At 44.5% G+C, this 72,089-nt stretch overlaps 2 protein-coding genes across 2 annotated transcripts in view; one reads left to right on the top strand and one right to left on the bottom strand.

The window, feature by feature from the left end:
* LOC135042661 (zinc finger protein OZF-like) overlaps positions 1-355 on the bottom strand; it is a 29,312-nt gene extending 28,957 nt beyond the window's left edge. The window contains exon 1 of the mRNA XM_063955041.1: positions 79-355. The gene's annotated coding sequence lies outside the window, so the exon portion shown is untranslated. The remainder of the gene's footprint in view (positions 1-78) is intronic.
* A 12,193-nt stretch (positions 356-12,548) lies between these two features.
* LOC135042660 (zinc finger protein ZFP2-like) lies at positions 12,549-53,383 on the top strand. Its single transcript, XM_063955040.1, has 5 exons — positions 12,549-13,167; positions 17,096-17,174; positions 17,289-17,390; positions 17,548-18,039; positions 50,758-53,383. The coding sequence occupies exons 1-5, from the start codon at positions 13,096-13,098 to the stop codon at positions 52,158-52,160; spliced, it is 2,148 nt and encodes a 715-aa protein (XP_063811110.1). The 5' UTR covers positions 12,549-13,095; the 3' UTR covers positions 52,161-53,383.
* Positions 53,384-72,089: the final 18,706 nt, after the last annotated feature.

The raw sequence follows: 72,089 nt of genomic DNA, 5'->3' as shown, positions 1-72,089 counted from the left end.
AGGGTGTAAGATAAGAGATTGCTGTAGTGACTGAGCAAGGAGAATATGTGACTTCTGTAATAAGTGTTTATTACTCACCTGTGCTGATATCTGTAGGGATCTCCTCCTCCTTACACTGCTGATCACCCCTCACATACGTCTCTTCTTCTCCCTCTATATCTTCTGCCTTTATATCAGTCACATACGTCTCTTCTTCTCCCTCTATATCTTCTGCCTTTATATCAGTCACATACGTCTCTTCTTCTCCCTCTATATCTTCTGCCTTTATATCAGTCACATACGTCTCTTCTTCTCCATCTATGTCTTCTGCCTTTATATCAGTCACATAGTCTCTTCTTCTCCCTCTATATCTTCTGCCTTTATATCAGTCACATACGTCTCTTCTTCTCCCTCTGTATCTTCTGCCTTCATATCAGTCACATACGTCTCTTCTTCTCCCTCTATATCTTCTGCCTTTATATCAGTCACATACGTCTCTTCTTCTCCCTCTGTATCTTCTGCCTTCATATCAGTCACATACGTCTCTTCTTCTCCCTCTATATCTTCTGCCTTTATTTCAGTCACATACGTCTCTTCTTCTCCCTCTGTATCTTCTGACTTTATTTCAGTCACATACGTCTCTTCTTCTCCCTCTATATCTTCTGCCTTTATATCAGTCACATACGTCTCTTCTTCTCCCTCTATATCTTCTGCCTTTATATCAGTCACATACGTCTCTTCTTCTCCCTCTGTATCTTCTGCCTTTATATCAGTCACATACGTCTCTTCTTTTCCCTCTGTATCTTTTGCCTTTATATCAGTCACATACGTCTCTTCTTCTCCCTCTGTATCTTCTGCCTTTATTTCAGTCACATACGTCTCTTCTTCTCCCTCTGTATCTTCTGCCTTTACATCAGTCACATACGTCTCTTCTTCTCCCACTATATCTTCTGCCTTTATATCAGTCACATACGTCTCTTCTTCTCCCTCTATATCTTCTGCCTTTATATCAGTCACATACGTCTCTTCTTCTCCCTCTATATCTTCTGCCTTCATATCAGTCACATACGTCTCTTCTTCTCCCTCTATATCTTCTGCCTTTATATCAGTCACATACGTCTCTTCCTCTCCCTCTATATCTTCTGCCTTTATATCAGTCACATACGCCTCTTCCTCTCCCTCTATATCTTCTGCCTTTATATGAGTCACATACGTCTCTTCTTCTCCCTCTATATCTTCTGCCTTCATATCAGTCACATACGTCTCTTCCTCTCCCTTTATATCTTCTGTTTTAATATCAGAAAGACGTTCTACCTAAAAAGAAAAAAAAACACTATAATGACATTTGCATACAGTCACATTAAACTGAGGTGAAACATTATAATATCAGTGTATAAGACACACAGCTTCTCTACAGATCATATAGTGACAGTCACTTTGGTATACTGGGGAGACCCTAAATCCCACTTACCTGATCCTCCTGTGGGGTCCTGTGATTCTCCTCTGTACAGTACTGGGAATACAGAGGACGGGAACATCTCTCTTGGGTATCTCTGTTACTGGGCCCATCTGTAGGAGACACAGTGACTGAGTACAGTGTATATATGTGATTATCAGGTGATGTGTGTATATTGGGACCCCCATACCTGCACTCCCTTGTACAGTACATGACAGTCTCCTCTTACCCAGTGATGTGAGGGGCCGGTGATTCTCCATCATCACGTCCTTGTACAGACCCCTGTGTTCCTCTATATACTCCCCCTCCTGCATGGAGACATAGACAGTGACACCCTGACACCTTATAGGAACCTGACACACACAGTGATACAGTCATCACCCAGATACATCCCCTGGTGTTACTGTATAATGTCCCATTCCCGGCAGCCACCTCTCCAGTCACCACCCAGACACGTCCCCTGGTGTTACTGTATAATGTCCCATTCCCAGCAGTCACCTCTCCAGTCATCATCCATACACCCCCCTCCCCCGGTGTTACTGTATAATGTCCCATTCCCGGCAGTCACCTCTCCAGTCATCACCCATACACATCCCCTGGTGTTACTGTATAATGTCCCATTCCCGGCAGTCACCTTTCCAGTCACCACCCGGACACATCCCCTGGTGTTACTGTATAATATCCCATTCCCTCACCTCTCCAGTCATCACCCGGACACGTCCCCTGGTGTTACTGTATAATGTCCCATTCCCAGCAGTCACCTCTCCAGTCATCACCCAGACACTTCCCCTGGTGTTACTGTATAATGCCCCATTCCCAGCAGTCACCTCTCCAGTCAGCAGCTGAATGATCTTGTTGGTGAGTTCCAAGATCTTTTGGTCATTGTGTCTCTCATGTATTAGTGAGTGAGGTGGAGGCACCGTGATGGGGCTCTGGGTCCTGCTCAGTCCTCCTGACACACAGGGACGGCTGCTGGATGTCTTCTTCACTACTGTGTAATCCTGCAAAATGAGGGAAACATCAATATCATTGTAAATACTCCCAGATCACCTTCCCAGTCATGTCCATGTATTATTACCTTAGATAAAAGTGACGTCACTGTAACGCTCCCAGATCCCCTCTCCTCCCCAATCCTGTCTCTATATTATTACTTTAGATATATGTGATGTCACTGGGATGCTCCCAGATCACTTCAGCTCCCCAGTCATGATCCTGTATTATTACTATAGATATAAGTGATGTCACTGTGATGCTACCAGCTCCTGTATTATTACTATATATAAGCGATGTCACTGTGTCGCTCCCAGACTCCCTCACCTCCTTAGTCATGTCTATGTATTATTATTATTATAGATATAAGTGATGTCACTGTGAAGCTCCCAGATACCCTCACCTCCCCAGTCATGTCCCTGTATTATTACTATAGATATAAGTGATGTCACTGTGAAGCTCCCAGATCCCCTCACCTCCCCAGTCATGTCCCTGTATTATTACTATAGATATAAGTGACGTCACTGTAACACTTCCAGATCCCCACACCTCCTTAGTCATGTCTATGTATTATTATTATAGATATAAGTGATGTCACTGTGAAGCTCCCAGATCCCCCTCACCTCCCCAGTCATGTCCCTGTATTATTACTATAGATATAAGTGACGTCACTGTGACACTTCCAGATCCCCTCACCTCCCCAGTCATGTCCCTGTATTATTACTATAGATATAAATGACGTCACTGTGACACTTCCAGATCCCCTCACCTCCCCAGTCATGTCCCTGTATTATTACTATAGATATAAGTGACGTCACTGTGACACTTCCAGATCCCCACACCTCCTTAGTCATGTCTATGTATTATTATTATTATTATAGATATAAGTGATGTCACTGTGATGCTTCCAGACCCCCTCACCTCCTTAGTCATGTCTATGTATTATTATTATAGATATAAGTGATGTCACTGTGATGCTTCCAGACCCCCTCACCTCCTTAGTCATGTCTATGTATTATTATTATAGATATAAGTGATGTCACTGTGATGCTTCCAGACCCCCTCACCTCCCAGTCATGTAAATGTATTATTACTATAGCTATATGTGATGTCACTGTGACACCAAAAAGAAAAAAGAAAAAATAAAGACTCTGTGTTGGGGCACTCTTATGATTGTAGTCAAACAATAAAACGTAACTTTTAATTTAATATTAAAATAATATTAAGTAGCACACAACTTCAAAGCTTTATTTTATGTATATATGCAAATTAACAGTTTATTTTGCATAATTGGCACCCCATAGATGGAGTTGCACTTGATAATGAATTACTGCCTAGGTGAAAATATTTGACTTAATAAATAATTACTTGAATGTCACTGTCTATACTCAGTATCACAAGACAGATTAATTATCCCCACAGGGTTCATCGTTCAGCGGTCTGTATAGTTGCAAATAATTCCTTACTATTATCACTCTCAACGGTACAAGTCATAGATCTCAGTGAGTAAAAGTGTTGCCTCTATGGGTACTTAAACACCTGCTGCTCTACGTTGAGACAGTGGTGTTACCATAAGGCTTTTTAATTCAAAGGATTAGTACCTCCTTGAGGTAGTGTTCATTCTAGCACCCTGCACCTTTCAAAATCAATGCAGTTCCTCTTTCCTGCCTGTGGTGTCGCTCTCTGCTGTGGTGCTTCTCAGCATACTCTGATCTGTTAGTCAGTGCTGTGATACAGGCCTGTGTGTGCTGAGAAGCACCAGAGCAGAGAGCGACACCTCAGGCAGCAAAGAGGAACTGCACAGGATTTGAAAGGTGCAGGGTGCTAGAATGAACACTATTGAGGTGTGACCATCAAAAAGACATTGGTTACAAAGCCCGTATCTCTCAATGCCCCTTGCAGAAGGGGGGCTATTAGTATGGGGTATCCCCTTTGTTGTGGGGGTTCATGATACCTAAAACGGATCCATATCACATACCCCTCGTATTTTTATAAAGAAGGTCTCACATAGAGTGTCCAGGTAGACAGTGAAAATTAGATGGAAAATAGATGGTAGGTGGGTAGTTTCCTTCTGCTGTTCAGCATATAGGTTTACTGCACCTGGTATTCATTGCAGGTCTCCCCATCAATTACTGACCAGGCCTACCGGAGATTGGCTTCCAAGATCGGAAGAGATTGAGCTTATCCTATGGAGTATGGCAGTAATCTTTGCTGAATGAGTGAGTACTCTTACCAAGCAGGAAACAAGAGCTTCTGCTGTCCAACCGGATGAGAGAGCACGCTTAGAATAAAGAAAAGAGAAGAAAGAAGAGAAAGAAGAATAGAAAAAATGAAAGATGATAATGGAGCTAGCCAAGTTTTACGGGTAAAGATATGCGTGAGGTTGGCAATCCAGGGTTACACAGTCTTATTGGCAACAAAATGACCAAATTGTGACATAAATTAAATTCAAGAATCATATAAGAAACTGACCGCGAGTAACATCACCGCTGACCGCAAAGTTCCCACCACTGGATACAATGGAGCGCATAGGCGCTACATTGTATCTCTGCCGTGTGCCGCTCACTGACACTACAGGAGCACACAGCCAATCAGGAGAGTGCCACGACGTAAGTATGTATGTATAGAGGTGTGCATGTATGTAATAAACTTTTTCTGTCACGGTGTGTGTGTCCTGTTTTTTGTTGGGTATTTTTTTAGTAGTAGTACTACAGGTACCAGCGGGCCCGGGTTTTCCACCGCATGCTGGTACTTGTGGTTCTCCAACTACCAGCTTGCAGGGGAACTTGCTGGGACTTGTAGTACTGCTACTAAAAACAATATTCTGAATTTTGACACTTGGCTATCAGCCCCCATCCGCCACCCTTGGATGGGGGGGGGGGGGACAGCCTTGGGCTTCACCCCTAGCCCTTGGGTGGCTGGAGGGGGGGACCCCTTGATTTAAGGGGTTCCCACTCCTCCAGGGTACCCCGGCCAGGGGTGACTAGTTGGGGATGTAATGCCAGGGCCGCCAGGACCACAATAAAAGCGTCCCCCGGCTCTGGCATTATGTACCTGGCTAGTGGAGCCCGGTGCTGGTTCAAAAAATACGTGGGACCCCTACGCTTTTTGTCCCCCGTATTTTTTGCATCAGGACCAGGCACAGAGCCCGTTGCTGGTTGATTAAATATGGGGGAACCCCAGTCATTTTTTTCCTCATATTTTTTCAACCAGGACCGGCTCAAAGAGCCGAGGCTGGTTTTGCTTAGGAGGGGGGACCCCACGCATTTTTTTTCCGACTTTAAACTATTTTTTATTTTTTTAAAGATGCACAATGAAACCCTGCACGGATCTCACAGATCCGTCCGAGTTTCATTGTTTTAATGTCGGCAGTGTTTTACTATTCACTCCCGTAAAACACTGCCAAAAAATACGAATGACATCGACATCGGAAAACACGAAAATTTAAAATACGACAACTTAGTAAATTAGTCGGAAAAAATTCAAAAAGTTACAGTTTAACACACTCGATGTAATTCGTGTTTGAACTTTAACCTCATTCTGAAAATTACGAATTTTAGTAAATATACCCCTGTATGTTGAAAATCTGCACCATGGATGCACCTGGTTGATAAATGAGACAGCTCCTATAATTGGGAGGCGATATATTTACTGAAAACAGAGGCTTATCCTGCTGCAGAGACATTCTGGTATATCACTCAAAAAACTAATCGTCCGAGTGCAGAAGAAGAAAACACTTATTTCTTACAGCTGAATTGCTGTTTACCAGCAAGGGTTAAGAGATAATAATAAAATTATAGGTGGACCTTTGTCCTGGAGTATGTGATGATCAGCTGTTGTATTACATGTCTGTTATACCAGAGAGTGAATGGTAACCTGTGAGATACTAATCATACCCAAATAGAAACATTCACATTGTACGACTTCTCAGTATCTACTAATTACTCAAATGTTAAATCAGCAACTTTGAAAACGACACTTAAAAGTAATCATATAGAGTACAATCAAAAAAGCCCAAATGGGCGCTTACTGGACCGGGAGAACCCCTGGAGTGGGTATGGGCTGCGCAGTCCCAATACCCACGTGGACCAAATGGACCGTTTCACCTCAAGTGGGCTTGTTCTTTTTTCTTTTTCCTTTTTGCTATGCATTTTACTGACTCTGGGAACACCACCGACATTTGAAATCAACACACCATGTGTAAATTGGTAATATGGTCGGTTAGGGACTAATATCCATCAAAGGTTATAGTCTTATGTTTCAACCTGTTGCGGAACTACCCACTTTGTAGTCACTGTGACACCCCCAGATCCCCTCACCTCCCCAGTCATGTCCCTGAATTACTACTAGAGATATAAGTGATGTCACTGTGTCGCTCCCAGATCCCCTCACCTCCCCAGTCATGTCCCTGAATTACTACTAGAGTTATAAGTGACATCACTGTGATGCTCCCAGATCCCTTCACCTTCCGAGTCATGGCCCTGTATTATTACTATAGATATAAATGACATCACTGTGATGCTCCCAGATCCCTTCACCTTCCGAGTCATGTCCCTGTATTATTACTATAGATATTAGTGATGTCACTGTGACACTCCCAGATCCCCTCACCTCCCCAGTCATGTCCCTTTATTATTACTATAGATATAAGTGATGTCACAGTGATACTCCAAGATCCCCTCACCTACCCAGTCATGTCCCTGTATTATTACTATAGATATAAGTGATGTCACTATGATGCTTCCAGATTCCCTCACCTCCCCAGTCATGTCCCTGTATTATTACTATAGATATAAGTGACGTCACAGTGATACTCCCAGATCCCCTCACCTCCCCAGTCATGTCCCTGTATTATCACTATAGATAAAAGTGATGTCACTGTGATACTCCCAGATCCCCTCACCTCCCCAGTCATGTCCCTTTATTATTACTATAGATATAAGTGACGTCACAGTGATACTCCCAGATCCCCTCACCTCCCCAGTCATGTCACTGTAATGATACGATCATACTGTAAATCTTGCATGCTAATGTTTCAACAATAAATGGATACAAAGTATTTAGAAGAAACAATAATGGTGAATTTTATCAGTTAAAGAAAACAATTTAGTATTATCTTTTATTTATATGGTGCCATAAGGGATCTGCAGCGCCCATTACACAGTACATAAACAAATGAGCAGAAAACACAGTGTGAGACAATATGGGACAAATACAAGGTACATGCAAAAAAACAGGGGTTAGGTGCCATCAAAGGGAGTATGAAGTATAAGATAGTGTAAGTAATAGTGTTCACTCTAGGATTTGGGCAGGGCGCCGGACTGTGAGAGGCAGAAGTGTGTGCGCTGAAAAAGGGGTGTGCCCATGCAAAATAAAGGGTGTGGTCATTTCACGTAATAAAAGTGGGCGGTTCAGCCCACAGACGTTAAAACGGGGCGTAAGCGGCTGGCGGTGTCACTGTTTGGGGCATGCCCAGCACCTATGGAGGTGCTGGGCTTTCCCCAAGCTCTCTCACAGCGTGAATGGATGCCGCGCGCATGCGCATGGCATCTTTACAAACTGGGAGGGCAGGAAGCGGGTGGCTGTTCTAGCAGGGCGTCGCAGAAATGGCAGGGCGGATTTTGCCCTTAAAAAAAAACCGGCCAGGGCGCGGCGCCCTGCTAAAACAGCCTAGCGTGAACACTAAGTAAGAGAAGGCAAGGCACATGATGGAGAAGGCCCTGCTCTTGTGAGCTTACAATCTAAAAGGTGAAGGGCTAACAGACCATGGTGACATAGAAGGGGTAGACTGTGAGCGTGGACAAGAGGGTTAGGAGGATAGTTGGCTGGGGTTGGTGAAGAAGTGGGTCTTGAGAGCTCAATTGAAGTTTTGTAGAGAGTCGGATGGGGAGAGGTAGAGAATTCTAGAGAAAGGGAGCAGCAGGTTTTAAATCTTGTAGTTAGGAGTGGGAGGAGGTAATCATTTGGCTGGAGAGGAGGCGTGCATTAGTAGAGCGAAGAGGGCGGGTGGTGGTGTAAAGAGAGATAAGGTCAGAGATGTAAATGGGAGAGGAGTGGGTGAGGGCTTTGTAAGTGAGTGTGAGAAGTTTGAATTGGATTCTGAAGGGGAAGGGGAGTGTCGAAGTCGAATATATTACAGCCATACACATCACGTAAAAACTTCACACAGATGGCCTTCGTGCGGGTACTTGTTCCACTGTGCGTGCGCATACTCGCAAGTTGCGTATGATCACTCCCGTGATCGTGCGTGTTAGCGCGTGGTATGAGTATTTAGGGTAGCATATGCATTTGCATGGAAAAGCCTCAAAGACATATTCTATATTTAAGTCACATAGCACAGAATTTACACATAGCCCATATGCACCACACCAGCGAGTTTCATTTATGTAAAAGGTAAAACAACAGGGGGATTCGACTTTACAGGATATGAGGGGACAGAATTAGGTTAGGAGGTGGTGTTTGGTATCCATCTGTAAGGTATATTAAGAGCAATATTCCGATAGCAGTTTGCAGAAGGTAGCACGCTCCTGCGCATAATTATGCGCAGGAACAGAATATTAATATCTTACTGTATTTACTGTACACATGATATTCGGTGGGAACCCACTGGAGAACAACTGTAACTGCACCCGGACCAGGCATCGCCCACCTATTCAAACCGACCTATGACCCCTCCTGTACTGTAAATGACCATCCCAGTGACCTATAGGTGAAGAGATTACAGTTTCCATTGTATCATGTTTTGGACAAATGTATAAAAACCCAGCTGCCTGGCCGGCCACACACATTCTCTGAAGGTCATCTATCTTGATTGATTGAGGACCGGGTGGCGCTGGCGAACAAACGTATGTACCATTGATTGTAGCCTCTTCTCTTATTGTGTTTGTATTATTGTTGTAACCCCCTGCTAGTAAATAACCGTTGGTGGGTCGGACCCCAACATATTTTAAATACAATTGGTGTCGTGTTCCTTTCCTGCTAAAGGTTTAAAGTGTATCTCAGCCACTCGGGCTGCTGCATTGTGCTCACAGCATGTAGGCTTGTGTACACAAAGTGTGTACTTATTACGCCCGTTCTCATGAGTACGCATAGTGCATACACGGTGCTAGCTTGTGTACGTAAGGTGCGTACACAGTACAGAGGTTAAGGATTATATTCAGCGGCCGCAGCGGCTGGAACTTTATTGAAATAAGTTGTTGCTTTTTCGTCCTGTAAGTTAATCAGCTTTAACAGGAGCCAGTGAAGGGCTTGTAGGAGAGGGGAGGTGGACGTAGTACATTTGGTGAGGAAGATGAGCCAGGCAGCAGCATTGAGGGTATATTGGAGTGGAGATATGTATGTGTTAGGGCTGCCAGTCAGGAGGAGAGTACAGGAGAGGGAGGAGGGAAGGAATACACCAAGACAGCGCACTTGGCGGCTAGAGAAGATAGTAGTGCCATCAGTAGATAATGACATTGTGGGAGGTGAGGTTATGCGGCAGGGAGGGAAGATGATCAGCTCGGTCTTAGACATGTTAGGTGTAATAAAGCGCTGGGACATCCAAACAGAGACAGCAGTGAGACAGTTGGAGATTCGAGTGAGGAGAGCAAGAGAGAGGTCCGGATACAGGAAAGATAGATTTGAGTGTCATCAGCATAGAGATGATATTAGAAATCAAAATAATGAATGAGCTTACCTAGTGAGGACGTATAGAGAGAGAAAAGAAGAGGTCCAAGGACAGAACCTTGGGGGACATCTACAGTTAGTGGAAGTGGGGGGAGGTGGAGTCATGAGAGGAGACAGAGAAGTAACGGCCAGACAGATAGGAAGAGAAAGCAGTATCACGCAGACCAATGGAGTGAAGGATTTGCAGTAGTAGAGGGTGGTCCACAGTGTCAAAAGCAGCACAGAGATCAAGAAGAATAAGTAGAGAGTAGGATTTAGCAGCATGGAGGTCATTGCAGACCTTTGTAAGGGCAGTTCACTGAAGTGGGGAGGACGGAAGCCAGACTGGAATGGGTCAAGCACTGAGTGTGAGGAAAGAAAGGAATATTATAACACAGGCCTCTCCCCCTGTAGAGTAGGATGCCACAGGCTGCTCCTCCCATCTATTATGACAACACAGTCCACTCCCCCTGTATACTATGACAACATAGGATGCTACCCCTGTATATTATGACAACACAGGCCACTCCCCCTGTATATTATGACAACACAGGATGCTACCCCTGTATATTATGACAACACAGGCCACTCCCCCTGTATATTATGACAACACAGGCCGCTCCTTCTGTATATTATGACAACACAGGATGCTACCCCTGTATATTATGACAACACAGGCCGCTCCTTCTGTATATTATGACAACACAGGCTGCTCCCCTTGTATACTATGACAACACAGGATGCTACCCCTGTATATTATGATAGCACAGGATGCTACCCCTGTATATTATGACAACACAGGATGCTCCCCCTGTATATTATAACAACACAGGATGCTATCCCTGTATATTATAACAACACAGGCCGCTTCCTCTGTATATTATGACAACACAGGATGCTCCCCCTGTATATTATGACAACACAGGATGCTCCCCCTGTATATTATGACAACACAGGATGCTCCCCCTGTATATTATAACAACACAGGATGCTATCCCTGTATATTATAACAACACAGGCCGCTCCCTCTGTATATTATGACAACACAGGATGCTATCCCTGTATATTATAACAACACAGGCCGCTCCCTCTGTATATTATGACAACACAGGATGCTACCCCTGTATATTATGACAACACAGGTCGCTCCCCCTGTATATTATGACAGCACAGGATGCTACCCCTGTATATTATGACAACATAGGCCGCTCCTCCTGTATACTATGATAGCACAGGTCGCTCTCCCTGTATACTATGACAACATAGGCCGCTCCCCCTGTATACTATGACAACACAGGATGCTACCCCTGTATATTATGACAACGCAGGCCGCTCCTTCTGTATAGAAAGACATTACATGCCGCTCACCCTATATAATAATACTAACACGACACCACAGGCACCTCCCAATGTATAGAAGGGCAACACAGTTCGCTCCCCCTGTAGAGTAGGACAACACATAGCGCTCCCCTGTATAGTACAATGCCATTATATGTATAGAATAACGGTAACGGCGAGGTCTGCGCCACCTGTATTACGGTAAGGGTGGGGTATACTCCACCGGTATTACGGTAACGGCGGGCTCTGCGCCACCTGTATTACAGTAATGGTGGGCTCTGCGCCACCTGTATTACGGTAACGGCGGGCCTGCGCCACCTGTATTACGGTAACGGCGGGGTCTGCGCCACCTGTATTACACTAATAGGACACTAGAGTGTCAGCCACCTGTACAGGGATAATGCAGCACCAGAGGCTGCTCCAGCTGCACTATAACAAGGCACCAGAGGCTGCTCCCCCTGTAGTACAGAACCTGACACCAGAGCTGCTCAGCCTATAGAATAATAATAATAATAATATCATTACCTGCTGCCAGACACAGCAATGGCTGCTCTCTGCTCCTGCTGCATTGTGGGAATGATAGAAGGAAGGCGGAGCTCAGACCAGGGGAAAATGGCCGCCGCTCCTGATGTCATTACACGGCCAGGGAACCTATTGCTGCTGCCAGACTGGTCTACAAGAAAATGGCCGCCGGCCTCCTGCACTGATGACATGTACAGTAATAATCGTTACAGAGGGCGGGGCTGTAGGCGGGGTGAAGGAGGGGAGGGGCCAGCAACCAGTAAGCGGCCTGTGCTAATCATACCCTACTTCCTGTCTGTGCGGTCCACCTTACTTCCGTACTGTGCGTTCCACATACAGGAAGTGAGTTTTCGTCGACTGCTGCAGCCTCCCAGTGTCCGTGGAGATCAGGTAATGACGTCTTACTATACAGAGGGAGCAGCCTGTGGTGTCCTGATATTATTATTATACAGGGGGAGCAGCCTTTGGTGTCCTGTTATTATTACTATACAGGGGGAGCAGCCTGTGGTGTCCTGTTATTATTATACAGAGGGAGATGCCTGTGGTTTCCTGTTGTTATTATTATACAGAGGGAGTGGCCTGTGGTGTCCGGTTATTATTATTATTATTATTATACAGGGGGAGCGGCCTGTGGTGTCCTGTTGCTATTAGTGTTATACAGGTGGAGCAGGTTTTTGTGTACGGTTATTGTACAGGGACAGCGGCTTGTGGTGTCCAGGTATTATTATTATACATTGGGAGTGTTGGTGATGTCCTACAATACTGGAGGAATGGCCTGAGGTGTCCTGCTTTTAAAGACATCTGTTATTATCTTTATACTGGGGTGCAGCCTTTAGTGTCGTTATTATTATTAATTTTATTATATGTAATTTTGGGGATTGAAAATATTGCTCAGTATGAAGACCTGGGAGTGTCACTGTGACATCACTTATATCTATAGTAATAATACAGGGACATGACTGGGGAGGTGAGGGGAACTGGGAGTGTCACAGTGAGTTCATATATCTATAGTAATGTAACCCCTTTTTTACCTGGGGGTAAAGTGTATATGTACAATGTGCCTCCACCCAAGCTATTCAGAGCCCAATACTCTAATCGCTTAGGAAATAACCTACCCCTGTAGTGGTCGCCTATAACATTAGTATGTGATGTAACCAGATAGGACTATGCACATTTACCTATCGTACCTTTCCTTTGTGATTTCAGGCTCTTCCACAGATACGGAGACAGTTCCACCGGTAAGTATACTAGTTTTAATATGCAAGAAGTTATAGGCCACTTTATACAGTTATATCATATAATACTCAAACCATGAACCATTCTAATAATATACCCCACCTGTACATAATAATATACCCCACCTATACATAATAATATACCCCACCTATACATAATAATATACTCCACCTATACATAATAATATACCCCACCTATACATAATAATATACCCCACCTATACATAATAATATACCCCACCTATACATAATAATATACCCCACCTATACATAATAATATACCCCACCTATACATAATAATATACCCCACCTATACATAATAATATACCCCACCTGTACATAATAATATACCCCACCTGTACATAATAATATATCCCACCTGTACATAATAATATACCCCACCTGTACATAATAATATACCCCACCTATACATAATAATATACCCCACCTATACATAATAATATACCCCACCTATACATAATAATATACCCCACCTATACATAATAATATATCCCACCTATACATAATAATATACCCCACCTGTACATAATAATATATCCCACCTATACATAATAATATACCCCACCTATACATAATAATATACCCCACCTATACATAATAATATACTCCACCTATACATAATAATATACCCCACCGATACATAATAATATACCCCACCTATACATAGTAATATACCCCACCTATACATAATAATATACCCCACCTGTACATAATAATATACCCCACCTATACATAATAATATACCCCACCTGTACATAATAATATACCCCACCTGTACATAATAATATACCCCACCTATACATAATAATATACTCCACCTATACATAATAATATACCCCACCTATACATAATAATATACCCCACCTATACATAATAATATACCCCACCTATACATAATAATATATCCCACCTATACATAATAATATACCCCACCTGTACATAATAATATACCCCACCTATACATAATAATATACCCCACCTATACATAATAATATACCCCACCTATACATAATAATATACTCCACCTATACATAATAATATACCCCACCGATACATAGTAATATACCCCACCTATACATAGTAATATACCCCACCTATACATAATAATATACCCCACCTATACATAATAATATACCCCACCTGTACATAATAATATACCCCACCTGTACATAATAATATACCCCACCTATACATAATAATATACTCCACCTATACATAATAATATACCCCACCTATACATAATAATATACCCCACCTATACATAATAATATACCCCACCTATACATAATAATATAACCCACCTATACATAATAATATACCCCACCTATACATAATAATATACCCCACCTATAAATAATAATATACCCCACCTATACATAATAATATACCCCACCTATACATAATAATATACCCCACCTATACATAATACTATACCCCACCTATACATAATACTATACCCCACCTATACATAATAATAATATACCCCACCTATACATAATAATAATATACCCCACCTATACATAATAATATACCCCACCTATACATAATAATATACCCCACCTGTACATAATAATATACCCCGCCTATACATAATAATATACCCCACCTATACATAATAATATACCCCACCTATACATAATAATATACCCCTCCTATACATAATAATATACTCCACCTATACATAATAATATAGCCCACCTATACATAAGGTAATGCATGCAATACAGAACATACGATTCCACAAGAAAGTTGTGAGGCTGCGTTTGATAAACCACCCGGGTTCTCTTACTATAATCGTGCACGGTTGGGGCCCTTTCGTGTCTGTGTATAAGAAGTACTCTGGGTTATATGGGTCTCCACTTGGAGCAATTGTCCTCACGATTGTTGAGCAATCCCTACTTCATGGCAATGAATAGCATGGTTTCCATGGAAGATCTAATTGTAGCGCTCCTAGACAACCTGAAACAGGAAGGTAGTACGTGGAGCTCTCCACCCTGGAATCCCTGACACCCGTGGTCTACTCGTTACATATAGTGGGGTGATGATCTGTGTTACCTGTCCCAGTATAAGCATAGCCCCACTGTAGATCCATGGGGGTGGCTCCAGAACATACAGAAGTCCCGGTTATTGGCACCTGTCTCTGATAGGTAAGGGGTGCTTAGTCTCCCTAGTGTATCATTTCCAAGTTTAGGTGACCCTGCGCCCTCTCCGAGCTGCTTTCATCATTATACACCACCGCACTCTATGACTGCTACCCTGCTGGTCATTATCTAATGCAGTGGTTCTTAAACTCGGTCCTCAGGACCCCACACAGTGCATGTTTTGCAGGTAACCCAGCAAGTGCATAGGTGTATTAATTACTCACTGACACATTTTAAAAGGTCGACAGGTGGCGCTAATTATTTCACTTTTGATTCTGTGAGGAGACCTGCAAAACATGCACTGTGTGGGGTCCTGAGGACCGAGTTTGAGAACCTGTGCTCTAATGGATATGGAGTCTCTAGAGGTGATATTTGTACTTCTCAGATCCACCGATCCTGCTGGTCCCTGTGCTACTGTGCTGGGGGCTGGTACTTTAATAGTTAAAGGCTGATAGGGGAATATGCAGATTAGCAGGATTTATATGGGGGCATCCTGCACTTACAATGATAGTGTGCCCGGTCTGGCCCTCCCCCCGACTCCGCATCCACCAACAACCGGGCTCTTCCTGCAGGTTGGATGGATGAGGGACACAGCTCTGCCTCGGGGGGGAAACTGTCTGCTACTGCTGGAGTCCTGGTAGCTACTGCCTGTACTGCGGTCTCCTTCTATGTACTAGCCTGCCCCGCCAGTGCTCTACCTCCCAGCACTCTCCGTGACAACCAGGCACCGGGACGTCCCTGCTCGGCGTCCACCAGGGGAAATTAACACAGCGCTTCTCACCCGCAGCGGGAGACATCCAATTCCTTTCCCCCACAGGGGCTCTCTCACTCGCAGGGAACCGCCTTCCTGTAAGCTCCCTTGTCTCAGCCGCCAGCCTTTTTCTCTCCCCTTAGTCAGCCCACCAACAAAACCGCCACTACACGCGCCCAGCCACCTCTCTCAGCACACGGGACCTCTGGAAGCTTCTCCGTGATCTCCCCCGCACACTGCACGCTTCCCAGAGTCCCCTCACCTTCAGCAGGCACAGAATAATAACATGCATAAACACTATACATTATTGGATCACTAGAAAGATCCAAGTTATTATCACATATATGGTATACATCAGTTGGCAGCATCTCTATTACCTTATAGATCTACACATTCATTAATTGATTTGCCCCCTCATAGTGTCCCAAGGCCTTCAAATTACTAGAGTACTACAGTAATAATACAGGGACATGACTGGGGAGGTGAGGGGATCTGGGAGCGTCACAATAACGTCACTTATATCTATAGTAATAATACAGGGACATGACTGGGGAGGTGAGGGGATCGGGAGTGTCACAGTGACATCACTTATATCTATAGTAATAATACAGGGACATGACTGGGGACGTGAGGGGATCTGGAAGTGTCACAATAACGTCACTTATATCTATAGTAATAATACAGGGACATGACTGGGGAGATGAGGGGATCGGGAGTGTCACAGTGACATCACTTATATCTATAGTAATAATACAGGGACATGACTGGGGTCTGAGGAGACTTGGGAGTACAGTAACACCGGGGGATGTGTCTGGGTGATGACTGGAGAGGTGACTGCTGGGAATGGGACATTATACAGTAGCACCGGGGGATTTGTCTGGGTGATGACTGGAGAGGTGACTGCTGGGAATGGGACATTATACAGTAACACCAGGGGACGTGTCTGGGTGATGACTGTATCACTGTGTGTCAGGTGTCTATAAGGTGTCAGGATGTCACTGTCTATGTCTCCATGCAGGAGGGGGAGTATATAGAAGAGCACAGGGGTCTGTACAAGGACGTGATGATGGAGAATCACCGCCCCCTCACATCACTGGGTAAGACTGTCATGTATTGTACAAGGGAGAGCAGGTATGGGGGCCCCCTATATACACACATCATCTGATAATCACATATAAACACTGTACTCAGTCACTGTGTGTCTCCTACAGATGGGCACAGTAACAGAGATACACCAGAGAGATGTCCCCATCCTCTGTATTCCCAGGACTGTACAGAGGAGAATCACAGGACCCCACAGGAGGATCAGGTAGGTGGGATTTAGGGTCTCATCCAATACACCAAAGTGACTGTCACTATATGATGTTCAGAGAAGCTGTGTGCGTATAGTACAGTAATATTATACTGTTTCACCTCAATTTAATCAAACAATATGCAAATGCCATTGTATTTTTTGGGTTATTTAGGTAGAACATCTTTCTCGTATAAAGGCAGAAGCTATAAGGAGAAAAGAAGAGACGGATGTGAGAGATATGAAGGCAGAAGATACAGAAGGAGAAGAAGAGACGGATGTGAGAGATATGAAGGCAGAAGATCTAGAGGGAGAAGAAGAGACGTATGTGACTGATATAAAGGCAGAATATATAGATGGAGAAGAAGAGACATATGTGACTGATATAAAGGCAGAAGATATAGAGGGAGAAGAAGAGACGTATGTGATTGATATGAAGGTAGAAGATACAGAGGGAGAAGAAGAGACGTATGTGACTGATATGAAGGCAGAAGATATAGAGGGAGAAGAAGAGACGTATGTGACTGATATGAAGGCAGAATATACAGAGGGAGAAGAAGAGACATATGTGACTGATATGAAGGAAGAAGATACAGAGGGAGAAGAAGACACGTATGTGAGGGGTGATCAGCAGTGTAAGGAGGAGGAGATCCCTACAGATATCAGCACAGGTGAGTAATAAACACTTATTACAGAAGTCACATATTCTCATTGCTCAGTCACTACAGCAATCTTTTATTCTACGCCCTCCTCCGCCATCAGCCCTGTTCTCAGTTGGGTGTTTTTAACACAAGGCTATCCATGACAAACATCAGATGAAGAGAGTTATTACACACATCACTATAGTGTTATTAAAAGTAACAAGCAGAAGTTTATTTTTAGGGATCATATATAAGTAGTATTGTGTTTTTTGTGTAGCGTCTAATTTGTATGGGATCTAAATTTCTCAGTTTAGCAACCTTTTATTAAATAACCTTCATTTTGTTAGATGATGCACGTATTAAATAACTCCTTGTATATAGTAGACCTATTTGGCCATTTGTGGTCAGGTTTACTATATCTTTACATTTAGCGAGGTGTAGTCGTGGTGTAAAGGACAGAGTGTGATTCCTGATTAGTTAAAAAAACAAATACCAAATACAGAGCAACATCACGAAACAGGTAATTTCAACTTTAAACTTGTCATTTATTTTGTACTGTCTGGACATGGCTACTAATAACAGATGCACAAACATAATTCTTATAGCTATGTGTGTAAATGCTAGAAGCTTAGGAGACAAAATTCCAGAGCTAATTGTGATAATGACCAAGGATAACCTGGATATTGTGTCAATTACAGTCATGGTGCAATGAGAATCATGACTGGGCCATAGCTATACCAGGATACAATTTATTTAGGAAGGATAGAATAGTCAGTATAGGAGGAAGGGTAGCAATGTATGTGGGAAAAAAGCATAAATGCTACTTCAATTGACACAAAACATTGAAGAAAATCTGAGGCCCTTTGGGTCACCACAGAAACCGTGGAGAAGGACATTATTCGCATTGGGGTGATCTGTAGACCACCTGGCCAGGGGCAGGATTTGGATAGGAATCTATTGTTGGACATCACTAAAATGGCTTTAAAGGGAGAAGTCATAATCATGGGAGACTTTAATTTAACTGATGCAAATTGGGAGGGGTCTTTTGCAAGTTCAGCTACAAGTGGCAAATTTCTATATTCCTTACAGGGAGCATCTCTCAATAAACAGCAGATATTTCCCTTCTGCATAGAAAAGCGGTTGGGAAAGAAAGAAGTAAACATCCTTTCTCTTTCATCCACTAGGGGACACTGGAGTCTTATACAGTAGGGGTGTGAAGCTTTCAACCGGAGGTGTGGCACAATCTAAAAATTAGTATTGTCTGCACAGCCGGCTCCTCCCCCTTCACATCCCTCAGTTTGAAAAATTGTGCCAAGGAGGTACAAGCACAAGAAGGGAGCTCCTCCTCCATTTCAGTACTGAGACTGAGTTAACCTAATGTAAAGGGGGACGAAAGTCTTAAGAATAGAGAGACAATGATCCTTACTAAATGGGATCTGCATCTCTCCTCAGAAAATCCGGAGCACAGAGTCAGCAGTGAGTACTGGTTGTAAAGGGGCCCTAGTTACAGTTAAACTTACGGTAACCATAGCTTCTTCATGGATCCAGGAGGCAGTTTGACAGACTTCCTCCCACGGACCGCACACAACGCTGCTACCTTCTGGCTCTTAGCCCTGGGACTCAGCAGCGCAGCTTCCCCGCTGCCCCCTCCTTCCGCTGCCGCTGTGACAGAACAATCGGTCTGAAACACTCCCTGGCCGTCTATACACTCCCGCTTCATGTCAGCTCCCCCGCCCTCCTTCCTCTACCGACAGAGGGCTGAGGGAGAAGCAGCGCGGCTGTCAGCGGCAGCGTATACCGCCGCCTCTTAAACACACAGCGGGGCGCTTGAAAAGAGCGCCGCCGCCCACTGAAACGACATATCTCTCATGGCTGCAGCCGCAGCTTCTCCTGCACTCGCCGGGACCCGGGCTATATCCCCCGCACACTTCCTCCCACCGTCGGCGCTAGTACGAGGGCGCGGAGGGCTGGAAAAGATGACGGGGGAACAAGCAGCAGCGGCTTCTCATACGCTGCTGCCTTATAACTTAAGACCTGGTAGGCTAGCAGCGCAGCTCCTCCGCCGCTCCCCTTTTATAGAGAGTAGAGGCTATTCCATTTGGGGGTTAGATGATGTTTGATGAGTTAGACAAGTGGATTTCACAAGCAACTGCAGTGACATCTACCTTTCTACCTACTTCTTACTCGAGCACCACGTCACACGTTAGAGGAGGTTGCTCGGGACCAGTGTTTAAATTCATTTGATCGCTGTCGTACCGAGCCAGAAGAGGTTTTGGAGCAACAGACTCGTGGAACCAGAGGTAGAGGTCATTCACAGTCGACACCAGAAAAGCAGGGCAGACCTGCTGACAAACCCGTGGTATGATGGTTTTCCTACTCACCTGGGGTCCCCCTTGGGGGGCGCAGAGTTGGAAGGTTTTCGGGACGCCTGGACCAAAACATCACCAGACGTCTGGATCATCCAGATATTTCCCAGGGTTATAGGATAGTTTACAAGAGCGTCCACACGGTCCATTTATTTGCAGCGCGAGGGCCTAGGTGCCCGTTGTGAGCAGGAGCGTTACAGGAGGCAACTTCAAAGACTCCTGCATACAAAGGGTTAAGTCGCCAGTCCCATATCCTCAATGAGGAACAGGATTTTATTCAAAACTTTTGGTAGTGCAAAATACCTTCATATCCCGATTTGGACGTCTCACCAAGCTTACTTAAGATTTGCACCGGTGTGGGATCACTACCGAATCAGGGCTCTGCCATTCGGTCTATCATCAGCTCCAAGAATCTTTATAAAGATCAAAGCAATAGTGGTGACAGGATTGAGACAGGGGTCACGATCATACCTTATCTAGACAATCTACTGATCAAGGCCTCATCTCAGAAACAGCTGATAAAGGATGCTCAGGCATCTCATCAATTTCTCATTCAACATGGGTGGATTGTGAACCTCCAGAAATCCAACCACATGCCAACTCCACAGATTCATTTCCTCGATTTCATCTTGGACACGATACAATTAAGAGTATTCCTACCAGAGAACTAGATCTAGGACCCACAGAGGTTAGTGGCTCAGGTACTAAGGACACAGACGGGTTCTCTACACCTCTGTGCTACTTCTCGAGAAGAGGGTGGCGCCGTTCGCAGCTCTCCGGTACGGCGGACTTCATTCCTGACCATTCCAGATGAAACTCATTGCTCAGGGAGCAGGTTCGCACTGGCTTCTACATCGAAGAATCCAGCTTCCACCACACATACGAACCTACTTGATTTGGTGGTCGTTGCACAAGAATCTCGCAGCAGGCAAGAGATTCGGCATTTGGGATTGGAGGATCCTGACAACGGACGCCACTCTCAGAGGTTGCGGTGCCGTCCTAGTGGAACAAATTCCTAATGGTTTGCAGATTCAAGATGGAATAAATCCAGTCAGTTATTGTGGGTTTAGAACATGGAGGGGTCATGGTATCCATGGACATAAAGGATGGACGTTACAGGAGAGCAGCCTACCCATAGACATTCTCGAACTGAGAGCAGTTTACAATGTGCTTCTCTTAGCCGCAGACCTAGTCATGGGTCAACACTTAAAGATACAGTCGGACAATGTCACGATGACGTCTTACATAAACCATCAAGGAGGAACAAAGAGCAGGATGGCGTTAAAGGAAGCCACAAAGATCTTTTTGTGGGCAAAAAGGCGAAACATCATCCTCTCAGCAGTGTTCATTCCAGGTGTAGAAAACTGTGAAGCAGATTATCTCAGCCGCCAGGACATGCATCCGGGAGAGTGGTGCCTACATCCACGGATTTTCGAAATGGTGTTGAGGAGATGGGGTCTATCTCAAGTCGATCTAATGGCGTCTTGGCAAAACCATCAGCTGCCTAGATATGTGTCCAGGACAAAAGATCCAGCAGCAGAAGGAGTGGACGCATTAACACTTCCTTGGTGTTACAGGAGGGTTTACATTTTTCCACCTTTCCCACTCATACCCAGGGTTCTGAAACGGTTGAAACGAGAACGAGTGTGGGCATTTCTAATCGCACTAGATTAGCCCCGCAAGAGTTGGTACTCAGACCTGCGAGGGTTACTAGTGGAAGATCCTTGGCGGTTACCTCAGAGGGAGGACCTGCTATCTCAGGGACTGTTCCAACACCCACACCTGCACAGGCTGCGTTTAACGGCGTGGCTATTGAAACCCGGATCTTAAGAAACGGAAGGATACCAAGAACGGCCATTCCTACAATGTTTGCCGCTAGGAAGCCGGTCACAGCCATGCACTACTACAGGATTTGGAAGAGGTACATGGACTTATGTCAAGAATGTGGGTGGAATTCAACGATCTTCCACTTATCCAGACTTCTACTTTTCCTTCAGGCCGGTCTAGATGTAGGACTGAGGCTAGGCCCTCTGAAGGTTCAAATTTCGTTTCTCTCTATACTATTTCAACAAGCGGTTAGCATTCTTGCCAGAGGTTCAAACCTTTTTACAGGGGGTTCTGAGGATACAACCCCCTTTTAGTCCTACCACTGCGCCATGGGACTTAAATTTGGTGTTGGAATTTTTGAGATCTCCAACTTTTGAGCCGTTAGCAAGAACAGACCTGAAATATCTCTTTTGGAAGGTCACATTATTGATTGCCTTGGTTTCGGCCAGGCGGGTTTCTGAGTTGGGAGCCTTATCGTGTAAGAGTCCTATGAATGTTTCATGAGGATAGGGCAGAACTCCGTACAAGAGCAGGTTTCCTTCCTAAGGTTTGTTTCACGTAAACCAGCCAATTGTGGTCCCATCTTTTCAGGGTCTCGCAGATGGGGAAGTGTCCTTGGATGTTGTCTGAGCTTTAAGGGTATATGTACAAGTTACGTCGTCCTTCAGAAAGTCGGACCATTGTTTGTTCTTTATGATGGGCCAAAGAAGGGGTGCCAGCATCTAAGCAGCCTTTGTCTAGATGGATTCGACTTGCCATTCGGCAAGCTTATATTTCCTGTGGCAAACAGGTTACGGTTCAGACGGGTGCTCATACCACCAGATCAGTGGGTGCCTCATGGGCGGCTGCCAGATGTGTTTCCACTACTCAACAGACAATGAGGAGTGGGTGCAAATCCACTCCCCCAAATTCCCTTCCGCACGCTGAAAATGACCCTGTAACCATACCTGAACCTATCTGGTAATAAAATTCAGAGAATTAGTCACAAATGTTTGCAAACACATGTTTAGCTGCTGAGCCACGTCACGCCTTCTCTGATACAGCAGTCCTAACCTACATAATAGCAATGCCCACATAGGGCCATGTCATTTGTCACAGTAGGCCTCATGATGAAGGCTATTACTAAAACACTTCCAGACAGAGAGCTAACTTACCCTGGAGTCACCCCCAGGATCTCCCATTGGCACTACAAGGAACAGCATGCCTTCCAAATGCTGCTCCCATTCAATTCCACTACTCAACTTTGCAGAGCGGCGACGTGGTCCTCAGCCCACACGTTCGTGAAATTTGACAAGTTTGATACCTTTGGGTCCGTAGACTGTAAGTTCGGACGTTTTTTTGGGAGCACTCTTGTTAATTTAATTGCAATTAAAATATAACCTTTAGGAAATATACACTAAAAATTCATATAAATTGATCCTACTTAATTAAAAGAAAGATTACTATTGACTGAATTGTCTTACTATCAGTATTATATCAATCAGGGTGAAAAATATTTTATTTAGAAGAAATATATTCATATGTGTAATACTTTACCATCTAGAACACTTCCAGACAGCCGTGGGCTCTCCCTATTGTTTCCTGTAAATAGAATCAGTTACATGTGCATGGTATCCACACATACACCTTATTCATTATCATTTTCATAAGGGAGACGCTGAGGCTTATATATACTGTCTATGTATGGTAGGTATCTCTTCCATACCTACCATACATAGACAGGAAAACTATGTATATAGGAAACTATAGGTCTGTAAGACAATACAGAAGGAAACTATAGGTCAGTAAAACAATACAGAAGGAAACTATAGGTCAGTAAAACAATACAGAATAAACTATAGGTCAGCAAGACAATACAGAAGGAAACTATAGGTCAGAAAGACTACAGTAAGCCATTATACGTCAGTAAGACAAACTATAGGTCATTAAGACAATACAGAAGAAACTATAGGTCAGTAAGACAATACAGAAGAAACTAGGTCAGTAAGTCAATACAGTAGGAAACTATAGGTCAGTAAGACAATACAGTAGGAAACTCTAGGTCAGTAAGACAATACACTAAGAAACTGTAGGTCAGTAAGACAATGCAGTAGGAAACTAGGTCAGTAAAACAATACAGAAGAAACTAGGTCAGCAAGACAATATAGTACGAACTATAGGTCAGTAAGACAATACAGTAGGAAACTATAGGTCAGTAAGACAATACAGTAGGAAACTGTAGGTCAGTAAGACAATACAGTAGGAAACTATAGGTCAGTAAGACAATACAGTAAGAAATAATAGGTCAGTAAGACAATACAGTAGGAAACTGTAGGTCAGTAAGACAATACAGTAGGAAACTATAGGTCAGTAAGACATTACAGAAGGAAACTAAGTCAATAAAACAATACAGAAGAAACTATAGGTCAGTAAAACAATACAGAAGAAACTATAGGTCAGTAAGACAATACAGTAGTAAACTATAGGTCAGTAAGACAATATGGAAGGAAACTATAGGTCAGTAAGACAATACAGAAGGAAACTATAGATCAGTAAGACAATGCAGAAGGAAACTATAGGTCACTAAGACAATACTGAAGGAAATTATAGGTCAGTAAGACAATACTGTAGGAAACTATAGGTCAGTAAGACAATACTGAAGGAAACTATAGGTCAGTAAAACAGTACAGTAGGAAACTATAGGTCAGTAAAACAATATGGAAGGAAACTATAGGTCAGTAAGATAATACACTAGGAAACTATAGGTCAGTAAGACAATACAGAAGGAAACTATAGGTCAGTAAGACCATGCAGTGAGAATAGTGGGGATGGCAGTAGTGAATGAAAGGGGGGAGGAGTAGGGGGTAGGGAAAGAGCAGCCGGCAAGGGTATAACATGGGTATTAAAGTTTTTACCAAAACACTAGCTAATAATGATTATGGGTCACCATTGCTGCATAAAGAGAATGATGCCCCTAGCACAAGGGGAAATACTGATCTTAATTGTATGTATGTAAATGCTAGAAGACTTACAGGAAAAAGGGGGAACTAGAAATCCTTGCAGCAAGCAAACAGTATGATACTATAGGCATTACTGAAACTTTGGTGGGACGAATCTCATTATTGGACAGGGTTATACGCTGTTCAGGAGAGACAGCTTAAATAAACGGGGTGGAGGGGTATGTCTTTATGTAAAGCCGTTATTAAAACCTCATATATGGGAAGATATTCAAGAGGGGACTGTAAATACTGTTGAGACGTTATGGGTAGAAATTGCATGCGGGGGTAAAGCAATAAAAAAGTTATTGGTGTTATGCTACAGGCCGCCTGGTATTAATGTGTCTGATGAGGAATTGTTACTGAAGCAAAGTGAAAGAGCAGCAGGAGTAGGAGACATAGTAGTGATGGGAGACTTTAACTATCCAGAGATAAATTGGAAAAACGATTCATGTGATACTGCTAGGGGTAATATGTTTTTACACACACTAAATGATATCTACTTCATTCAATTAATCGAGGAACCAACTGGTACAATGCAATCTTAGTCCTGGTATTAACAAACAATGGGGAATTGGTATCAAATATTATAGTAGGGGAGCCCATAGGAAACAGCGACCACGATATGGTCTCATTCAATATCAGCGTTCATAAGCAGTCCTATACTGGCTCAAGGATTGTAACAAAATATGCAAAAAAGAAATAAGAGCAGCTAAAGTAGAAACTGAAAAACTAGTAGCAAAGGAAAGCAAAGCAAATCCCATTTTTTTTTAAATATATCAACAGCAAGAGATTAAAGGAGAGTATATTCCAGTGTTTCCCAACCACGGTCCTCAAGGCACACTAAAAGTGGGTACACACTAATAGATTTATCTGCAGATCAGTTGATCTGCAGATATATCTATGGACGGATCGGGCAGTGTGTTCAGCATACACACTGCCCGATCCGTCGGGGACTGACGTCATGAACTGGGCGGGCATGTACACACGCCTGCCCAGTCCAGCTGTCAATCACCGCCGGCCGCCGCAGCATGTGTATGGGCGGTCGGCCAACCGCCCCGTACACACACAGCGACGCGTCAATATATCGGTAGATATATTGGCTGTCGGCTGTACTGCGCGGCCGACACAATACGTCTGTGAACGACGGAGTTCACAGATGTATCGCCGTACACACTGGCCGACGGTCCAATGATATATCGGCCATTCAAGAGAACGGCTGATATATCGACCAGTGTGTACGGGCCTTGACAGTCCTGGTTTTAGTGACATCCAGGCTTGAACACAGGTGACATAATTAGTAGCTCAGTTATTTTGATTTAACCATCTGTGCTGAAGCCTGGATATCACTAAAACCTGCACTGTTGGTGTGCCTTGAGGACCGCGTTTGGGAATGCCTGATATAGACCCTTTAAAAGACAAAATGGGAGTCTTAATCAAAAATGATAATGACATAGCGGACAAACTAAATTAGTTTTTTTTTCAACTGTATGTACAAGAGAAGACCAAATGCAGGTACTAACACACAATGTCACCAAAGATAATGTCCCACTGCTAAGTGCTTATTTATGTGAGGAGGTAGTCTGTGACCGATTAATAAATGTAAAGATTAATAAGTCACCGGGTCCCGATGGAATTCACCCGAGGGTTCTTATGGAGCTTCACTCTGAACTTGCCAGACCGCTATTTTTGATCTTTAAAGATTCAGTTATATCAGGTATGGTTCCCAAAGACTGGCGTATAGCGGAAGTACAGATGGGTCCACGGTTATCTTGACTAGTTTTCTGCGCCTAGGCACAACATGATTTATTAGCATAAACCCTTCATCTATTGTTCTCAGCAGCAATACAATACAGAGGACAATACAGCAGGGGATTAAGTCATTACAGCAGGGGATTAAGTCCGACTGGCCAGTCTCAGTTAATCCTATTAAAGGTCAAGATAAATGTGGACCCATCTGTAGTGCCAATATTCAAAAAGGGGAATAAAGCTGAACCAGGTAATTATAGACCAGTTAGTCTTACATCTATAATGGGGAAAGTATTGGGAGGTATTCTAAGGGATAGTATTCAGAAGTTCAGTAAGGTCATTAAAAGGAACCAACATGGATTTGTGAAGGACAGATCATGTCAAACCAACTTACTTGGCTTTTATGAAACCGTAAGTGCGATCCTTGATCAAGGTAAGGAGGTGGATGTAATCTTTTTAGACTTTGCCAAAGCTTTTGACACAGTACCACACATGCGTCTTATCTATAAGCTACAAGGAATAGGGCTAGGGAGCACAATATGCACTTTGGTCAGTAATTGGTTATATAATAGGGAGCAGTGCATTGTGGTTAATGGATCATTTTCAAATTGGACTGAAGTGCTAAGTGGTGTGCCGCAAGGGTCTGTACCAGGATCACTATTGTTCACGACCTGTCAGAAGGTCTATGGAGCATGGTGTCAATTTTTGCAGACGATACCAAATTGTGTAAGGTTATAAATAACGGAGGGGGGTGCTGAGTCTTCAGAACGACTTGGTTAAACTAGAAGCATGGGCAGCCAATCGAGAATGAGCGTCAACACAGACAAGTGTAAGTTAATGCACTGTGGTAGCAAGAACAAAAATTACACCTACCTACTAATTGGGGTAATATTAGGGGATTCTGTACTGGAAAAGGACTTAGGTGTCCTCATAGATAGCAAGCTAAGCAGTAGTACCCAAAGTAGGAGTGCAGCAAAGAAGGCTAATAAGATATTAGCATGCATAAAACGGGGTATTGATGCTAGGGACGAGAGTATTATACTCCCGTTATATAAATCACTAGTGAGGACACATCTTGAATACTGTGTACAATTGTGGGCACCATACTACAAAAAGGATATCCTGGAGCTAGAAAAGGTTCAGAGGCGGGCGACCAAACTAATTAAGGGCATGGAGACTCTGGAATATGAGTAAAGGCTTGCTAGGCTAGGCATGTTTATACTGGAAAAGAGACTAAGAGGGGACATGATCAACATCTACAAATATATAAGGGGACAATACACAGAGCTTACGCGGGACCTGTGTTTGGTAAGATCAGCACAGAGGACACATGGACACTTGCTTAGGTTAGAGGAGAGAAAATTCTGCACAAAGCAGGGAAATGTTTTTTTCGCGGTAAGGACAATACGTGTTTGGAATTCCCTGCCTGAGAGTTATAATGGTGGACTCGGTCAACACCTTTAAGAATGGGTTGGATAAATTCCTAATGGATAATGAAATTCAGGATTATGGTGCGTAGTAACGCACTATAGTTATTAAAAAAAAAAGGAATAAACACAACGGCTGACATCAGCATCAGACTAAATTTAGTCCAAAAACAATTGTCACAACTGAGGGCCTGAGCTGACGGGAGGCAGCCTCAGTTGTAGGGGCTGAGATGTAACGGAACCTGGGAGGTTGTATCAGACCCCTAGACATGTAAGTAACATGTAGAATAACTGCCCGAAGGCGTGACCACGACAACCAGGATAAACGTCAATGATGTTTATTATGACAAACTCCGTAACACAGCAGCAGTAAAAGGAAACCTAAAAGTCAACAGAGGATAAACACAATTCCTGGGTACTACAGGGTGGCAAGGGCCACAGGCACTGGTAGTGTGAGACAGTTCTAATAATCTTCTAGTTGGAAAGTCCTTACCAGGCCTGACTGTAGCAATGGAGAGAACCCAGGATCGTACCAGCCGGTGTTCCAGGAAGGGCTGGGCTGCTGAAGATAAAATGGCTGCTGTGGATACTGGCTGGAACCAGACTGTTGTTGATACGGAGTGGATACTGGCTGGGACCAGTTAAATAATAAACGAACTTGAGAGCGATGAAATAATAATGAAGTTTGGAGTTTGAGAGCGGTGAAATAATAATACCGGTGGAGAGTGGTAAACTGCAGAAAAGGACACCGGCCCTTTAAGAGAAGCTGTACACTGCTGGAAGCTGGGCTGGAAGCAGGTGATTGTTTGAGAGCGGTGAAATAATAATACCGGTGGAGAGTGGTAAACTGCAGAAAAGGACACCGGCCCTTTAAGAGAAGCTGTACACTGCTGGAAGCTGGGCTGGAAGCAGGTGATTGTTGTAGCTGGAAACAGGTGAGTCCAGAATGGATCGGAGAGTCAGGCTACACCGCAGATGGAATGCTGGTGCGGGTCTCTGTAGCAGAAGTCTGGAGACAGGAGCTGGAACCTGGAAGACAACCACAGGAGAGAGACAAACTGGAACTAGGTTAGACAACCAAAGCACTGACGCCTTCCTTGCTCAGGCACAGCTTACTTATACCTGCAGCAAGGAAGGGGTTGGCTAGGCAATTATGCAAATCAACAATACAGACAGCAGATTGGTGGAAATGATCAGATGACAAAATCCAAGATGGCTGCGCCCATGCAGACACTTGGAGGGAAGTTTGGTTTGTAATCCATGTGAGAATTGAAACAGTAATGGCGACGCCGGCCACAGGAGACGCCAGACTGACAAGCGCACATTTAACCACGCGGGCACAGCGGAGGCCGCGGCTGATGAAATCACCACTCTGACATTCTGCATGTGGAAACTCAGGAACAGCGGGATCTGGTCCTGGAACGCTGAGCCAGCCTTAGGAGGCATCTGAAGGGTAAGTAATGACGTCAAGATACCCGGATCGTGACAGCACCCCCCCCTTTAGGAGTGGCCCCAGGACACTTCTTAGGCTTTAAAGGAAACTTTGCGTGGAAATTTCGGACCAAGGCAGGAGCATGGACGTCTGAGGCATTGGTCCAAGAGCGTTCTTCAGGACCATAGCCCTTCCAGTCAATGAGGTATTGTAACTGACCGTAACGGAAACGTGAGTCCAAAATCTTGGCCACCTCGTACTCGACTCCCCGTTGAGTCTGAACTTTGGGAGCTGGAGGAAGTGCGGAATGAAACCGATTCAGGATCAGCGGTTTCAACAAAGAAACACGAAATGTCCTGGGTATTTTCAAGAAGGATGGTAACTGTAACCTGTAGGCAACAGGATTGATGACTTGTTCAACCTTAAAGGGTCCGATGTAGCGAGGTGCAAATTTCATGCTGGGAACTCTCAGCCTCAAATTCTTTGTGGACAACCACACACGATCACCCACCTTGAGAGCAGGAACCGCTCTACGCTTCCTATCGGCAAACTTCTTATACCTGAATGAGGCTTTAAGCAGGGCTGCGCGGACGTTCCTCCAGTTATTTGAAAACTGACGCAAGGTGACATCCACTGCTGGAACAGAAGTTGCGGGAAGCGGTTGGAATTCTGGGACTTTAGGGTGGAATCCATAATTAATGAAGAATGGTGTAGAAGAAGATGAGGAATGGTATTGATTGTTGTGGCTGAACTCGGCCCAAGGAAGGAGTTGAACCCAGTCATCTTGAGAGGAAGACACATATATATGGAGGAAGGACTCCAAGTCCTGATTCACCCTCTCGGTTTGACCATTGGTCTGAGGATGGTAAGCCGTGGAAAACTTTAACTTGACTTGGAGGGCTTGACACAAACTTCGCCAAAATTTGGCTACAAATTGTACTCAACAATCCGAGATGATCTCTTCAGGAAGACCGTGAAGTCGGAAGATCTCTTGTATAAACACTTGAGCCAACATGGAAGCTGACGGAAGACCGGTGAGAGGGATGAAATGTGCCATCTTGGTGAACCGGTCAACTACCACCCAGATGGTATTAAACTTGTTGCAGATAGGTAGATCGGAAACAAAGTCCATCGACAAATGGGTCCAAGGTCGACGGGGAACAGATAATGGAACCAGTTGCCCCGCAGGCGACTGGCGGGAGACTTTGTGTTGGGCACACTTTGGGCAGGAGGCAATAAATTCCATAACGTCCTTCTTCAGAGTTGGCCACCAGTAGGACCTAGAAATAAATTCAAGGGTTTTCTGAATGCCTGTATGTCCAGCAAAACGGGAAGCATGGGCCCAATGCATGAGCTTCTTCCTTAGAACTGGCTTAACAAAACTTTTCCCTGGTGGAGGCGTAGAGTCCATCCCTACCGTGGAGAATGCTAACGGATTAATAATAGGATGCTTGTCTGCAGACTCGGACTCATTTTCTTGCTCCCATGAGCGGGAAAGGGCATCGGCCTTACGATTCTGAGAACCCGGACAGAACTGGAGTTTAAAGTCAAACCTAGAGAAGAAAAGTGCCCATCTGGCCTGATGAGGATTCAGACATTGTGCGCCTTTGAGATATAAAAGATTTTTGTGGTCGGTAAGTATGGTGATTGAGTGGGAAGCTCCCTCCAACAGGTATCTCCACTCCTCCAGAGCGAGCTTGATGGCTAGCAACTCCTGATCGCCAATGGCATAGTTGCGCTCAGCTGGGGAGAACTTCCGGGAGAAGAAACTGCAAGGATGTAGATGTCCATCTTTGACCCTCTGGGATAACACTGCTCCTACTCCAACGGAGGAGGCATCTACCTCTAAGATAAAAGGAGAGTCGGTGTCGGGCTGTTTCAGAACTGGTGCAGAGATGAACCGTTGCTTCAGAAGGTGAAAGGCCTGTGTAGCTTCCTCGGACCACTTGGACGGATTAGCACCTTTCTTGGTTAATGCAGTGATAGGCGCCACAATGGTGGAAAAGTCTCGTATAAATTTTCTATAATAATTGGCGAACCCTAAGAACCTCTGGACCCCTTTGAGGCTTAAGGGAATAGGCCAATTCTGGATTGCTTGGAGTTTCTCGGGATCCATCTCTAGTCCGGAACCGGACACAATGTAACCTAGAAACGGAATGGTTTTAACTTCAAACACACACTTCTCCAATTTACAATAGAGGTGATTGACACGGAGACGGGAGAGAACCTCTTTTACCCAGAAACGATGATCTTCGAGATTATTAGCAAAGATGAGGATGTCGTCTAGATAAACCACGACATGGCGGTACAAGATGTCCCTGAAGATCTCATTCACAAAGTGCTGGAAGACTGCTGGAGCGTTGCTCAATCCGAAGGGCATGACGAGGTACTCATAATGTCCGTCACGGGTGTTAAAGGCGGTCTTCCACTCGTCACCCCCACGGATTCGGATGAGATTGTAGGCACCCCTCAAGTCCAGCTTTGTGAAAATGGTTGCACCACTAACTCTATCAAAGAGCTCGGTAATCAGGGGTAAAGGGTATCGGTTCTTGACGGTAATGTCGTTCAGACCTCTGTAGTCGATGCACGGACGCAGACCACCGTCTTTCTTCTTAACGAAGAAGAAGCCTGCGCCGGCTGGAGAAGAAGATGGTCGGATGAAACCCTTCGCCAGGTTCTCTTTGATGTAGTCTTCCATGGAGTGTGTCTCGGGCAGAGACAACGGATAAGTTCGGCCTCGCGGTGGAACCTTCCCTGGAATGAGGTCGATTGGGCAGTCCCATTCTCTATGAGGAGGAAGGATATCAGCAGAGGCTTTACTGAACACATCCGTGAAGTCTTGATATGGAGGAGGCGGAACATCAGTTGACCTGGGGAAGGAAGAACAAACAGGAAGAACTTTGGCTAAACAAGTCTCAGCACAGGAGGGACCCCATGCCAGTATTTGCGTAGTCGTCCAGTCAATTGATGGGTTGTGGAGACGGAGCCATGGAAGGCCTAAAACCACTGGATGTGTGGCTCTTGGAATCACTAAAAAAGAAATATACTCAGAATGAAGAACTCCCACTCTCAGAGAACTGGAAGAGTCCTTAAGGAAATGACTGCGTCAAAAATCTTGCTGCCATCCACGGCGGTCAAAGAGATGGACGAGGACAGTCTCTCGGTGGGTAGGGACCACCGTTTAACATAAGCTTCGGTTATGAAATTCCCAGCTGCTCCGGAATCAAGGAGGGCAATGACGTTCCTGTAACGTTGAGCAATTTGGAGCGACACTGGGAGGTTACAGTCATGAGGAGATGGAGAGGAGATCATTACTCCTAGCCGGCCCTCTCCTTGGCGAGCTAGGATCTGGAGTTTCCCGGACGTTTGGGACAGGCATTGGTAGTGTGCGACGGAGCTGCACAGTAGAGACAGAGAGACTCAGAGAGACGTCTTCGGCGCTCAGCGGGAGATAGACGGGAACGACTAATTTGCATAGGCTCATCCTTGGATGGATATGGTTGACGAGGAGGACGAGCAGAAGATTTAGGAGTAGATGATCTTCCTCGCTCGGTTGCTCTCTCTCTGAAACGTAGATCAACCTTCGTGCAAAGAGAAATTAGCTCATCCAACTTAGAGGGCAAGTCTCTGGTAGCTAACTCATCCTTGATGCGTTCTGATAAGCCATGCCAGAATGCAGCATACAGGGCCTCGTTGTTCCATGCCAGTTCGGATGCCAGGATTTTAAACTGTATAAGATACTGTCCCACAGTACGTGTTCCCTGGCGTAAACGAAGAATCTCAGATGAAGCAGATGTTATCCGGCCTGGCTCGTCGAAGATGCGCCTGAATGTAGCTACAAAGTCAGTATAGGAGGATAGCAGGGGATCAGACTTCTCCCATAAAGGTGATGCCCAGTCAAGGGCTGAGCCACTGAGAAGGGAGATGACATAGGCAATTTTGGTACGGTCACTGAAGAAATTGCCAGGTAGAAGCTCAAAGTGGATTTCACATTGATTGAGAAATCCCCTGCAGAACCTTGGAGATCCATCAAATTTTGCTGGCGTTGGAAGATGAAGATGTGGACTGGAAATGGGTAAGGTGGGTGGGGTTACAGCTGGTGTCACTGTAGTGGACGCACCGGACGTGCCAGGTCCACGGAGGGTCGTTTGAATCCCATCCAGCCGTGTAGAGAGATCCTGGAGACAGCGGATGATGTGGCCCTGTGCAGCCTCCTGATGTTCAAGTCGGGCTGCCAGTTCTTGCATCGGCCTGGCCGCTTGATCCTGTTCTCCGGCTGGATTCATTAGGTCAGTGCTTACTGTCACAACTGAGGGCCTGAGCTGACGGGAGGCAGCCTCAGTTGTAGGGGCTGAGATGTAACGGAACCTGGGAGGTTGTATCAGACCCCTAGACATGTAAGTAACATGTAGAATAACTGCCCGAAGGCGTGACCACGACAACCAGGATAAAAGTCAATGATGTTTATTATGACAAACTCCGTAACACAGCAGCAGTAAAAGGAAACATAAAAGTCAACAGAGGATAAACACAATTCCTGGGTACTACAGGGTGGCAAGGGCCACAGGCACTGGTAGTGTGAGACAGTTCTAATAATCTTCTAGTTGGAAAGTCCTTACCAGGCCTGACTGTAGCAATGGAGAGAACCCAGGATCGTACCAGCCGGTGTTCCAGGAAGGGCTGGGCTGCTGAAGATAAAACGGCTGCTGTGGATACTGGCTGGAACCAGACTGTTGTTGATACGGAGTGGATACTGGCTGGGACCAGTTAAATAATAAACGAACTTGAGAGCGATGAAATAATAATGAAGTTTGGAGTTTGAGAGCGGTGAAATAATAATACCGGTGGAGAGTGGTAAACTGCAGAAAAGGACACCGGCCCTTTAAGAGAAGCTGTACACTGCTGGAAGCTGGGCTGGAAGCAGGTGATTGTTTGAGAGCGGTGAAATAATAATACCGGTGGAGAGTGGTAAACTGCAGAAAAGGACACCGGCCCTTTAAGAGAAGCTGTACACTGCTGGAAGCTGGGCTGGAAGCAGGTGATTGTTGTAGCTGGAAACAGGTGAGTCCAGAATGGATCGGAGAGTCAGGCTACACCGCAGATGGAATGCTGGTGCGGGTCTCTGTAGCAGAAGTCTGGAGACAGGAGCTGGAACCTGGAAGACAACCACAGGAGAGAGACAAACTGGAACTAGGTTAGACAACCAAAGCACTGACGCCTTCCTTGCTCAGGCACAGCTTACTTATACCTGCAGCAAGGAAGGGGTTGGCTAGGCAATTATGCAAATCAACAATACAGACAGCAGATTGGTGGAAATGATCAGATGACAAAATCCAAGATGGCTGCGCCCATGCAGACACTTGGAGGGAAGTTTGGTTTGTAATCCATGTGAGAATTGAAACAGTAATGGCGACGCCGGAGACAGGAGACGCCAGACTGACAAGCGCACATTTAACCACGCGGGCACAGCGGAGGCCGCGGCTGTTGAAATCACCACTCTGACATTCTGTATGTGGAAACTCAGGAACAGCGGGATCCGGTCCTGGAACGCTGAGCCAGCCTTAGGAGGCATCTGAAGGGTAAGTAATGACGTCCAGATACCCGGATCGTGACAACAATACTGCACAGGAAACCACAAATAGGTTGAACTCGATGGACAAATTGTCTTTTCTCACGTCCTAGAGGATGCTGGGGTCCATAATAGTACCATGGGGTATAGACGGGTCCACCAGGAGCCATTGGCACTTTAAAAGTATAATAGTGTGGGCTGGCTCCTCCCTCTATGCCCATCCTTCCAGACTCAGTTTAGAAAATGTGCCCGGAGGAGCCGGTCACAGCTAGGGGGCTCTACAGAGCTTTCTTAGTAAAAGTTTTTCTTAGAGTTTTTATCTTACAGGGAGGCTGCTGGCAACAGTCTCCCTGCATCGAGGGACTGAGGGGGGGGGGAGCAGTGTCCGCTCTGCGGGGTCTGAGCCACTGTCTCCGCTGACTGGACACTGAGCTCCAGAGGGGATAGATTACTCCCGACCACAGGAAAACGCTCACCCCAGCAGCATGCTGCCACCCCCTTGCAGATCTGAAGTGTGATGAGTGAGTCACAGCCCCCCCTAACAAGCGAGTGGTCGGTGTGAAGATGGCGGCTACAGGGTCCCGGACGGCTCAGCGGTACCTAGGTGTGGCGCTGTGAGGGGTGCCCTAAGCCAGCACCTGACCCTACACTGACCATTCCAGCCTGTCTGGGTTTTGCGGAACTAAGCCAGCAGAAACAACCTCAGGCCACTATAATCTATGAAGAGCGGGAAGGCAGTGCCATTAAGGGGGCGGAGCTTCTCAGAGCGGACCCAGCAGCATTTCAGCGCCATTTTCCTGCCTGCAAGTGGAAGATCAGTCCCTCCAGTGCAACTCCAGCTATCTGTACGGTACCAGGGGGTTGTAGAAGGGAGGGGAGGCTGTGTAAGACTGTGTCACCTATTAAGGGACATAGTCAGCGCTGGTTTAGGGTCTCCCTATACCTGTAATAGCGGTGTGTGAGTTGGCTCCAATCTCTATCTGTCTCTGCCATTCTTGGGGGGGGGGAACTCTGCCCAGTTCCCTGTGTGTATGTGAGGTGAGTACTGTGTAACAGCAAACATGTCTAGAGACTCTGTTTCATATGCTGCAGAGGATTTATCTTCTCAGGAAGATCCCATCCCATGTAATCAGGATTGCACTGTTGTAGCGCAGATCCCAGCTAGAGAACCGGAGTGGTTAGCCTCTCTTAGGGGGACTATTTCTCAGATTTCAGAGACGATTACAAGAACTGAGCATGTCACACAGGTACTGCAATCCTCTATGGTGGTATGGTCTGATACTGCTCCCTCGGGGTCCCCTGCGGTACATTCTCACAAACGTGCGCTTGCCAAGATTATGCAGGATGACACAGACACCGATTCTGACACTGCAGACGGTGACGGGGATGTGTCGTGGGGGACGGCATCACTTGCTAAGGGGGTGCAGTTGATGAGTCCGTACGTGATGTGTTGCGTATTTTGGATACTCCTCCTGAGCAGGTAGAGGAGGCCTTTTTCATGGACAGTAAGAAGGCCCCTCTCACCTTTCCAGCTTCTGAGGAATTAAATGCTATATTTGAAAAGGCCTGGGAAAATCCGGAGAAAAAATTCCAGATCCCTAAGAGGGTCATGGTTGCTTTTCCATTCCCAGAGGATGATAGAAAGAAGTGGAAGTCTCCACCTATAGTAGACGCCTCTGTTTCCAGGATGTCAAAACAAGTGGTTTTACCAGTCCCGGGATCTACCGCATTGAAGGACCCAGCTGATCGCAAGGTGGATGCTACTGTCAAATCCATATACACTGCATCAGGGGCTATACTGCGGCCTACTATTGCCTGTGCATGGATTTCTAAAGCTATAGCCAGGTGGTCACTCACTCTGCAGGAGGACTTGACTACGATGGATAAAGGTGACGTTGATTTATTCTTGCGTGACATTCAGGATTCTGCAGGGTTCCTGGTAGATTCCATGAAGGATCTGGGTTCCATGGCTGCGGGGATCTCCTCCATGTCTGTCTCGGCTCGCAGGGGTCTCTGGCTGCGCCAATGGTCTGCGGACATGGAACCCAGGAAAAGCGTGGATGGCCTACCCTACACTGGTCAGGCTTTATTTGGGGAGGTGCTGGATGCGTGGATTGCCACGGCCACCACGGGTAAGTCTCCTTTTCTCCCCTCAGCTACACCGGCTACGAAAAAGGCTTTTACACCACCTACGTCACAGTCCTTTCGGCCTGCGAGGCCTAGAAAGAACAAGCCTTTCACCTTCTTCAGAGGTGGTCGTGCTAAAGGAAAAAAGCCTGCTACCAAGACAAGAAGCCTGCTTCTGATACTCCCAAGTCCTCCGCTTGACGGTGGACCGCACAGCCTGGAGAAAGGTCAGGTGGAGGCAAGACTCCGGCATTTTAGCCACATCTGGGTGTCTGGCCTGGACCCTTGGATACAGGATATAGTGTCCTGGGGTTACAGACTGGAGTTTCAAACTCTCCCACCTCACTGTTTCTTCAAATCAGGCTTACCGGCATTGCCACAGACAGAGCAATTCTTATAGAAGTTATCCGAAAATTGGTAATGTCCGAGGTCATTGTTCCAGTTCCGTCTCATCAGTGGAACAAGGGTTACTATTTGAACCTTTTCGTGGTACTAAAGCCGGATGGTTCAGTACGGCCAATTCTGAACTTAAAGTCTTTGAACCCTTATCTCAGGGAGTTCAAGTTCAAGATGGAGTCTCTGAGAGCTGTCATCTCAGGACTGATGAAGGGGGAATTCCTGGTGTCCCTAGACATCAAGGATGCATACCTCCACATTCCCATTTGGTCGCAGCATTAGGCTTATCTCAGGTTTGCACTGTTAGATGATCACTATCAGTTTCAACCGAGGGTCTTCACCAAGGTGATGGCAGAGATGATGGTTCTCCTCTGCAAGCAGGGGATGAACATAATTCCGTATCTAGACAATCTCCTGACAAGGCATCATCTAGGGAGAAGTTGTTAAGATCCATTGCTCTCACGACACATCTGCTCAAGGAGCACGGTTGGATCCTGAACCTTCCAAAGTCTCATCTGGAGCCGACGAGGAGGCTTTCCTGGGAATGATCCTCGACACGGAGGTGCAGAGGGGGTTTCTACTGGTGGAGAAAGTATTGGTGATTCAAACAATGGTCCAGGATGTCTTGAAGCCTTCCCGGGTATCGGTTCATCAGTGCATCCACCTTCTGGGGAAGATGGTTGCCTCCTACGATGCTCTGCAGTACGGAAGGTTTCAAGCTCGAACCTTTCAGCTGGATCTCTTGGACCAGTGGTCGGGATCTCACCTACATATGCACCAGAGGATATATCTGTCACCAAGAGCCAGGATTTTGCTCCTGTGGTGGCTACAACTACCACACCTTCTGAAAGGCCGAAGGTTCGGGGTTCAGGACTGGATCCTTCTAACCACGGATGCAAGTCTAAGTGGTTGTGGAGCAGTCGCTCAGGGAGAAACCTTCCAAGGAAAGTGGTCATATCAAGAATCCCTTCTCCCAATAAACATCCTGGAGCTAAGGGCCGTGTACAATAGCCTTCTTCAAGCAGCACACCTACAGGCTCAAGCTGTTCAGGTGCAGTCTGACAACGTGACCACAGTGGCCTACATAAACTGACAAGGCAGAATGAAGAGCAGGGCTGCAATGTCGGAGGTGTCAAGAATCCTCCTCTGGGCAGAAAGGCACGCAGTGGTGATGTGAGCAATCTTCATTCCGGGAGTAGACAACTGGGAAGCGGACTTCCTTAGCAGACACAATCTCCATCCAGGAGAGTGGGGCCTCCACCCGGAGGTGTTCGAGGAGGTAACCAGTTGGTGGGTGGTTCCTCACATAGACATGATGGCCTCCCGCCTCAATAAGAAGCTGCGGGGGAACTGTTCCAGGTCAAGAGACCCGTAGGCAGTGGTGGTGGACGCACTGGTAACACAGTGGGTGTTCACGTCAGTGTATGTGTTCCCTCCACTTCCTCTGATTCCAAGAGTTCTTCAACTTGTAAGAAGAACAAAGGTTCTAGCAATCATCATTGCTCCGGACTGGCCAAGGAGGGCTTGGTACGCAGATCTGCTGGATCTTCTGCTGGAAGATCCACGGCCCTTACCTCTTCGGGAAGATCTGCTGCTGCAGGTGCCATTCGCTTATCAAGACTTACCACGGGTACGTTTGATGGCATGGCGGTTGAGCACGAGATCTTAGCTCGGAAGGGTATTCCGAGCGAGGTGATTCCTATCCTGATACAGGCTAGGAAGGGGGTAACGTCTAAACATTACCATCGAATTTGGAAAAGTGTCTTGGTGTGAATCCAAGAAATTTCCTACGGTGGAGTTTCAACTTGGACGTTTGCTCCTTTTCCTGCAAGCAGGTGTGGATATGGGCCTGAGATTGGGCTCCATCAAGGTTCATATCTCGGCTTTATCCATTTTCTTCCAAAAGCAATTGGCTGTCCTCCCTGAGGTTCAGACCTTTTTGAAAGGGGTTCTGCACATCCAGCCTCCCTTTGTGGTGCCAATGGCACCCTGGGATCTTGGTGTGGTATTACAGTTCCTGCAATCGGATTGGTTTGAGCCTCTACAGGTGGCTGAAATCAAGTTTCTCACGTGGAAGGCGGTCACTTTGTTGGCCTTAGCTTCTGCTCAACGCGTGTCGGAATTGGGGGCTTTGTCCAGTAAAAGTCCCTATCTGATCTTCCATGAAGATAGGGCAGAACTCAGGACTCGTCCGCAGTTCCTGCCTAAGGTTGTATCCACTTTTCATATCAACCAACCTATTGTGGTGCCAGTGGCTACTGACTCCTCATTTGCTTCAAAGGCCTTGGATGTTGTGAGGGCTTTGAAGATTTATGTGAAGAGGACGGCTCGTCATAGGAAAACTGACTCTCTGTCCTCTATGATCCCAAGAAAATCGGGTGTCCTGCTTCTAAGCAGTCGATTTCACGCTGGATCAGGTTCACCATCCAGCATGCATATTCTACGGCAGGATTGCCATGTCCAAAATCTGTAAAGGTCCACTCTACTCGTAAGGTGGGCTCTTCCTGGACAGCTGCCCGGGGTGTCTCGGCTATACAGCTTTAGCGAGCAGCTATTTGGTCTGGGTTTTGCTAAGTTTTTTCAACCTTAGATACTATGTTACTATGTAATACAAAAGGAAACTATAGGTCAGTAAGACAATATAGTAAGAAACAATAGGTCAGTTAGACAATATAGTAAGAAACTATAGGTCAGTAAGACAATTCAGTAGGAAACAAGGTCAGTAAGACAATACAGAAATAAACTATAGGTCATTAAGACAATACAGTGGGAAACTATAGGTCAGTAAGACAATACAGTAGGAAACAATAGGTCAGTTAGACAATACAGTAAGAAACTATGTCAGACAATACAGTAGTAAACTAGGTCAGTAAGACAATACAGTAATAAATTATAGGTCAGTAAGACAATACAGTAATAAATTATAGGTCAGTAAGACAATACGGTAGGAAACTATAGATCAGTTAGGCAATACAGTAAGACACCATAGGTCAGTAAGACAATACAGTAAGAAACTCTAGGTCAGTAAGACAATGCCGTTAGAAACTAAGTCAGTAAGACAATACAGTAAGAAACTATAGGTCAGTAAGACAATACAGTAGGAAACTATAGGTCAGTAAGACAATACCGTTAGAAACTAAGTCAGTAAGACAATACACTAGGAAACTATAGGTCAGTAAGACAATACAGTAGGAAACTATAGGTCAGTAAGACAATACAGTAGGAAACTATAGGTCAGTAAGACAATACAGTAAGACACTATAGGTCAGTAAGACAATACAGTAAGAAACTATAGGTCAGTAAGACAATACAGTAGGAAACTATAGGTCAGTAAGACAATACAGTAGGAAACTATAGGTCAGTAAGACAATACAGTAAGAAACTCTAGGTCAGTAAGACAATACCGTTAGAAACTAAGTCAGTAAGACAATACACTAGGAAACTATAGGTCAGTAAGACAATACAGTAGGAAACTATAGGCCAGTAAGACAATACAGTAGGAAACTATAGGTCAGTAAGACAATACCGTTCGAAACTAAGTCAGTAAGACAATACACTAAGAAACTATAGGTCAGTAAGACAATACAGTAGGAAACTATAGGTCAGTAAGACAATACAGTAGGAAACTATAGGTCAGTAAGACAATACAGTAGGAAACTATAGGTCAGTAAGACAATACAGTAAGACACTATAGGTCAGTAAGACAATACAGTAAGAAACTATAGGTCAGTAAGACAATACAGTAGGAAACTATAGGTCAGTAAGACAATACAGTAGGAAACTATAGATCAGTAAGACAATACAGTAAGACACTATAGGTCAGTAAGACAATACAGTAAGAAACTATAGGTCAGTAAGACAATACAGTAGGAAACTATAGGTCAGTAAGACAATACAGTAGGAAACTATAGGTCAGTAAGACACTATAGGTCAGTAAGACAATACAGTAAGAAACTCTAGGTCAGTAAGACAATACCGTTAGAAACTAAGTCAGTAAGACAATACACTAGGAAACTATAGGTCAGTAAGACAATACAGTAGGAAACTATAGGTCAGTAAGACAATACAGTAGAAAATGAGGTCAGTAAGACAATACAAAAGGAAACTAAAGGTCAGTAAGACAATACAAAAGGAAACTATAGGTCAGTAAGACAATACAGTAAGAAACTATAGGTCAGTAAGACAATATAGTAAGAAACTATAGGTCAGTAAGACAATACAGTAAGAAACTAAAGGTCAGTAAGACAATACGATAGGAAACTATAGGTCAGTAAGACAATAAAGTAAGAAACTATAGGTCAGTAAGACAATACGATAGGAAACTATAGGTCAGTAAGACAATACGATAGGAAACTATAGGTCAGTAAGACAATACGATAGGAAACTATAGGTCAGTAAGACAATACGATAGGAAACTATAGGTCAGTAAGACAATACGATAGGAAACTATAGGTCTGTAAGACAATACAGTAGGAAACATCTAAAAAGCCTTTTTAAGCGAGTTCCTCCTAACACCGCACAACTGCTCAGTGCGCAGACATTTCTGCGCAAAATAAAAAACCTATGGAGAATTATCACCAATAACTTTTTGTGGCTAATTGGTTAGGGAGTTTTTGCGATGAACTGAATCCCCCCCATAAAGTGTTTATACATACAGTATGATGTTACATTGAGATTACCGCTGGAGGAAACTCTGCCACAATATTATTAAATGTGTAATTTAGCCCGTTCTCGTATGGGTGTAATATATTAATATTATTCTTACTGACCAGGATTACCAGCACTGAATCAGTTATCACCCAATATAATATACATGCCGATGTTTAACAACAAATACACTTGTTTTTTTATTACATTATTCACCTTTATACATTTACCTTTGTGTTTAATATATCACTGATTTATCTTATATACTTTACTGTACTTAATAAACAAACAGGACATCACTTTCTCTTCTTTGCTGTTTTATTATTGCAAAGCCCATGTCACCTCTAGTAATCCCACATGAGCATCCATGTCACCTCTAGTAATCCCACATGAGCATCCATGTCACCTCTAGTAATCCCACATGAGCATCCATGTCACCTCTAGTAATCCCACATGAGCATCCATGTCACCTCTAGTAATCCCACATGAGTGTCCATGTCACCTCTAGTAATCCCACATGAGCATCCATGTCACCTCTAGTAATCCCACATGAGCGTCCATGTCACCTCTAGTAATCCCACATGAGCATCCATGTCACCTCTAGTAATCCCACATGAGCATCCATGTCACCTCTAGTAATCCCACATGAGCATCCATGTCACCTCTAGTAATCCCACATGAGCATCCATGTCACCTCTAGTAATCCCACATGAGCATCCATGTCACCTCTAGTAATCCCACATGAGCATCCATGTCACCTCTAGTAATCCCACATGAGCATCCATGTCACCTCTAGTAATCCCACATGAGCATCCATGTCACCTCTAGTAATCCCACATGAGTGTCCATGTCACCTCTAGTAATCCCACATGAGTGTCCATGTCACCTCTAGTAATCCCACATGAGTGTCCATGTCACCTCTAGTAATCCCACATGAGTGTCCATGTCACCTCTAGTAATCCCACATGAGCATCACCTCTAGTAATCCCACATGAGCATCACCTCTAGTAATCCCACATGAGCATCACCTCTATTAATCTCACACGAGCGTCCATGTCACCTCTAGTAATCTCACATGAGCGTCCATGTCACCTCTAGTAATCCCACATGAGCATCCGTGTCACCTCTAGTAATCCCACATGAGCGCCAGTGTCACCTCTAGTAATCCCACATGAGCATCACCTCTAGTAATCTCACATGAGCGTCCGTATCACCTCTAGTAATCCCACATGAGCGTCCGTATCACCTCTAGTAATCCCACATGAGCATCCATGTCACCTCTAGTAATCCCACATGAGCATCCATGTCACCTCTAGTAATCCCACATGAGCATCCATGTCACCTCTAGTAATCCCACATGAGTGTCCATGTCACCTCTAGTAATCCCACATGAGCATCCATGTCACCTCTAGTAATCCCACATGAGCGTCCATGTCACCTCTAGTAATCCCACATGAGCATCCATGTCACCTCTAGTAATCCCACATGAGCATCCATGTCACCTCTAGTAATCCCACATGAGCATCCATGTCACCTCTAGTAATCCCACATGAGCATCCATGTCACCTCTAGTAATCCCACATGAGTGTCCATGTCACCTCTAGTAATCCCACATGAGCATCCATGTCACCTCTAGTAATCCCACATGAGCATCCATGTCACCTCTAGTAATCCCACATGAGCATCCATGTCACCTCTAGTAATCCCACATGAGTGTCCATGTCACCTCTAGTAATCCCACATGAGTGTCCATGTCACCTCTAGTAATCCCACATGAGCATCCATGTCACCTCTAGTAATCCCACATGAGTGTCCATGTCACCTCTAGTAATCCCACATGAGCATCCATGTCACCTCTAGTAATCTCACATGAGCGTCCATGTCACCTCTAGTAATCCCACATGAGCATCCGTGTCACCTCTAGTAATCCCACATGAGCGCCAGTGTCACCTCTAGTAATCCCACATGAGCATCACCTCTAGTAATCTCACACGAGCGTCCATGTCACCTCTAGTAATCTCACATGAGCGTCCGTGTCACCTCTAGTAATCCCATATGAGCGTCCGTGTCACCTCTAGTAATCTCACATGAGCGTTTATGTCACCTCTATTGATCCCACATGAGCGTCCGTATCACCTCTAGTAATCCCACATGAGCGCCCGTGTCACCTCTAGTAATCCCACATGAGCGCCCGTGTCACCTCTAGTAATCCCACATGAGCGCCCGTGTCACCTCTAGTAATCCCACATGAGCGCCCGTGTCACCTCTAGTGATCCCACATGAGCGTCCGTGTCGCCTCTAGTAATCCCACATGAGCGTCCATGTCACCTCTAGTAATCTCACATGAGCGTCCATGTCACCTCTAGTAATCCCACATGAGCTTTCAGTGTTGATCAAGCTCCTGTCTAAGCATCCTAGCTTTTTTCTCTAACGTCCTAAGTGGATGCTGGGACTCCGTAAGGACCATGGGGAATAGCGGCTCCGCAGGAGACAGGGCACAAAATAAAAGCTTAAGGATCAGGTGGTGTGCACTGGCTCCTCCCCCTATGACCCTCCTCCAAGCCTCAGTTAGATTTTTGTGCCCGGCCGAGAAGGGTGCAATCTAGGTGGCTCTCCTGAGCTGCTTAGAATAAAAGTTTATTTAGGTTTTTTTTTATTTTCAGTGAGTCCTGCTGGCAACAGGCTCACTGCATCGTGGGACTAAGGGGAGAAGAAGCGAACTCACCTGAGTGCAGAGTGGATTGGGCTTCTTAGGCTACTGGACATTAGCTCCAGAGGGACGATCACAGGTACAGCCTGGATGGGTCACCGGAGCCGCGCCGCCGTCCCCCTTACAGAGCCAGAAGAGACGAAGAGGTCCGGTGAAATCGGCGGCAGAAGACATCCTGTCTTCAGACTAAGGTAGCGCACAGCACCGCAGCTGTGCGCCATTGCTCTCAGCACACTTCACACTCCGGTCACTGAGGGTGCAGGGCGCTGGGGGGGGAGTGCCCTGAGACGCAATATAACAGTATTATACCTTAGGTGGCTAAAGGAATACATCACATATAGCTCCTGGGCTATATGGATGTATTTTATCCCCTGCCATTTTACACAGAAAAAGCGGGAGATAAGGACGTCGTGAAGGGGCGGAGCCTATCTCTTCAGCACACTGGCGCCATTTTCCCTCACAGCTCCGCTGGAAGGACGGCTCCCTGACTCTCCCTGCAGTCCTGCTTCTGAATCAGGGTAAAAAAGAGAAGGGGGGGCATTTTGGCAGCAGATAACAATAAAAACAGCAGCTATAAGGGTTTAACACTTATATAAGGTTATCCCTGTATATATATAGCGCTGGGTGTGTGCTGGCAGACTCTCCCTCTGTCTCTCCAAAGGGCTAAGTGGGGTCCTGTCCTCTATCAGAGCATTCCCGGTGTGTGTGCTGTGTGTCGGTACGCGTGTGTCGACATGTATGAGGAGGAAAATGAGGTGGAGGCGGAGCAGTTGCCTGTGTTAGTGATGTCACCCCCTAGGGAGTCGACACCTGACTGGATGATTGTGTTTAAGCAATTAAGTGATAATGTCAGCAATTTACAAAAAACTGTTGACGACATGAGAAAGCCGGCAAATCAATTTGTGCCTGTTCAGGCGTCTCAGACACCGTCAGGGGCCCTAAAACGGCCGTTACCTCAGTGGGTCGACACAGATCCAGACACAGATACTGAATCTAGTGTCGACGGTGACGAGACAAACGTAATGTCCAGTAGGGCCACGCGTTACATGATCACGGCAATGAAAGAGGCATTGAACCTTTCTGACACTACAAGTACCACAAAGATGGGTATTATGTGGGGTGTGAAAAAACTGCCAATAGTTTTTCCTGAGTCAGATGAAATAAATGAGGTGTGTGATAAAGCGTGGGTTTCCCCCGATAAAAAACAGCTAATTTCTAATAAATTATTAGCACTATACCCTTTCCCGCCAGAGGTTAGGGCGCGGTGGGAAACACCCCCTAGGGTAGATAAGGCGCTTACACGTTTATCTAAACAAGTAGCGTTGCCGTCCCCTGATACGGCCACCCTCAAAGAACCAGCTGATAGGAGGCTGGAAAATATCCTAAAAAGTATATACACACATACTGGTGTTATACTGCGACCAGCAATCGCATCAGCCTGGATGTGCAGTGCTGGAGTCGCATGGACGGATTCCCTGACAGAGAATATTGATACCCTGGATAGGGACAATATTTTGATAACTATAGAACATTTAAAGGATGCATTGCTATATATGCGTGATGCGCAGAGGGATATTTGTACCCTGGCATCAAGAGTAAGCGCAATGTCCATCTCTGCCAGAAGAGCATTATGGACGCGACAGTGGTCAGGGGACGCAGATTCCAAACGGCACATGGAAGTATTGCCGTATAAGGGGGAGGAGTTATTTGGGGCTGGTCTAACGGACCTGGTGGCCACGGCAACGGCTGGAAAATCCACCTTTTTACCCCAGGTTACTTCACATCAGCAGAAAAAGACACAGTCTTTTCAAACTCAGTCCTTTCGTTCCCATAAGTACAAGCGAGCAAAAGGCCACTCTTTTCTGCCCAAGGGCAGAGGAAGAGGAAAAAGACTGCACCATGCAGCCGCTTCCCAGGAGCAGAAGCCCTCCCCTGCTTCTGCCAAGTCTTCAGCATGACGCTGGGGCTTTACAAGCAGACTCAGACACGGTGGGGGCCCGTCTCAAGAATTTCAACGCGCAGTGGGCTCACTCGCAAGTGGATCCCTGGATTCTACAGGTAGTATCACAGGGGTACAAACTGGAATTCGAGGCGTTTCCTCCTCATCGGTTCCTGAAGTCTGCTTTACCAAAGTCTCCCTCCGACAGGGAGGCAGTTCTGGAAGCCATTCACAAGCTGTATTCCCAACAGGTGATAATCAAGGTACCCCTCTTACAACAGGGAAAGGGGTATTATTCCACGCTGTTCGTGGTACCGAAGCCGGACGGCTCGGTGAGACCAATCTTAAATCTAAAATCTTTGAACACTTACATAAAAAGGTTCAAATTCAAGATGGAGTCACTCAGAGCAGTGATAGCGAACCTGGAAGAAGGGGACTATATGGTGTCTCTGGACATCAAGGATGCTTATCTCCACGTCCCAATATACCCTTCTCACCAAGGGTACCTCAGGTTTGTAGTACAAAACTGTCATTATCAGTTTCAGACGCTGCCGTTTGGATTGTCCACGGCACCTCGGGTCTTTACCAAGGTAATGGCCGAAATGATGATTCTTCTACGAAGAAAAGGCATCTTAATTATCCCTTACTTGGACGATCTCCTGATAAGGGCAAGAACCAGGGAACAGTTAGAAGTCGGAGTGGCACTATCTCAGGTAGTACTACGTCAGCACGGGTGGATTCTAAATATTCCAAAATCGCAGCTGATTCCAACGACACGTCTACTGTTCCTAGGAATGATTCTGGACACAGTCCAGAAGAAGGTGTTTCTCCCGGAGGAGAAGGCCAGGGAGTTATCCGAGCTAGTCAGGAACCTCCTAAAACCAGGACAGGTCTCAGTACATCAGTGCACGAGGGTCCTGGGGAAAATGGTGGCTTCTTACGAAGCAATTCCATTCGGGAGATTCCATGCAAGAACGTTTCAATGGGATCTACTAGACAAATGGTCCGGATCGCATCTTCAGATGCATCAGCGGATAACCCTGTCGACAAGGACAAGGGTGTCTCTCCTGTGGTGGCTGCAGAGTGCTCATCTACTAGAGGGGCGCAGATTTGGCATTCAGGATTGGATCCTGGTAACCACGGATGCCAGCCTGAGAGGCTGGGGAGCAGTCACACAGGGAAGGAATTTCCAGGGCTTGTGGTCAAGCATGGAAAAGTCTCTTCATATAAACATTCTGGAACTAAGGGCCATTTACAATGCCTTAAGTCAAGCAAAACCTCTGCTTCAGGGTCCGGCGGTGTTGATCCAATCAGACAACATCACGTCAGTCGCCCACGTAAACAGACAGGGCGGCACGAGAAGCAGGAGGGCAATGGCAGAAGCTGCAAAGATTCTTCGCTGGGCGGAAAATCATGTGATAGCACTGTCAGCAGTGTTCATTCCGGGAGTGGACAACTGGGAAGCAGACTTCCTCAGCAGGCACGACCTTCACCCGGGAGAGTGGGGACTTCACCCGGAAGTCTTCCACCTGATTGTAAACCGTTGGGAAAAACCAAAGGTGGACATGATGGCGTCACGTCTAAACAAAAAACTGGACAAATATTGCGCCAGGTCAAGGGACCCTCAGGCAATAGCAGTGGACGCTCTGGTAACGCCGTGGGTGTACCAGTCAGTGTATGTGTTCCCTCCTCTGCCTCTCATACCAAAAGTATTGAGAATCATAAGAAGGAGAGGAGTAAGAACTATACTCGTGGTTCCGGATTGGCCAAGAAGGTCTTGGTACCCGGAACTTCAAGAGATGCTCACGGACGAACCGTGGCCTCTACCTCTAAGAAAGGACCTGCTACTGCAGGGGCCTTGTCTGTTCCAAGACTTACCGCGGCTGCGTTTGACGGCATGGCGGTTGAACGCCGGATCCTAAAGGAAAAGGGCATTCCAGAAGAAGTCATCCCTACCCTGGTCAAAGCCAGGAAGGAAGTAACCACAAAACATTATCACCGTATTGGGCGAAAATATGTTGCGTGGTGTGAGGCCAAGAAGGCCCCTACAGAGGAATTTCAACTGGGTCGTTTCCTGCATTTCCTGCAAACAGGACTGTCTATGGGCCTAAAATTAGGTTCCATTAAGGTTCAAATTTCGGCCTTGTCGATTTTCTTCCAGAAAGAACTGGCTTCAGTACCTGAAGTTCAGACATTTGTGAAAGGGGTGCTGCACATACAGCCTCCTTTTGTGCCTCCAGTGGCACCTTGGGATCTCAATATTGTGTTGAGTTTTCTAAAATCACATTGGTTTGAACCACTTTCCACGATAGACTTAAAATATCTCACATGGAAGGTGTCGATGCTGTTAGCCTTGGCTTCAGCAAGGCGTGTGTCAGAATTGGCGGCTTTATCATGTAAAAGCCCTTACTTAATTTTTCATTCTGACAGGGCGGAATTGAGGACTTGTCCTCAATTTCTACCTAAGGTGGTTTCTGCATTTCACATGAACCAACCTATTGTGGTACCTGCGGCTACTAGGGACTTAGAGGACTCTAAGTTGCTTGACGTTGTCAGGGCCTTGAAAATATATGTTTCCAGGACGGCTGGAGTCAGAAAATCTGACTCGCTGTTTATCCTGTATGCACCCAACAAGCTGGGTGCTCCTGCTTCAAAGCAGACGATTGCTCGTTGGATTTGTAGTACAATTCAGCTTGCACATTCTGTGGCAGGATTGCCACAGCCAAAATCAGTAAAAGCCCATTCCACAAGGAAAGTGGGCTCATCTTGGGCGGCTGCCCGAGGGGTCTCGGCTTTACAACTTTGCCGAGCAGCTACTTGGTCAGGGGCAAACACGTTTGCTAAATTCTACAAATTTGATACCCTGGCTGAGGAGGACCTGGAGTTCTCTCATTCGGTGCTGCAGAGTCATCCGCACTCTCCCGCCCGTTTGGGAGCTTTGGTATAATCCCCATGGTCCTTACGGAGTCCCAGCATCCACTTAGGACGTTAGAGAAAATAAGATTTCACTTACCGATAAATCTATTTCTCATAGTCCGTAGTGGATGCTGGGCGCCCATCCCTAGTGCGGATTGTCTGCAATACTTGTATATAGTTATTGTTACAAAAAAATTCGGGTTATTATTGTTGAGCCATCTTTTCAGAGGCTCCTTTACAGTTATCATACTGTTAACTGGGTTCAGATCACGAGTTGTACGGTGTGATTGGTGTGGCTGGTATGAGTCTTACCCGGGATTCAATATCCTTCCTTATTATGTACGCTCGTCCGGGCACAGTATCCTAACTGAGGCTTGGAGGAGGGTCATAGGGGGAGGAGCCAGTGCACACCACCTGATCCTTAAGCTTTTATTTTGTGCCCTGTCTCCTGCGGAGCCGCTATTCCCCATGGTCCTTACGGAGTCCCAGCATCCACTACGGACTATGAGAAATAGATTTATCGGTAAGTAAAATCTTATTTTTTTTAATAAACATAAAAGTAATGATTACAGGTAAAAAAAGTCAGTTATAGAATTATATATTGTATCCTGTAACACCCTGGGTCTTGTCTACTCATTTTATATTTCCATAATGTATTTTATTTCCAGCAGGTGGACACACAAGCAGGAATATCTCAGAAGGACATCTAACATTATCCCTGGATTCTGAAATAACCGATAATGACAGTAGAAAGGATTCTCCAGGAGCTAACCCCATTACCCCAATTATACATCCAGCTCTATCAGCTGATTCCTCTGATCCTGGGAAATGTTCTCCTGATCACTCTGATATTGGTGCATCTGTTACAGCTCTGAGAGTAGATACAGTGTTTCCCTGTTCTATAGATGCCAGATGTTTTGCACAGAACACAAACCTTATTACTCATCAGCCAGCTAAAGCAGATGAGAGGCGATTCCCATGTTCTGAGTGTGGTAAATGTTTTACATATAAATCGGCTCTTGCTACACATCAGAGAAGTCACACAGGTGAGAGGTCATTTCGATGTTCTGTGTGTGGCAAATGTTTTTCATCGAAATCAATTCTTGTTAGACATCAGAGCAGTCACACAGGTGAGAAGCCATATTCCTGTTCTGAGTGTGGGAAATGTTTTACACAGAAAACAGCTCTTATTGGACATGAGAGAAGTCACACAGGTGAGAAGCCATATCCCTGTTCTGAGTGTAGAAAATGTTTTCCACGGAAATCACGTCTTGTTGCACATCAGAGAACTCACACAGGTGAGAAGCCATTTCCATGTTCTGAGTGTGGGAAATGTTTTGCACAGAAATCAGCTCTTGTTGAACATGAGAGAAGTCACACAGGTGAGAAGCCATATTCCTGTTCTGAGTGTGGGAAATGTTTTGCAACTAAATCATTTCTTGTTATACACCAGAGAAGTCACACAGGTGAGAAGCCGTATTCCTGTTCTGAGTGTGGGAAATGTTTTGCACAGAGATCACATTTTGTTATTCATCAGCATGCTCACACAGGTGAAAGGCCATTTTCCTGTTCTGAGTGTGGGAAATGTTTCGCACATAAATCAGTTCTTGTTAGACATCAGAGAAGTCACACAGGTGAGAAGCCATTTTCCTGTTCTGAGTGTTGGAAATGTTTTGCACGGAAATCAGCTCTTGTTACACATCAGAGAAGTCACACAGGTGAGAAGCCATATTCCTGTTCTGAGTGTAGGAAATGTTTTGCACAGATATCATCTCTTGTTATACATCAGAGGAGTCACACAGGTGAGAAGCCATATTCCTGTTCTGAGTGTGGGAAATGTTTTGCACGGAAATCAGATCTTGCTCCACATCAGAGAAGTCACACAGGTGAGAAGCCGTATTCCTGTTTTGGGTGTGGGAAATGTTTTGCATATAAATCAAATCTTGTTACACATCAGAAGAGTCACACAGGTGAGAGGCCATTTTCATGCTGTGAGAGAAATAAATCCGCTCTTGTTGAACACATTAGACATTACCCAAGTACGGAACCATTGACATCTTCTGGAGTATAATTATCACTGTCGTCCAATGTTCCTCAAGGGTGAATCCTATCTCCTATGCTTTATAAAATATACATGCTACCACTGGGTGATATAATCAGACATCATGGCCTGGTCTACCACTGCTATGCTGATTACCTGCTTTTTGCTCCATGTACTGAGAACCTAATACCAATCCTAAATGGTCTAGCTGAGCGCCAGGGGTGGATGATACCAGTTGGCTGTGACTCACTCTTTGTGAAACATAATAGAAGCTCCCCAACAAAGGACAAGACTACAGCTTTACCAACCATCTGGATTTATGGTTTGGTGTTCAGAATTGAAAATACTGAACATGTGCTGAATCTTTGTGTTGTCCTGGTATGTGGCTGACACAGACATCAGGTATCTGCCACATACAAATCCTCATTCTTCAGTCTGTGGACCATAGCCAGAATCAAGCACTTCATTCCCTCAGAAGTTCATAGACTACTGCAATGCCATCTACCTGGGTCACCCAGCAAAAGAATTACAGAGCTTGCAGCTAGTACAGAATGCAGCAGCCAAGCTGTTACCTGACCAGCCCGTTCCTGCCTCATAACACCCATTCTCCTCTCCCTTCACCGGCTGCCTGTAAGATGACAAATCTATTTCATAATTGGCTAACTGACTTTCCCAGCCCAACATTACATGGTCCAAGGAACTAGAAGCAGCTTCTGCCTCCTTACTGCCCTGCTGGCTTCTACAGATGAAGGACTGTTACCAGCAGTACCAAGAATCTCCTGTCATTCATTTATGGGTTGAACGTTTAGCTTTGCAGCCCTGACCATGGAACTCACTGCCTTGCACAGTCCAAGAGGCCTCCACTCTAGAGACCTTCACAAGCAGACTGGTGACTGTTACTCACGCTTTTCATTAATGTACCTCTATTTACTTCCTAAATAATACATCCCAAATGCTTAGGTCTTTTTTCTGCTGTTTATTTTGTATCTTGTGCTTTGTGTAAATGTGAATGTCTAATACCAGTTTGCACAATCTGTATTGCTGCACGACAATATGGCGGCCATTGGAACTTGTTTTCATTTCTTCTAGTTTGCCTAACTTGTTGCAGTCACTCATCTTGATAAGGAGTGTCGAGTGTTTTCAGATACAAGATCCTATCCATATATACCCTGTACATTATCATGTGCATTAGAGTCACCTGAGTTCCATCTGCAGTGGTTTGTTGTATGTTACATCTATATGGTGCGGATACTCCCCTGTATGATTTTATAATAAAAGCTTTTGTTTGCATCTAATTATTGCATTATAGCTTTTATTTTTTATTCTGTTTTATATTCCTATCTGAGTAATTACGCCATAATGTCTAATCTCGGAGTGGACCCCAGAAGATGTAAAGAAACCGTGTAAGTGTTCCATCATTCTGTTTTGTGTAAGCATACAGGTAAGTGATGGCACGGTGGTCACTGTCCGTCACATTCCGGTGGTATAATGGAAGTGGGACTGTCTGGGCTTATTCCAGTCCACTGCAGAAATAAAAAAAATCAGCCTTTATCCTGCTTAAAAAAATGACAAAGCCCATAAATCAAGCTTGGTCGGACAAGACAGTGTCCACATTAATGGTGGCACATCATATAGGCTGAGGACCCATGTTTCTGGGATATATGGCATAACTCCCTCTTAACCCACAAAAACCTTCCCTTCACCATTCACAATTGCCCTTTCAGAAGGGACACAACTTTGCTTGTTCCACCTACTTCACAGAGCCCAGGCCCATCTCCATGACCATTTCATGTTTATCTGGGAGGTTCATTGCCTGAGATGACCACAGAACCACCAGGTAGTTGCCAAGAAGAGAGAGGATGAGAGCTGTCAATAGCAGCTGGTAAGAGGGGTGGTAAATCCCCTGGTGGATAAATATACAGCAAAAGAAAAGAATTTCCAGCGCTGGCTGATCATGTATGATTAATAGGTACTATACATCCGAAAGGCTTAGTGAATTAAAAACCACAGTTATTCCACATGTAAAAACACACACAAAAAATAAAAATAACATTGAGAAATAAATTATTAAAAATTAGAATATGCCACAATATGCCTGAGTTGATTATTTAGATGTCCAACAGTGAGCTGACCAGACATGGTTGCTCTCTGGCTGATGTAATCACCTTGATTAGAATTAGTGATGAGCGGGTTCGGTTTTACTCGGGTCTCAAAACAGAACCTTATGGGCTATCCAAAACACGTGACATCCGTGAGCCAATAAGATGCCGTTTTCAGAACCGAGTAAAACCGAACCCGCTCATCACTAATTAGAATATGTATTGTATTCCAATGCTGTAAGATCCTTAGACAAAGAAGTCACACACACCCCATGTAATATGAAGCTTCTGGGGGATACAAGTAGAGCTAACCAGAGAGCTGGAAGAGATTCTATGCTCCTTGACTAAGAAGTGATGTTCTGTCAGGAGTTTGTGGTGGGAATTGTCATGTGGAATTGGATTACAGAGGTGTGCTGAGCTGTTTATAGCCCGTTCTGTTCAATAAACCACTGTTGGTTTTTCATTTACCACTGTGCCTGAGTGATTTGGAACCCAGTATCTTCACAGCTACTATCGATGGCGGATAACTACCTGGCTCTCTGCCTTTGATGGTAAAACTAGTTATCATCAGGTATAAACCATCAATGATTCCTGATCATCAATAGTTGATGGCCAATCCTAGACCAGACCCTGAGAGACCACAGCCACCACCAGATCCACAATGTGTACCTAGAAGCTTCCACATCTGGCACTTTTTCACCCACCATCAGATCTACCTTCTCCTAGAGAGCCACCTTTCCACATCTAAGCTGGAACTCTGCAGGTTTCCTTCACCACCAGCTTGGATCTCCTTTGCATCAGCATCCTTGCCAGCCTCAGACAGGTCCATGGCATCAGCATTATGATAAATTTTGACTCTCTATTTGCTGCAGCTGCTGTATAGTTCCTGTGATATCCTCCAGCTCATTAACCAGCTGCACCAGCTCCTCATTTCATGTAACTCTCCCAGCTGCTGTAACAGTTTTTTCTCCTGCAGGGTCCACAGGTTATCCACAGGTTAACATTGGGATATGATGATGCGACAGTGGATTTGCACCAAATGGTCAAAGCTTTTGACCTCCCAGCATGCAGTGGGCCCGTCCATATATCCCCACCTCCTGGCTCAGGCAAAACTGTTTTTTGTTTGGTCTGACAGGAGCCAGACCATGGTCAAGAGGGCTTCTGGTTTTTAGCAGCTATAAGCTTTCTTATTTTATTTTTATAGTCTTTTTCTTGAGTGATCTTTCTAAAAAGCGTCTTACACCTACCTTAGAAAGAGTAGCTCCAACAATGCCCCATGACAACGCTTACCCACATGTACAGTGCTGTTTTGGCGGGAGTCTGCATCGGATATACTAGCAAGTCCAGCAGAAGTTATCAGGCTGTGACCGGAGCATGGGGAGAAGGTAAGGCATCGGTTCTGCTTAGAGGGGGAACACGGACACAGCCGCACTGTTTTGGAGGAGACTACCAGTCACTGACGCAGCTGCCACCTAGGGTGCACCGTGCTAGGCCTTCAGGATCATAGGCTCCAGAGGTAGTATGAGGCCACCATCCCTTGGATTGATGTCAGCTGTGGTGAATCAGACGCTCCCCTGCTCACCCCTCCCATGAACCATTTTCCGGCTTCCATCTGAGACACTGTGTATCTAAAAGGACCTAGTCATAGCATAGGCGGCTGTGTGACTGGTGCTGCTTTGCTCACTTGGGCATCTGTGTTCACTGTAGGTTCACGGGGCGAGTGTGTACACTATTAGTGTCTGGATCCACTCAGCGTTCGCTAACGTATTGATCGGTCCTGGAAGTGAGGTGAGTCTCGTCGTATCCCACTCTCCTGAGCTGGGTAATACAGCACTAAGTATCTAACTACCTTTTGAGTATGAATAGTTGGATATGTGCCTAATGCATACGAGTCTAATAATTATTACTGTTGTTTCTTTTGCTATGCGTCTGAATACGGTTAAACTCCTATATAAAGTAATAGTTACATAGTCACATAATTAGTGAGGTTGAAAAGAGGCAAAATGCCCATCGGGTTCAACCTGTATTCTGTGATCAGCTGATCATATTATAATGTACCTGCTGATGTAATGCTTAGTACCAATTGACAACAATGACTCTTACCACTCCCAGATTAATGTCACTGTGATAAATGCTATAACCCTGGATACCCTTTCTAGTTAGAAATTTGTCTAATCGGTTTTTAAATGCATTTACAGAGTCTGCCATTACTATCTTCTCCGGCAGGGAGATTCACATTTTTATTACCCTTACCATGAAGAATCCTTCCCTACGCTGTATACGGAAGCCTTTCCTCGTACTCCAGTGTCTCTAGCCCTTTAATCAGCTTAGTAGCCCGCCTTTGAACCCTTTCTAGTTCTCCTAAATCTTTTTTATAATATGGTGCCCAGAACTGAACACAATATTCCAGGTGCAGACGTACCAATGATTTGTACAGTGGCAGGATTACATCCTCGTCCTTGGTCTCAATGCCCCGTTTTATGCATGTGAGCACTTTACTTGCCTTTTTTTGCTGCATTTTGACATTGTGTACTGATAAGCCTATTATCCATGAGCACCCCCAAATCTTTTTCCACCACAGTTACCCCTATAATTTCCCCATTTAGAGTGTACGATATTTGTGTGTTTTTTGTCCCAAAATGCATAATTTAGCATTTTTCTATATTGAACCTAATTACCCATTTAGACGCCCAGGCTTCAAGTTTAAATAAGTCATTTTGTAGAGGCTCCACATCGCTATCTGAATTACCTTACACAGCTTAGTATCATCCACAAAGATTGACACTGTGCTTTCCAAGCGTATTCCTAGATCATTGATAAATATATTGAATAGTAGCGCGCCAAGTACGGACCCTTGTGGTATTCTGCTGACTACTGGTGCCCAGCTGGAGAACATCCTGTTCACCATTTCTCGTTGTACTCTGTTATCCAGCCAATTACCTATCCATGTACAAATAGTATATCCTAGACCAAGTTCCCCTAATTTGATGATCAGTCTCCTGTGAGGCAGTGTATCGAAGGCTTTTGCAAAATCTAAATACACCACATCCACTGCTTTTCCCTGATCAAGATTCTCACTCACTTCCTCGTAGAAGCTAATTAAGTTAGTTTGACATGATCTGTCCCTTACAAACCCATGCTGACTTTTGCTAATAATCTTATTAACCTGCAGATAATCCTTTATGCTATCCCTCAAGAAACCTTCCAATATTTTGCCCACTATAGAGGTTAAGCTAACTGGTCTATAGTTACAAGGATTATTTTTAGTTTCCTTTTTTAATTATGGCACTACCTCCACTATGCACCAATCCTTAGGTACCTTGCCTGATCTGTTTGAACTGTGGATTATCAAGTATAGGGGTTTTGCTAGCTATGACCTAAGCTCCGTAATAACCCTCTGATGAAAACCATCTGGGCCTGGTGATTTATTAATCTTTATTTTGCTTAGTCTCTCAAGGACAACAAGTATTCAGCCAAGAGTCATTACCATCACTATCTTTATGCACTACTTTCTCCGACTGATCCTCCCTGGTGAATACTGAGGAAAAAAATTGTTCAGTATTTCCGCTTTTATTTTATCATCGTTTATCAAAGCTCCCAATTCATCTTTTAACGGGCCTACATTCTCATTCTTTAACCTTTTACTGTTTATGTATTTATAAAACTGTTTAGGATTGCTTTTACTCTCTATAGCGATTTGCTTTTCGTTTACAACTTTTGCTGCGATTATTACTTTATTGCATTTTTTTTGCATTCCTTGTAATGCTGGAATGACTCCTCCCCTCCATTAGATTTAAATGTTTTGAAAGCACGCCTCTTTTTAGCCATTGCTTCTTTGACCTCCTTATTAAGCCATATTGGTTTGTTTTTAGTACGCCTGCGTTTACTGTTCATAGGAATGAATTTGTGAATATTGCTATCAAGCAACCCTTTTAAAGCATCCCACATTTCCGTTGTGTCTTTACCATGAAACAAAACTTCCCAATCAATCTCGTTTAGTGCCTGTCTCAGCATATTGAAATTAGCTTTTCTAAGGTTAAATGTTTTAGTTGTTCCCTTATAGCTGTTTCTTGAAACTGATGTCAAATGTGATCATATAGTGGTCACTGTTTCCCAAAGTCTCCCCAACTTTAGTGTTTGATATAATGTCCACATTATTGGTAATAACTAGGTCCAGAATAGTTTTACCTCTAGTTGGGTCCTCGACTAATTGAGTTAAGCGTTGATCCTTTAATGTATTTAAGAACCTGCTGCTCCTAGTTATTACGCATGATTCGTTACTCCAATTTGTATCAGGATAGTTAAAATCCCCTAACACTAGGATGTCCCCCTTTCCCGCAGCTTTTTCAATTTGGTGTAAGAGTTGTTCCTCATCATGTACACTAATATCTGGTTGCTTGTAGCACGTGCCAATGACTAGTTTCTTTGCCTCTGTGCCCCCACTTGTGATCTCACCCCATAGCGACTCCACGTTATCTCCAGCCTCCCCGAAAATACCCTCTATTAAGTTTGGTTTTAGAGATGGTGTAACAAAGAGACATACCCCTCCTCCCCTTTTTGGTAGCCCTGTCCCTCCTGAAAAGAGAATATTCCTCCAAATTCGCAACCCAGTCGTGAGAGTCATTCCACCATGTTTCCGTAATATCTATAATATCATACTGAGACTTTGATACAAGCCATTCCAATTCCCCCATTTTACCCGATAGGCTTCTTGCCTTCACAAGCATACATCTTAGCTTAGCCTCTCCATTGCCCGTTTGTTTTAGTGGTATCTTATCTATATTTACAAGAGCCTTTCTAGACTTCCCCTTACTGACTGTTATTCTCCTCCCTCCCTTTCCACCCCATCATGCTTAATACAGCCTTCCTCACTACTATCTCTATCTGACCTATAAGACTTTCTAACCCCCCCCCCTGATGTTAGTATCCTCCCTTATGCTAAGCACATTACTTTCTATATACCGTATTGCTGAGCCATATTCGTCATTAGGTAATAAATTGGGAATATCTTGGGCAATACCTGTGTCAGTATTTCCGGTGTCAATACCCATGCAAATACCCTTGCCATCTGATCTTACGCTCCCTCCTTCTCCACCCCCAAATTGTTCACTACCCCCATCCTTACTGCTCTCACTAATTAACCCGCAGCTTCTAGCTAAACCCTCCCCCAGGCTCCTAGTTTAAAAGCTCCTCTAACCTTCTAATCCATCATGACAAAGATGCCGCCTGACTGAGAAGTCCACCCAGGGTTCCAGGAACACAAACCCCTCCTTCCTACACCAGTCTCTAAGCCACACATTTACCTCCATGATCTCCCTCTGCCTCCCTGGGCTAGTGCATGGCACTGGTAATATTTCGGAGAATATTACCCTAGATGTCCTTGCCTTAAGTTTCTTGCCTAAGTCCCTATAGTCTTTCTTAAGGACATCCCACCTACCACTAACTTTGTCATTGGTGCCAACATGCACCAAGTCCGCCGGGTCTTTACCAGCCCTTCCCAACAATCTACCCTGTCCGCGATGTACTGTACCCGAGCACCCGGAAGACAACAGACTATGACGATCATGGTCCCTGTAGCAGATTGCCCTGTCGTCCTGATAATAGAATCCCCTACCACCACAATCTGACTAGATACCTATCTTTTTTCCTCCGGTTACATCATTTCCTCACTGCCATCCTCAGAACCTTCATCAAATTGGGCAAATTTATTGGGGTTTGGGGGATCGGAGATGTCCTATCTTCCCCTCCCCCTCTTCTTCCTTCTAACCATGACCCAGCTGTCTACCTGATCTTCCTCATCTACCAGTGATCCCCCTGCAACTCCTCCACCATTTTATCTAAACTTTGCTCGAGATTGTGAATGCTCCTCAGTCGCATAACGGTCCGCTCTAGATCAGTTACCTGGGCTTTCAGGGTGGACATAAGCTCACATTGCGCACAGATGTACCCGCACTCAGACTGTTGTGTCAGGTGTGCATACATCATGCACGACATGCATTGAGTGAGATTCCCAATCTCAGCCACCCCCATTTTTTCATTAGTGCTAACTCCCTGCTACCTTCAGAAAATCAAAAAGAGGGGGACAATCAATATACAAGGAATATATAAGGAACAATAAACAAATAAAATAAAGGAATAAGGGACACTAAATAAATAAATATATATATATAAATAAAGGGATAGGATAAGTATACATTTAGTACAAATACAGGGACTCAACAATAAAATGCAGTAATGGACAAAGGAAGACAATCCGTTATACAACACAGTGGGAAAAGCTAATAGGGAAAGTTAATACTCATCTGCTCCACTGATCTGTGCACAGAAGTTGTAAAGAAAAGTTTTCCAAACCAGCGCTCCAAACCAGCAGTGCTGCAACGTCCGCTGAAGTGGTCACCGCCACTTCCAAAAAACCACCAAACAATGCACAAGATGCAGATGTGCGCACCCACCGGGGTAATACGGGATTAATGCTTGAATATTAACTCCGTAGGAAATAGTCAATTACTTTAATCCTTCCTTAAAAATTAGAACAGAATTCCTCTTTTTTCCCTCAAAAGAACAGAAAATGAAGGAATATATAGTGAAGTACAGTTTTATTAAAAAAAACTGCCTACAATTTAAAATAGTATTAAAAACAATTCCACCAACATCTGATGGGGCAAATGTGCATACCAGAATAAGTGGGGTCCCCAGTGATGGTTACCCTATAGCGCTTGTGAGATAGTGAACAAGTACCTCCCAGGATCTCAGCACTGTTCCTCCTCTGGCTATGGCAGTCCTGGGTACCTTCACAGATTCTTTATTCTGCTGCAGTCTGTCCCACAATACCAACGCGTTTCTGCTCACAAGGAGCCTTTATCAAGGTATGGTGGAATAGAGAACTGGGGATATTTAAACTCAGTGCTGTGGTGTAATTGGTTTAGACTGCGCAGTGCAAGAAAACATCTCCCTCTATATGTTACCTCATAGGGCTTATTTTAGAGGGTCTTATGTAGATATTTCACAACCCCTTTGGTGGTAAATTCATAAAATAATTATTTTTAAATGCTTGAAAATATTAAAAAGAACTGTAATTGGGTGTGCGTTCCAACTTGTGGAACGCACACCTGACTTCCGCTTTCGTCCGCTACTCGTTCCTATTTGTGGCGCGAGCTTCTCAGTTTGTGTTACTCCTCCCGCGGTCTGGAACGCACACGATTTCCGTTTCCACGCGGACCCTGTGCTATTGGCCGCGGTGATGTAGTGTACCTGCATCTAGGATTTCCATTCACGGAGGCCCCGATCGTGGAACGCATTTGGTTATTATGAGTTCCACAGACCTGCATTTAGGACGTAATACAAACAAACTTGCTAAAAAGATATAAAATGTCCCCTTATAGCAATATAATCATGAGTAGTATGAAAAAAAATTTTAGGTACAAAAAAAGGTTATATGAAAATAACACCATAAATAGTGCCGGAAAGTATTTTTGAGAATGTCTTCGTAACCCCATGCTTATTGATAATATGTGTACAAATACAGCATTATGAAGGCAGGGGTGGAAATGAAAAGTAACCTTAAAGGAACATATAAATAGATTTTCATAAAAAAAAAAATATATATATATATATATATATATATAATCAATAAATTATCATAAAAACCATTTGAGTCCAAAGTCCAGGTTTAGTCCTTTTGGAGCTAGAGTGCCCATATTATAAATCCACCTCATTTCAGTCTGTGCAAGATTCTCCTCCGGCTACTGGCTCTCCCCGACCGCTGGCTTCCCCCTTGCTGCCGGCTTCTGGCTCTAGCACCTTGCCGCTCCATCCTTGTGTGCGCCTTCATGTGTGCGCGCCCAATGTCACTTCTGGTTCCGGTCACTCGATGCTCTGTCTCAGTAATAGGTTTCTCCTACATACTTGAAATGTATTTGTAGTTGATTATGTGCTCATATTGCTTATTATACTAATGTATAACCTGTGACTGAGGAATTTATAATAATTCTGCCAGTTTTTTTTCTGTCTATTCCGATCTTCAATGCTGGTGCAAAGCAGGGTAGAGTCGGCTTTTATGTCACTTTAACAAAATTTAAAGTGATTACAGTCACAAATTGTGTAGTACACTGTGCAAGTGTCTGATTATTTATCATGTCTAAGGGGGTAATTCCAAGTTGATCGCAGCAGGAAAATTTTTAGCAGTTGGGCAAAACCATGTGCACTGCAGGGGAGGCAGATTTAACATGTGCAGAGAGAGTTAGATTTGGGTGGGGTGTGTTAAATCTGCAATCTCTTTTGCAGTGTAAAAATATAGCAGCCAGTATTTACCCTGCACAGAAACAAAATAACCCAACCAAATCTAACTCTTTCTGCACATGTTATATCTGCCTCCCCTGCAGTACACATGGTTTTGCCCAACTGTTAACAAAATTCCTGCTGCAATTAACTTGGAATTACCCCCTAAGAGCGACAAGGGTGAGGAAAAAACACTCAAAGCAGCACTAACACTCATATCCTGTTAGTCAAAGCTGAGCTAACCTCTCAGGATCTGGTTCAGAAAAATTGTTTTAGCTTTCACCAAAGTCTCTTGAAAAATCCAAGGAGGACACAGGAGCAAGTCGAACCCCCATGGGCTACCTTTGTACAGACATTATCCAGTATAGCTCAGTGGATAATTCCAACTTCTGTACCAGGGATAGGTTACACTATTAACCCTTACATGCAGCATTCCTCCTGAGGTTTATCAGCAGGGGAAGCAGCAACCTCTCAACATAAACAGGCTGAAAGGCTAGTGGTAAGTAAAGCACATAGACATGAAAAAACATCTTTACAGTCTACACATGCTTCAGATGAGGATTCGTTGGAGAATGAAGACTCATTACACTCTGGTTCTGCATATGAAGATGAGGCGGAAGGTCTTAGCTCAGTGGACATATCTGAGTAAATTAATGTGATAAAAGCCATTCCATCCTTAGAAGAATCAGCAGAGCCTGTGTTAAAATCCAAGACATCTGTGTTTAAATGTCCCAAAACAGGACTGTGTTTTCTGGGTCAGAACAGCTGAAGGAAATTATGAAAGAGGCTTGGGCTACTCCCAGTAAGAAATTAAGAATTCCAGTGAAATGGAATTCCAATTATCCTCTTCCAGCTGAGGACTTTAAAGAGGGAGGTGATCCCTAAAGTACATACGCATGTCATTCGATTAGTGGGAATATCTATATTACCTCTGCCTTCAACATCATTAAATGTCATGGATAGGAGAGTGGATGGTTTTTTCCCTGTCTGGGGCAATCGTAAGACCAGTCATGGCTTCAGCCCGGCTAGCAAAAGCAGTGGCAACCTGGGCTGATGCATTGGAAGGGGATCTTTCAATTGAATCTAGAGAGCAAAACTCTCATGTAGCACATATCAAACAGGCTGCAATGTTTTTGGAAGAAGCAGCCTTGAATATGGGTACTTTTGCCTCTCAGGCATCAGCTTCAGCAGTAGCCGCTCGCAGAGTGGTTTGGCTTCGTACATTGAAAGCTGATTCAGAATCCAAAAAGGTTTTGGAGTCTTTACCTTTTACTGGAGATATTCTTTTTGGTAAAGAAGTAATCAGTATCTTGGAGTCAGAAGCAGACTCCAAAAATGTGAAGTTTCCTTCCACATACAAATTCAAGCCTAAAATTCCAGCTTTTCAGCCCTTCTGTCTCAAGGGAAAACAAAAGGAAAAGGAGATGGCAGACAGTCCCAATACAACAAGTCTGGTGTTAAAGCCGAATTATAATAATAATAATAATAATAATAATTGAGAGTTCTCCGGTGTGATGATATTCAGCATATAGAATTTATTATCAAAGAGGGAACCGCTCCCAATATTCTGCGCAGAGGAGCGTGGACCAAGACAGAATTCATCAATGAGCTTGTGTCTTTAGAACACTGACTGTACATTATTTATACCATAACATTATACAATTATTCAGAGCTTATTTACAAACAAGGCGCACATATAGATTAAATCATGGAGATATATTGGTTGATGAACAATAAGGGGAAATGCCAAATATGGTCATATTAGCTAATTAAAGAGAGTGGTTTTATCCATAAGATGGCAGACTTGTCATGAATCTTGAATCTCCTATACATAACAATTAGGTTCTCTGATAGGCTTCATTGTCATAAAGGTCATTCTTGTTCATAATAACGTGTTGTCTAAAGTGAATGTCCATCAGATATTCCATGATATGTCCTTGTTCTGCCACAAAGTCTCATACAATATCATTGAGCACTCGTTATCTACACACAGGCCTTGCTACTAGCCACGTAAACACCTAATCAAATGATGCTCAAGGGTTGAGGGAGAATATTATTCTGTGCATCGTAACTCTATACTAAAAGAAGACACTGTTTAAGGGAACATTATAATATCAAGACTCATAGCACAATTAATGAGACAATACAGGACATTTGATATAATTTCAACATTCCACCGTTTTGTTTAATCTCTAAACAACTATCATATAATAAATCAAATACTCACCATGTGTAAATGATTTGTCTGGTGATGAGTGGAGTAGTGTGAGATGTGAGATAGAATAAGGAAAACCCGTTCTCTGGATGCAATCGCTGGCACTAGTCCACTGAGTATCGATGCGAAAAGCCTCAACCCTCCCGAAAACTTGTGTAGATAAGAGAAATGGAAGAGGTAGCGACAGAACATGTTGTTTCTTTACCCTGGCTATAGGTTGAGGTTCTTCTTGCTGTGTGTGTGTATGAAGCAAAAGCATGTAAGCACCTATTAAGTGTATATTTCTGTTAGTGTAACAGTGGCGTGCAGTGGGGTGAGGCAGTGCCTCACCTTGCTAACTTTTCAGCACATCTCTGATCAAAACTCGCCAAATTTCTAGGGGTTTATACTGCTGCACCTGTGTACAATGCCCAGATATATGTACTGCTGCACCTGTGTATAATGCCCAGATATATGTACTGCTGCACCTGTGTATAATGCCCAGATATATGTACTGCTGCACCTGTGTATAATGCCCAGATGTATATACTGCTGCACCTGTGTACAATGCCCAGATGTATATACTGCTGCACCTGTGTACAATGCCCAGATGTATATACTGCTGCACCTGTGTACAATGCCCAGATGTATATACTGCTGCACCTGTGTATAATGCCCAGATGTATGTACTGCTGCACCTGTGTACAATGCCCAGATGTATATACTGCTGCACCTGTGTACAATGCCCAGATGTATATACTGCTGCACCTGTGTACAATGCCCAGATGTACGTTTTGGCTCATATATTGTATGTAAATCTAGCTCTGGTACTAGCCAGTGCCTCCTGAGCTATGTAGCTCACCGCACGCCCCTGTAGTGTGATCATGTGTGGGCTACCGCAGTGTAGGTAACCGGGGTCATCACCATAAGATTAGTTTTTGGCTTTCTTTGGGTTGTTAGTATTTTGCCACACTGATGACCAAGGGACGGCAGACATTTGATGCTTACATAGAGTATGAGAATTATAAGAATTATCTTCATGACATAATGTAACACTTGAGATAGCCACTTAGAAATACTAGTTCCCATCCATCCAAAAAGATCCCAATCAGCCGATTGGTTCATGTGTTCCTGTAAATATTGTAGTTATACCCCTTTTACACTCGCAGAAAAATCCCGGGATATTGCACGTGGACGCGCATCATCCCGGGATTCTTCTCAGTGTAAATGGGTACAGGGACAATTTCCCGGGACGAGCATCCCGGGATTTCATCCCAGGTCAAAAGCAGGGTTGAACCCGGGACCGTCCCGGGAAGCTAAGTAGTGTGAAAGGGCCCGTCCCGGGATTCACTACCCGGGACTGTTAAAAGGCCTCCGATTGGAGCTTTCATGGGCTCAGAAAAGATGATGTCATCTTTCAGAGCCCTGGGGAGCGTCCTTGATGCGTGTGAGGAAGGCAGCATGGCGACCTGGACAGACCAGGAGGTTAGAGAGTTGCTGAGCATTAGGGGAGAGGAGGAAATAATGAGGCAGATCACAGGCACAGTCAAAGATGCAGTCATTTATAAAAACATCTCCAAGATGCTGCAAGCCAGGGGAATCATCCGCACACAGCAGCAAGTGCTAAACAAAATGAAAACTCTTAAAAAGCAGTTTCTGAAGGTGCATGACAACAACAGGAAAAAGAGCGGTGTTGGCCATATCGACTGGCAGTACTATGACATGTGCGCCAATATCTTTGGAAACACAGCTATATGCAGTCCGGTGAGTCTGTCTTCCAGTTCACAGTACACTGCTGCAGAAGGCACTCCAGAAGAGACACAGACAAGCAGTGACGTCTGTCCATCATCACCGTTGTTAATTGACGACACACCTGAGGACAGCGACACATCCTCCCAGCCGTCCATAAACACATCCAGAAACGACGACAGCATAACTGCAACCATTGAAGACGTCGTGGATGCTCAGACCAGTGACAGTGGGACTGTACAAAGTGCCGTCACCGTCACCCCAACTTTACAGAAAAACAGTAAGTACATGTTTAGAAATTAACACTCATAGCACAAATCCACAATTGTTAATCATCCGGTTCTGTGTGTAGTATGAGTGGCCAGTGTGGCTGCAGTGTGGCGAGCCCAAATGAGCCCCTTGCAGGATCACTGCGCTCAGCACGCTGCTGGCACGGTGGCACACTTTGCATTTTCTGCCCCCACGCAGGGGGGATTTGCATTTTTATAAATAGTTCAATGTTGCAGAGTAGCTAGTGTGTAGGTAGATTAATGCCACAAACACGTTTGCTAACGCTGCTATTTTTATATACGCTCATTTTGTATTTCTTCTCTTCACAGTTTACACCGTACCGCCTAGAAGGAAGAAATTGAACAGAGCGGAGCAAGTGGCTAAAGCCATGTCAAATGTCCTTGTCGACCAACTCCGAGAGATGGACGCTACAATGTCCGCACAGGAGGATGCTAGGCTCGACAGGTTTCTAGAGGCAGAACGCCAAATGCATGATGCATTCCTTTCCCAAGTCATGACAATGCAGGAACGCATGAGTAGAGAGCAGTATGACCGCCATAGGGAATTGCACCAAATGAACATGGCATTCTATGAGCGTATGACCAATACCTCAAGAGCACCAATCCAACACCACAACTCACAATACCCCCCTGAGCAGGGTTTTTCATCATTTAATCCTGGTCCATACTATGCCCCAAATACTGCACCATCTAGTGCGCAAAGCCCAGAGTTTACTGTATTGCGCAATTTGCCGTGAAACACAGTGAATTTCTTTTTTGTGTTGTTATTAGTTGTTAAATAACCACAGTGTGGTCATTGTTTATGCACAACTGTTTGTGCCTTTTTTCATTTTTTTTCTATGTTCTGTTTTGTATAGTGTCTACATTAAAGCACTTTTTATTTATTTTTTACACAGTAATAATATACTGCAGGGACACTGTGGTTTATGGTGTTGTATCTACAAACCTACCAGTGGTTTTTTTTTTTATGCCAATCAAAACTTGTTTGCAAATCTATGCATAACATTCCCATTTGTGTGTAACAGTAGACCATGTTTACAGTGTTTTCTACGTTGTTTCTGCATATCTACAAAGTTTGTGGCAATGTGGTTTTTTGGGAAAAACATAAATATTGAAACCAAAGTTCAAAGGTGGAATACAAAATAAAAAAAATGTAATTCACCAAACATGTTGTGCTGATTCTTAAACACTATTGTACCAGTGCTGCAAGGTTGGACGTAATAGTGTGGCGTATTTGTTCTGCAGCGGAGTTTGAGGCAGTCCCAAACAAAGCACCTTCCACATGTGGGTTTATAACCTCAGGGTCCTGCACAGTCCACTCAGGAAGGAATAGCTCATTTTTCAGTTCACAGATGTTGTGCAGTATACAGCACGCAGCTACTACATTAGGCATATTCTTTAGGTCCACATCATTGCACTTCATCAAACAACGCCATCTTCCTTTTAACCTGCCAAAGGCGTTCTCAACCACCATCATTGCTGAACTCAGGGTGTGAGTATAGGTTTGTTGCTCTGGGGTTAACTGGACCTGTTGGGTGTAGCCTTTCATAATCCAGGGGCGTAAAGGGTATGCAGCATCCCCGATGATGTGGACAGGGATCTCCACCCCATTCACAATCTTTGCACACTCTTTGGGGTACAGCCAGCCCTCCCTGCTTCTCCTCTACGATGTTGTACAGGTCAGAATTGGCAAGAACTCGGGAGTCATGAGATCGGCCTGGCCAGCCAATAAACACATCTAGGAAACTAAAGAACAGTAAAATTGAAAAAAATTAGAATGTAAACCTCACACATGCAACTCATCCCACCACCCCAAAAATAAACACTTACCAATATTTGTGGTCCACAACAGCCTGTAATATGATGGAGTGCCAGCCCTTCCTATTAAAATAGTCAGCATGGTTGTCACGTGGGGCAATAATAGGGATGTGTGTCCCATCAATCGCTCCTCCACACTGCGGATAGCCTCGCTTCACAAATCCAATGATGGTATCCTGTAAGCGCTGTCCTTGTGGTAGAGATATGAAGCGCTTGTATAAGGTAGATACAATTGCTTTAGTCACCTGGTGGACCATGACACAGCAGGTGGAGATTGCAACACCGAACAAGCATGAGACTGAGCGGTACTCTCCTGGGGTAGCATACCACCACAATGCAATAGCTAATCTCCTGCGTGCCTCGATGGGTCTCCTAAGCCTGGTGGTCTGCATGTCAAGTGCTGGGGTAAGTAATTCCAGGATGTAGTTAAAGGTTGCACGAGACACACGGAAGTTAGCCATCCACTCCTCATCCTGGTAAGCTTCCACGGTCCTCATAAAGGCTTCTTCGTGACGGCGATCTCTGGACCAAAATGAGCGGTTAGGGCCCATACTCACGCTCAGTATGGCACTCATCCTGGATGATATGAGGGCTCTCCTCCTGCGCAAATATTGGCGGCGACTAGCAGCCCTATCCAGCATAAATTGCGCCCTCCTCCTCATAAAATATATGTGCAGTATACTGCACAGTGTGACAAGCTGCATCATGCTGTCTGTAGCTGTATGAAACATCTGCAAAGCAGAAAGAATCATGAGCTCAGGCATACACACTGGTACTCCGTCGGCCATGACTGCAGAAATGGTGTGAGCAGGCACCACCCCTCCCTTTGTTGACTAGTGTGACCTCATCAATGTGAGCCAGAAAAGGCCATTTCTAATGACATACATGTGCATTTGCAGGGATATCCCGGGATCAGTGTAAATGGGGCTGTCCCGGGTCGATCCCAGGTCTTAGTGCAGTGTGAAAGGGGTCAGTCCCGGGAAGGCATCCAAGGACGCATCCCGGGAAGCATCCCGGGAGTGCGAGTGTAAAAGGGGTATAATTTAACCTTCTGTTCAATGGGATTGTAATTATCTGAGATATTAAAACACATTCCTTTAAATTGTTCCCATCCACTACCTTCTCTGAGCAGTAACTAATGGATGGCTACTTGATTGTGAATCATACCTTCTCTAATGTCTCTCAGTTCTTCATTAATGAGTCCTATAGAGGTGCTTGTAGCCTTTATATTTTTTAGCTAGTCCATAAAAGTAAAACTTCCTAGGTCTATCACAAGTCTATATAGCAAGCCAAAAAGCATATCAATAAGGGAATTTTTTATAGTAAATTAATTGTAAATCATAGTATTTTAGCTCTATAACCACGAGATATAAATAGATACTTTTGGTAAGCGTGTCTCAATTGATAAGTGATATATTTCTTCTTCTGCTCAAGTACATATTCATCAGTGTCTTATCAAAACATCATTTTGTACATATTCCTAGTGTCATTATATCTTCATATGCCATGGTCAGTGTGGGGAACATACTATATGTTTATGTTATTTTCCTTAAGCCATTATGGCTCATGGTGTAGGGAAAGGTAAGAAAGAGAAGATTGTCTCTTTGTTGGTGCACTAAGAGAGAGAAAATTATTAATTTGTATTAAATATAACTTTTAATGTTAATCATCCCCAATCGTAGTATATCAACTATCTCAGGTAATACCACCTATACAATTCTAGGTCCAACACATTACTGTGGGATAGATCACAATATTGAGCAAGTTATTCGGATCCCACAATATGTCCTAAATCCCTTACAGTATGTCTGTAATCATTGTTATATAAGCTATAGTTGTATTAATGTACTGTAAGTCCAAACCCCTTGAGTAATGATCCCACAATCCCACACTTAATATATGAATTGACACAAGTAGTACCACCTATGCAGTTCTATGTTCAATAGAATATTGTGGGATGTGTCACAATATTACATTTACTGTTATATCTCTTCCCTTAGTATTGGATTATAATATATCATTAGTCCCTTGTGGTACACCTGTGGTCATTTTTTTATTTATACCAAGGGGTGACAGTCACATTCATGTATGGTGTTTTACAGTATTGAGTGATTAATCCAGCCAAGGAGTTATCTATAGTCTCCTAATATTGGGGTATATTACCATTTCTCATTATGGGGTTCTCAACCTAATTGGTTGTCTGAACTGTTTAAATAAACAGCTCATAAGTCATTCTTAACATATCATTTCATTTGTGGATGACTCAAATCGTGAGATAGTTTAAACATAAATGAAGTAGTAGAAGCACATATCATGTAAAAGCCTGTTATTGAAAGGTGGATTGAAAAGAACCTCACTGTAGCCGATTTATTTATACATTGTTGCTTATCCAATTGCTACATACTCTGACATTGATTGTAGCTGATACGGCTTAAATCCTTCCCTTCACAGAGGGAGAGCAGGCTGCGGTGTAACACATTTGTTACAGTGTTGCTATGCAGTTCTCCTGCTGGCAGTACTGTAATGATGGGGTATCTGTAATTGCGGTCGAATTGCCACAAATGTCGAAAAATGGGGCATTTTAAATTCGACATAGCAATACAGTACTTTTCGACAAAAAAACGGACGTTTCAGATTCGACTTTTTGAAATTCGACAGTTGTCAAATTCGACATGTCCGCAGTGGTAAAAATGCGGCTTTTCGACAAAAGTATATTAAATTGAAGAATGTCGATTTGACAACAGTCCTTTTCGACAGTCATTTCGTCAATTTCATTCCGCCTCACTTTGCTGGCGGAATCTAATAAAAAATTTAAAAACATGTATTTTTTTTGTTTTTTTTATTGCTAATAGCATATCTATTTATATTAGAAGGGATTATGTACCTGGTTTGTCTATTAGGAGCCACAAGTATTATTTATATATTTTTTAAAAGAATATATATTTTTTAACTGACTAAAATAGAGAGAGCATGGTTTTCAGTGGGAAGGGGTGGGAATGGGTTAAAATCAAGAAAAAATGTGTGGGGTCCCCCCTCCTAAGCATAACCAGCCCCCCATCCGCAGCCCATGGATAGGGGGGATAGCCTCAGGCTTCACCCCTGGCCCTTGAGTAGCTGGAGGGGGGACCCCTTGATTTAAGGGATCCCCACTCCTCCAGGGTACCCCGGCCAGTGGTGGTGACTAGTTGGGGATTTAATGCCACGGCCGCAGGGACCGATATAAAAGTGTCCCCCGGCTGCGGCATTATCTCTGCAGCTAGTGGAGCCCGGTGCTGGCGTTAAAAAATACGGGGGACCCCTACATCTTTTGTCCCCCATATTTTTTGCACCAGGACCAGACGCAGAGCCCGGTGCTGGTTCTAAAAATATGGGGGCTCCCCTGTCAATGTTTGCCCAGTATTACTATTTTTACAACCAGGACCGGCTCAAAGAGCCCGAGGCTGGTTATGCTTAGGAGGGGGGACCCCACGCAATTTTTTTCTGGGTTTTTTAAACATTTTTGTGCCATCCAAAAAGTTGAATCCATGACGTA

This window comes from Pseudophryne corroboree, unplaced genomic scaffold (assembly GCF_028390025.1).
Source record: "Pseudophryne corroboree isolate aPseCor3 unplaced genomic scaffold, aPseCor3.hap2 scaffold_832, whole genome shotgun sequence".
Classification (NCBI taxonomy): Eukaryota; Metazoa; Chordata; class Amphibia; order Anura; family Myobatrachidae; genus Pseudophryne; species Pseudophryne corroboree.
This window is presented reverse-complemented; position numbering and strand designations above follow the sequence as displayed.

Bases quoted from the DNA above. Each gene is read 5' to 3' on its own strand.
- LOC135042660 (XM_063955040.1), top strand. From the start codon at position 13,096: ATGCACATTTACCTATCGTACCTTTCCTTTGTGATTTCAGGCTCTTCC. The intron at 13,168-17,095 runs GTAAGTATACTA...GTCTCCATGCAG, and splicing joins ATACGGAGACAGTTCCACCG to GAGGGGGAGTATATAGAAGA. The intron at 18,040-50,757 runs GTGAGTAATAAA...TTTTATTTCCAG, and splicing joins CCCTACAGATATCAGCACAG to CAGGTGGACACACAAGCAGG.